We start from the raw sequence: 72,089 nt of genomic DNA, 5'->3' as shown, positions 1-72,089 counted from the left end.
TATATTGATGAGGGATTAGAGAAATTGACTATATAGGTGAGGCAATAGATGGCATCTTGATTTTATATAGTTCTTGAAAAGTATGAATCTAATTGTGAGAGCAAGAAAAGGGAAAATAGCTCTTACTAAAGGAAACAAGTATAGTAGATCTTCCAAAATAACAGAGATGTAATGGAATGAATAGCAACAATAAGATAGAAATATTAGATGAATAATGTTAAATAGTTGTCAGATGGAAGGATATATTTGAAAATATTTTGTTAAATAGATGACAAATAATTAATATTTGTAATATACATATAGATGATACGTTAACAATATAAAGTCTGAGACCCCGAAGAAAATTAGCAAAGGAAAAGAATAGGAAGGTATTACTTAGTGTAGGCTAAGCAGTGGAAAGAATAAATAATGAAAATCCAGTGTCTTACAAAACAGTTCTCTCTCTCTATCTCTCATAACATCTTAGATGAGTGCTCAGGTCAGAGTAACAACTCCACTTAGCCACTCAGGGACTTACAATTGTTCTACGGTTTTCGACACTAAAATTACCCTAGGTGTCACTACCCCACTTAGACAGGAGAAGAACAAGGAAAAGTGCTTGCATGGGGCTTTTATGCATAAGGCTCAGGGACAGTACACACCACTTCAGTTAATATTTGCTTCTAGAATTCAGCCACATGGACACTGCAGGCAAGGGAGCCTGGGAGGTGGAAAGCTGGCAGTCTTTGCCGCAGGCAGTTCATAGAAGAGCAAATCCAAATGTTGAGCTTCCATAAGGAAATGTGTACAGGTTCGTTGGTGGTAAAGAGAAATATAAGTTAAAATAACAAGGGAATGTCACAAGAAAAATCAGCAGACAGGCAAAATTTAGAGTTAACCATATGACCTACTGCTTCCAGGGCTCTCAAATATTTCTGGTGGAAAATAAAACTGCTACAGGGCCCTTTGAAAATATCTGGCAACTTATATTGCAATAAAATGTACCTATGCCATCTGACAAAGCAATCTAAATCCTAGGCTCCTTGCCCCTATGGATAAAATCATCCTCCTTGCATTCTTTAGTCTTGCTGCCATTATATTTCTTGTACCTTTGGAACCTAAATGTTCACAAAGAGAAGCCCTTTTATTGATTTGTGGACTCTCAACATTATTTACCTTGAAATTGCAATGTGTTAGGAAAAAGGAGATTTCATTTGGGACATTCATACTATAATAATATTTAGCTTTTGATTTGGAATCAAGAATTTTAGTTTAGAACAATAAAATTTGCCACATAGATTTCATGGACTTAAAAAAAAAGTAAATACATGTTTAAATATTTACATGTATGAAATAATCTTTTAGTTATAGCCGAGTTAAACAGAAAAGTAATTATTTTGAAAAAGAAGATAAAAGCAATCTAATCAGAAACTAAATAGCTTAAGCTAAAATTGGCCATTTAAATAATTTAAACTGACATAGATTTATAAAATTCACATTGTTTTTTCAAAATTAAAGGAAAAGAATCAAGTGAGTCAAATATCAGTTCTTTCCCTTGGTCCTTTTGCTTGTCAGTAGGCATATGCTGACTTCATTGATGCTTAATTTATTTTCCCATTACATAATGTTTAAAATTGTGTTATTGGAACAAGAAGTAAAAATGACATTTCTGTATATTTACGAAAATTACTAAAATTACCAAGTAACTTAGATATATAGATTAAGCTTCTCACTTATATGATTTCTAATTTAATGTAATTTGTTTTATGTCTTAGTTGTTCTATAATTAAATGCTAATGAAATAAAATCTTAAAAAATTCTGACATAGCTTTGTAATAAGTTATTGGAACACAAGTAAAAATGCAAACACAAAGAACGCAAAAGTAACATCAGAAAAATGGAATTGTTCTTAAAGTTTTGAACTTCCAAAGTTATTGACGAAATATTCAGGACCATTTCAGATTACTGTAAATTATTATTTAAATTACTATACATTCAGTCTTATAAAATAGGTGATACACATTATTCAGTAAAAGGAAATATAGTGAATGCTAATATCAAGAAAAAAGAAACTAAAAAGATCATATTATTTTAACATTCAAGAGGCAGTCTTGTCCTTTTCATTGAAATAAAGATCTTCATTCTACAATAAAATAAATTATGCTCATATAAAAAGGCTTATCAAAAATTTAAGTTAATAAATACACAAAATATGCAAACATTTTCATTTGAAAGATTTCCACATAGTGAATAAAATACTTTATTTGCAGACTGTAAACATTAAAGCAAATTTATTAAGTGGAAAATATTATATAATGTTTCACACAAGAAGTTGTAAAGTGTCCAAATAGTTTTTAGAGTCCTGTAATTAATTCATCATCAGAATGGCTTTGGCCTGTATTCAGATCCATTCTATAAACAGTTTTTGTAGTTTTTTTAAAAAAGCCTTTACAAAAACGTGGTTAAATCCGTGGTTTACACAAACGTGCCCGCATGCATGCACACACATGCACAAAACCACAAGTGGGATAATAAATTTATAACCAAAGGATCTCACAAAGTATGCATTTCAACATTTGTTAAAATAGAGTTACTATAAATACTTCTAAGAAAATAAATAAATGATTACTGAATGTCTAGTCTTCTCCTTGTTTTTCCTCATGAAAATGCCCATGAATTGGATTTGCAAGCTGGACTATCTAGGGCTTGTCTGAAATGGTAAAGAAAATAATGTTTGAATCTAAATGGCCATATATAAACCTGACCTTTAAGAGATCATTCATTGAACAAGATACTTAATCAAACGTGTTTAAAAAAAAAAATAGAGGCTTGAGGAAATAAATCAATAATGCTTCCAGTAAATAGAAATGCTATTACATCTATTTGAAGACTTTGGGACTGTTTCATGATTTCATCAAATTTATTTGATTTTTGTGTGTATTCTTTTGCAGGGCATCTTTATATGATTAGCATGATGTGGGTATGTTTGATAGAATGTTTTGAATTAGATACTCTGATATTTTTTAAATGTATCAATAATTCTTCACACCGAAATGTAGTAATTTAGTTTACAAGTCAGTAGTAGGAACATCTTTACTGATACTTGTGAAAGAATCAGAAAAGCAAACCATTTTTAATATATTAATATAGTTTCAGAAAAACTTTCTGCATGAAGAGTTTGTGTGGTGTACTTCCTGAGATTGTGAGACATTCTTTGCTTTGATAATTTATTAGTTTACTTGATAATCTATAAATGATCTCCTATCTTCCAACCCTCTTAAATATCGTTTATTTATCTGGCCATGGTGTCCAGGTCACAAGAACTAGCATATTACTTAACAGAATTGCTGAAAGTTTGCTATACTATTTCTTATTTTAAATGCAAAACTTATGTTTTACAACTGATATCTGTTTATCAAGGTATGAACTTTTTTGTCCCTATTTTACAAGATTTAGTACTAGTAAGTATTGAAGTGCAGCGCGTTTATTGGGATGAATGTTAAGGATTCATTTTTCTTTTATCTGTTTCTTTTTAATTTTCTTTTATCTGGTAATTAGATAATAACAATTAGTAATATTGAAACAATATTATAGTCTTAAAAATCCAATTTGGTTATTTTATATTATAATTTTGTATACATAGTGACATTGATTTTTTAATCATTTGATTAAGATTTTTCTAGTCACAGGTAAACCCTAGGTGTTCTGCCTAACTTTCCTTGACGTTTTTAATATCTGACCTATAGACTGGGCAAATCTGACCTTGGGATTTTTAACAGGGTTAAATGAAATAACCTAACTAAATAATCTAGCACAAAGCATGGCATATGGGAGATGATCAAAATAATAGCAAAACATTGTTATTGCTTATTGATTGACAGAGCAAACTGTGTATAGATTTTTATTGTTCCTCAAGGTCTATAAATTGTCAACACTCTGATTACCTAGTTAATAGCAATGGCTATAATTTCTTACAATCCCAGGTGTCTCATCTTGAGTTATCTAGGTGGGTGTTCTCTTTGGTATTTTACATGTTCTGATACAAAACATTCTTTGTATGTGTGGGGGGAATATTACATTCCCTACTATGCTTCCACTATTGTACAGTGTCATGACATTACATATTTAACAGAATCTCAAAAGATTTTGTAATTTTATGTTTAAATATATTGTGAGTTATAAGACCACTTATTCCATAGCATTAAAATACTTCTTTCATCAATGGATTGACATAAAAGCAGAGATCTTTTCACAGTTATGAGCATTTTCAGTAGAATAATGCTTGGCACAAAATCTAAGTTTAACATTAACTTTAAAATAAATAGTCATGTTTCAATAAATTTTAATTTTTAAAAATAGCATTTTCATTTTGATCCTGTTATAGAGAGTGCTCTCAAATATATAAAAACTAATCCATACTTTGGAGCTGTTCCACATCGCTGATTCATGACAACCATTATCACAGCAATTTATATAGCAATATAAAAACCGTGTGCTAAATATTAATTTACAATGAGGAATCCTCAATTTTTAACTGATGCACTACTATTCACATCCCAAAACAAAAATGTAAACAAAAATGCTTATTTGTTAGCTTAATAAGCCGAGGAAAGTAAACCAGTTTTTTGTGTTTTGTATCTCATTCCCGCCCTTGAGAATGTGTCTATCCCCCGTGCTTCAGCCTATGTTTGTCTACATTCTATGTGCTTCCAGTTCATCTAGGCAACTGCTGCTTTTATTTACTATTCCTCTAGCCCCTGTCTGAATTCGTGTGTCTCCATATCCTGTGCCTGCAGCCCATGTGCTCCTCAAGTGCCTCCATCTACTGTGCCTCACTTGATTGTCATTCACATACTGAAAGACATCTTGGTTTCTTCTAGGTCTTGCCCATTGTTAACAAATCTGCCTTATACATATGTTCTTAGTTTTGTGTGTGTGTGTGTGTTTTCACACCACTGGGGTAAATACACTGGGGCACAATTGCTGCACCTATGGTGACACTATGCTCAGCTTCACAAGAATCTGGCAAGATGTCTTCTCAGAAGGTTGTACCATTTGTACATCCATCAGCAATGAATGAGATTCTCTACTGTCCCACATCCTCACCAGCAATTAACCGGTATTGTCAGTTTTTGGTATTTAGCTATTCTAATAGATTGGCAGGGTATCTCATTAGTATTTAAATTTGCTTTTCCCTAATGTACATTGCATATTGTTTTCCAATAATTCTCCAATGTTGAGCAATTTATACATGCTATTTCATATATATATGTGTATATAAATGTATACATATATATAATAAGGTGTCTACTCATATTGCCCTATTTATTTTAATTTCTTAATTTGGGGAGTTTGTTTTCTTACTGTGGAGTTTTACTAGTTCTTTGAGTATTTTGCATACAAATCTTTCTTCAGATGTGGGTTTTGAAAACATATTTTCCTAGTCAAGGGCTTGTATTTCCATTCTTTGAACACTGTCCTTCAGAGATTAAATAGTTTAAATTTCATAAAGTCCACATTATCATTTTTTTCATGGACTGTAATTTTGTGCTGTAGATGAAAACGACTCATCAACTTCTAACTCATGTAGATTTTCTCCTGTTTCCCACTATAATTTTTATAGTTTTGCATTTTATACTTAAGGCAATGAATGGTTTTGAGTGAATTTATGTCTAAGGTGCAAAGCGTGTGTCTTTATTTCCTGATGGGCATTCAACTGTACCCTCATTATTTGTTGGTGGTGACTAAAGACTAAAAGTCTATCTTTTCTGCGTTGATGTGCCTTTATTCCTTTGACAAAGGTCAAGTTGTCTGTATTTGCGTAGATCTCCTAGTGGATTCTCTATTCTATTCCATATATCTTTGTTTCTATCCATTTAAAAATATCATGCTCTCTTGATTATAGTTTTAAAATAAATGTTGAAATTGGGATGTGTGAGTTCATAGACATGTTCTTTATCAGTACTGTCTAAACTACTCAAGGTTTAAAATGAGTTTGTTGGTATCTACAAAATCACTTGCTGAGATTTTACTGGGATTGTACGGGATCTTTAAATCAATTTAAGAATTGATAGCATAATAATATTGTGACTTTTGATCATGAACAAGGAATATATCTCAATTGCTTTATTTTTTTTCACTGCTTTCCAGAGTGTTTCATATTTTTTTCTTTTTAAAAAACTATATTCTATTTATTTAAACTAAAAAAAAAAAAAAAAAATACAGATCAACCATTTCTCCTGGCAAATCAGTTTTCTTGAGAGACAACCCATTTCCTATGACCCTAAATTCCTGGTATACTGAGTATTTCTGGTATGTATGAAAACATTTGTATAACCTGGATTTATTCCCTTAAGAGTCACTGTTTGGTTAACAATATTATTACAATGCTTTAAAGTTCAGGTAGTGAGTTAAGGAAAAGACTCAAAGCTACCATGAAAGTTTTGAGGAAATTTTAAATATTAGTTGGTAATAACTAAAGGAACAGTATGTGCTATGTAAGGGCAAAGTGACTTATAAATCAAAATCAAAATACTTCATTTAGAAAATTTCTTATACATTTTCTCAAAAATGTTAGCCTTTAAATTCTCTAGTCTCCTTTTGCCCCTTTAACACAGCAGCATATCAAAGCAAGTTACCCTATTATACCAGCACAGTAACAGTTGAGAAGTTGTCAAACTTAATGGACTCCACATTTAGATCACAGTGGTGTTATTTTCATGGAATTCTCTTTTATGTTTAAATTCCAGTATGTTTCAGTATGGATAGCAATTTCCTCATTAAATTCTTTTGTGAAATGAGTTGCAATATGTTTTTATCATCCATCTGAAAAGCTCTGATAAATGTCATTTAGTAAATTTTCTTATCTACAGATTATACAGGGATAATTTGAAAGAAAAACATATATCAGTAATTTCTGTAAAAAGTGAAAGGTACAGAAAAGTAGACACAAAAGACTTAAGTTCAACTGGATTCCGTTTGATTATGTTGGTATTTGTGAAGTCAGTGTTATAGATATTTAGATCAAAATGCACTACCAGATAGGAGTATTCAAGTTTCCCAAATGTAATAAAGCAACAGCCATTAGTAATACTGACAAAAGTAGTGATAATATATTTATCTACTCATTGAACAGAAATAAAATAGGTTTCTCAAAATTCACATTGTTATTTCTGTATTATTTAAGGTTATTTTTAATTCATAAAGGTATAGGAATGTATTTCATACTGTTTTATAAAATTTATGGTGTTCTAGGAAAAAATACTTATAATCCTATGTTTAAAAATATACAGATAAGCATATTGAAATGTCAATATTTATCATAAATTTTAATAATACACATACACCAGCATATCATTATCTAAAATAAAAAGTAAAAGGTTAAAACTAAATGATTATTATAGATTTGATAACTATATATAGATATATAAAACAATAAAAAACACACAATTTTATACCCAGCAATAACACTCATTGCATTATGTCTGTTTAACAAAATTAAGTTTATACTAAACATGCAATTTTATTTTTAACAAAGTGATACAACTTGTATTTTATTCATCATAATATTAAACCTGACATTAATTTTTTGTGTGTCTAATTCTAACATTTATATCATCTCCGGGTCTATTTCTATTGACTGATTTGTCCTATGAGTTGTATTTTCTGTTACTTTGCTTGCCTGATAATTTTTGATGGTAAACATAGTGAATTTTATTTTGTTAGGTGATGGATATTTTTGTACTCATAAATATTCTTGAGCCTTGTTTTGGGACATAGCTCAGTTACTTGGAAACAGACTGATCTGTTTTTAAGCTCTGTTAGGTTGGGTGAAAGCAGCCTTTAGACTAGGACCAATTTTGTCCCACTATTACATGAGTTCTGTGTACACTGTCTGATATTCAATTATCTACTCACTCACATAATTAGGGAAACACCAATTAAAATAACACTCAGATACCATTTTTACCTATCAGACTGTTTGAAATGATGAGGAATGACAACACTTCTGTTAGTGAGTCTGTAAGGAAACAGCACTTTCACTCACTGCTGTTAAGGATGTAAACTCTATTCATACAACTCTTCTGGAGGAGAAGTTGGCAAAGTCTAATGAAACTACACAGGCACTTACCTTTTGACAAAGCAATTCCACTTAAAAAAATCTAACCTGAAAATACACCCCCAACTATAAGAAAACATATATGCACTACATTATTCTTTGCAGCATTATTGTAGCTGAAACATGTTAGAAACAACCTAAATGTCTAGCTATAGGAGAATGCTTGAATAACTTACAAATGCTCACACAAAGGAGTATTATTCATTTCTAGGAAAGAGTGAGGGGGTGAACTGATGATTTCCAAGATATACTGTAAGGTGAAAAAAGCAAAGTGCAAAAGAATATTTATAATTCACTACACTGCATGTAAGAAATAAGGAGATATAAGAAAATATACATGAATCTGCTCACTTGTATGAAAGACACAGGAAAGATAATCCATAAATAATGAGACTGGTTTCCTTTAGAAGGTGAATGGTAAAAGGCAGAATGAAAGAGAGACTAGGGTGCTATTTTAGCACCGGTGGATGCTAAAATAAATGAGAGAAACTCTGAGGATAAAGAAGATATTTGCATAGTCTCAAAGTATCTCCCTCAAGATATTCATTAAATACAAAGGGAATATAATATCTTCACAGTAAGGAAACCTGGCAGACACTACTTTAATAATCAAGATTACCATCACACACAATAAAACATATCTATATCTTACGTCCTCAGTGCAGTAGGATGCACCGAGGATATAACACTTTCCAAAGAAATATAACTTCAATTTCATCATGAGAAATTATTAGGCAAACTCTAATAATGTGCATTCTACAAAACATCTGAATGCTAGTGTTCAAAGTTATAGAGTCATTAAAGTCAAGGAAAGATTATCTGTCACCTACGGGAGGATTCTAAGGTGACATGACAATCAAATGCAATTGGATCCTTGACAGTGTCCTGGAATGGATAAGAGATAGTGGAAAACAGGCAAATTTGAATAAAGTCTGTAGATAAGTTAAATGTTGTACCAAATTTAATATTTTGTGTTTGATACTTGAACTAGGGTCTTATAAGATGTTAATATTAAGGCAAGCTGGGTGAAAGTATACTGGAGCTCTCTGTAACATTTTGCATTTTTTCTATAAATCTAAAATTATTTTAAAATAATAAGCTATGAGAAATAAACATTAGCTAAAATATGAGGTTAGAGGTCTCCTCTGTTTTGCGGGGTTTTTTTTTTTATTACTTTGTATGTTATGATGTTCATTTTCATGGTTTACCTTGTTCTATACTTGTTGGCTTTAGAATCTATTTCTATTTTCCCCGTGTTTAAACAAGGTTACTCTTCTGGAGTACTAGAAGCAGTTTATGTGGAGGAGTTGGGTAAGACAGCTTTCTCAGCTTCATGGCTTGAGGGCTGCCTCCTCAAATTACAGGCTTTCTGCTCCTTTTTTTTTTTTTAATTGAAGTAGAGTTGATGTACAATGCTGTGCCAAGCTCTGCTGTACAGCAAAGTGACTCAGTTATCCACATACAGACACTTTTTTAATATATTATTTTCCATCATGGTTTATCAGAGGATATTGAATATAGTGCCCTGTGCTATACAGTAAGAACTTGTTGTTTATCCACCTTATATATAATAGTTTACATCTGTTAATCCCACACTCCCAATCTTTCCCCCCCTCAACTCCCTTCCCTTTGGCAACCACAAGTCTGTTCTCTCTGTCTGTAAGTCTGTATGGTATCACTTAGATGTGAAATCTAAAATATGGCACAAATTAACCTATCTACAAAACAGTCTTTCTGATTCTAAGGGCTGAAATGGTTTAGAGCGAATTGCTGCCTCTTGCCTTTTGTTCCCTCTTGGAGATTCCTTTCTTTTCGAAACACTGCTTTGAGTGTTAGATGTTGGTTTTTACAGAGGTTTCTGTGATCTGCTTCTTCTGGGATCTTTTTGTGCCACTCCTTTAATTTCTTTCTTTTCTCCCCAGCATTCCTGCAATTTAGTTTAATATCCTAGTTGTTCTCCATCAAATTTTCAGCCTTCCTGGATATTTCATAGTGTTTAAGGGCTTGACTGTCTTTGGTCCTCTTTGATTGTTCCATCTCCTCCATACGCAGTTTTTCAAACTACTTGAAATTCACAGCCTGTGAAAATTTTTCTTCCAACTTATGATTTCAGATTTTCAGATCTATCCATACAGGTTTCTTCTTAGGGTCCTCTCCTTTCAGAGATGACTTTACTTTTTTAGCATTTAAAACATTCCTAAAGCTTGTAGGTAATTTAAGAGCCCTGTTTCACTGTCTGCTCTATTAGATATATATCATTCTATTTCCTATAAGACCATTATTTTGGGGTTTGGGACAATTCAACTGAATTACGAGGTTTGTGGAGATTACCTGGTATCCAGTTTTGTTTAAAATGTCACCTAGTAGATTTTTTCTTTTTGTTTTTTCTTTAGCTTTTTCTGACAGATCAGTTCTGTTATTCAAAATATTGGGGGAGATTAAAATCTACCACATAAGATGACTACATATGAAATCGTAAATTTCTCCTCTGTCTCTTGAATTATGAAACTTGAATGTCTATTGATTCCATGCTAAGTAAGAAAAGATTAATGTATTTACACTTCCTTCTACATGTCCCTTATTTTTTAAATACTTCTCACATATTTTAAAAGTTTATAATATTCATGTGGTGTAACTCTAACCTCTCATAGTTAGTTTTTTTTCTGTTCTTATGTAATGTATGTCAAACTCAATGTCAATCATTTGATTGCTGCATCTCATTTTTATCTCTAGGATAGCTGCATTTCATCTTTTTTTTCTAAAGAAGGGAGCATAGTTCCTATTTTCCCTTATTTATTTTATGTTCAAAAATATTTGCCATTTAAAATTTTTAATAATTTAATAAATTCTTTGGATATAATTTTAGGTCATAAGTTTCCTCCCTCATTATTCTATAAACATTGCACCTTTTTTCTATAAATAATTGTTAATGGTTACATCTAACATTGCATGCTGATTTTTTTCTTTTAAGAATATTACATGTTTTCATACAAGGATGTTTATTTCTTAATCATTGAAGCTTAATAATATAACCAGTATGCACCTTATTTTATATTCTTGATTTAATTTTCCAAGCACATGATGTATCATTGTGTTTGAAATATTTATAGTCCTTTATTACAGAGAGATTTTTTTCTACTGTACTGTTAAATATGTTTTCATATTTTCAGTTGATAAAACTCTATTTCTGAAACACCAATTATCCTTACATTTAATTGTTACAATGGGAGAAGTTTATTGATTTAGTTGTAATGCATATTAAACCTTTGGGTTTCAAAAAAAATCTTAACATTTTCACAATCACATAGAATGTCTCAAGTGTTCATGGAACATTCTCCAGGATAGATATCTTGGGTCACAAATCAAGCCTTGGTAAATTTAAGAAAATTGAAATTGTATCAAGTATCTTTTCTGACCACAACGCTATGAGACTAGATATCAATTACAGGAAAAAATCTGTAAAAAATACAAACACATGGAGGCTAAACAATACACTACTTAATAACCAAGATATCACTGAAGAAATCAAAGAGGAAATCAAAAAACACCTAGAAACAAATGACAATGAAAACACCACGACCCAAAATCTATGGGATGCAGCGATTTAGACATTTTAAAGGATTTTATTATGCTCAAAAAATAATACACTCACATTTTGGTCCTACACTGATAAAGGCTTCTGGATATTAGAAATATATATTTGAATGAGAAACCCTTGAACTTTATTCTCGCTGTTTAAGAGAATGGTCATATTGTCTAAATAGCACATAAAGCCACTTACAAATAGTTGCTTTTTTCCTGTTAATAATTTACTGACTATTCGTTATGATACTCCATAACGTTCAAATATCTTAAGATTTTGCAGTAATTAATCTGTAAAGTCACGATGTAAACTGAACTGCAGAGCTCAGATGCACCTGTCCCATCTACTGGGTTTGCACAGAGATGCCTTAACATTGGCAGCAGGATGAAGAACAGACTAAGCAGTTGGAACTCATGGTTCCCTCAACACCTCAATTTAGTCCCTGACTTATTAAGAGTATCTCCATTATTGCTGGTTTTATGAATTGGAGTTCCGTATAAAATTTCCTTTGCTTTATGTTTCTATGGCAAAACAACTAAAAAAGCACAATAGTACATATGATTGCTGCCCAATCCCTCTGTATACTTAACAGTTGTTTAGAAATTTCTTTTTTACAAAATGTGTTCAAATATATCAATTCAGTTAACTAATACCCCAAATCCTTGAGGTAATTGCGGTTAGGGTATATTAACACACAAAGTTGGTGTAATGAATTTCGCCAGGGTTGGGTGGGTGAGCAAGAGTCAAGGAAATGCTGGGGCATCGCTTGCTGGTGGGAGGGGCTCCACCAGACAGATACCTCTCCAGAGCCTGTGCATGATTAATTCAATAACAATACTGGAATTAAAGGCTTTTTCTAACTATAAAATTGTAATTTCCCCCTCAACAGATTTGAATATATTATTTTTAAGGAAAGAAAAGTGTAATCATGTAAATGTTTGTGTCCTGAAACATATTCTTACTTACTTCTAGTGTCTTCCATATCTTATGTGAATGAAACAAATTTTTTTTAGAGTTTTAAAGGAGTAAACACATATGCAATATCATCTTTAAAAACGAGTCTTATGCTGACACAAGACATTGAAGTGGTATAATATTCCCAAATGTAATTAGATGACAAATTTTCTCTGTATACATATTCTAGCACTTATATTTTTCACACATTTATAAGACAATATAAAATAGGTCATACTGAGTCACCAAATTAAACATTCAAATTATCCCACATCTCCAGAAATACTCCATAAATAAAAGGAATTTTACATTGGAACAGCTGGAACTCATTAGCTTATTCATTAAATTGTGTCCGAGTGTAGCCTCTGAATTATATCAATTAGAGAATGAGAAAGCAGGCTTAAAAGGAGCTGAATTAGCAGCGCAAGTAAAGCACACCTTGTAGATATTTTAAAAAATTGTAATGCTATTTTTTGTCAGTCAACTCAATTGAAATAATGTCAGCATTAAGTGATAAAAAATAATACAATTATTTCTTTTTAAAACATCTTTGAAGATTATAAAATTAATGAAGTTTCATTATTAAAAATCTAAACAACAGACTATATCAATAGGATCAGAAGATACCTTACTACCTAACTACAACAGCTATTGTGGTCTTTATGTATTTTCATATTTTATTTATATCTTAGGCAAAAATAAAAATGTAGCCTGGATTTCATGTTTATAATTAATAATTTACTTAAAACATTACAATTAAATATCCATTTCAAAATAAACTTGTGAAAAATAAAACTATTGACCTTCCCTACATTCTAACCTCAAATTTACTACTAAATTCATACCTTGTGTTAGTAATTCCAACTCTGTATCAAAAGATACAGAATAAAAGCAGTTCTGTTCCTATTTTATTAATGTAGTAAAACAAATGATATTTTTTGTTCATATATGCTGCCTATCACATAGATACATAATTTAAACATATTGAGCTTCTATATACTCTCATTTCAGGTTCACAAGTGAATAGCGCAGTGCTTCAACATGCATGCACAAAATTTGAAATTTTGAAGGTTAAAAATTGTTTGTAAAGCAACATAGAAAAAATTGGGAAGAATTACAAGCACTATCCCAGAAATTTGAGAAGAGTTCTTCAGAATTCTCTGAGGTATATTATGGGGAAAGGTATTTTGCTGCTATTTTAACAAGTATTTCATAATACTACTTCCTCTTTATTGAAGTTTTATCAACATGCAGAACATTAACTATAAAACTGTACATGTTACATAATACAAACAAAAACACCTATAAATATTAGACAAGAGTATCTATGTATATATGTATACCATTTCCATGAAAACACATATATGTACATATATAGTTCTTTTCATGACAATGATATTCTTCCTTGCAAAAGTATACAAATTAGAGATGGAGAAATAAATTCTGGCTTGTCCATAAGAGGCATGCATATCCATTATAAATGAGGGGAATTCCCTGGTGGTCCAGTGGTTAGGACTCCACACTTTCACTGCCAAGGGCCCGGGTTCAATCTCTGGTAGAGGAACTAAGATCCCATAAGCCGCACAGCAAAAACAAAAACAAACTCCCATAAAATATAAACGAGGATCATTTTTCATTCATTCTACAAAGACTTATTGAGCATTTACTATGTGTTAGGTACATATATGGGGACGAGGCAAAAGCAATGAATAAAACTTTGAAATTGTACTGGCTTCATAGAGTTTATGTTCTAGTATTATGAGAAAGACAATAAATAGTATCACAAAGTATAATGTGTTTTATGCCAGGTGGTGCTAAATTCTACCACCAAAAAATAGAGCAGGGAAGGGGATTAGGAAGTTCTAGTATGAGGAGGTGTTAAACTCTGAACAAGATGGTTGCTGGAGACCTCACAGAGGGTACCATTTGAATACAATGAACAGTTATAAGAGAGTTAGCAGAAGCATATTTGAGGGGAGAGCTTTTCAGAGAGCAGAAGCATCATATGCGGCCTGGGGTAGGAATGTACCTGTGATGTTCCCAGAAGGATGCCCATGTGATAGAGCAGAGATGAGGTCAGAGATGTAGTAGGGGTAAGGGCACATAGGCTTCTTAAGAAATGGTAAAGATTTGACTTTCTTATTTGATGGGCACCCAATTAAGGGTTATGACAAGTAAAAGTAATAACCTCTTTAAAGATTTAGCAGTATCACTTACGACTGCTATGTGAAAAGAGACTACAGGTTAGTAAAAGGGCAAACAAGAAGATTAGTGAGGAAACTTATGTAAACTGTTCCTGGTGTGGGATGACTATGGCTTGGACCAGGTGGTAGAGGTGAGGAGAAGGGGAAGTGGAGGATTCAGCTACTTCTTGAAAGGCTTTCCAGTGGATTGCACATGAGTTATGAATAAGGTGATGATATAATCTATTATCCAAGTTGGCACACTGAATCATTGCACCGTTCACTTGTGAGCCTGAAATCAGAAAATATAGAATCTCAATATGTTTAAATTATGTATCTAAGTGATAGGCAATACATAGGAACAAAAATGTATCATTTGTTTCACTATCCATTAATAAAGTAGGAATAGAATTGCTTTTACTCTGTATCTTTTGCAGTAATGAACCTTAACAATGAGAATAACCTGATACTGAGTTTTTGAGTACTTTTAATGAATCACCAAAATTAGGAGGGCCCCTGGCACCATCAAAACAGTTTACATCAGACGTGAATGTTAGCTTTTATGCATTTTATTGTAAAATTAGTATAATGATATGCAAGAATTGGTTAACCTTTTATTTCACTAAATAATTTCAATATTCATTATAAATAACTAACTCAGGTATTTATAAGTTATTATTTATAAATCAATGATTTGTTTTACCTGAAAAGGTCAGTCCTATTATCATAATTCCCTTTGGCAAGAAGATATGTTTCAATCTGCAATGTACATTTTGAGAATTTGATGAACTTTTGGGGTTTATGATTTTCCCTTCCCCATAATTTATACCCTCCACTATACAGAACCCCTGCCACTTATAAAAGTATGTATTATCATTATAATATTTGGGTGACAAACTAAAATTTGAAATATTGAGAAACATTTGTTCTGAGCTCATTAAACTTATCAGAATCATGTCATAAGGGACAAATAATTTTAAAAGGCTTAAATTTTCTTATACATACTCATAAATAAATTAATAATACCATTTGTTTTATACTTTTTTTTTAAAATTTATTTATTTTATTTTATTTTTGCCTGCACTGGGTCTTCGTTGCTGTGCGCGGGCTTCTCACTGCGGTGGCTTCTCTTGTTGCAGAGCATGGGCTTTAGGCACACGGGCTTCAGTAGTTGTGGCACATGGGCTCAGTAGCTCCGCGGCATGTGGGATCTTCCCGGACCAGGGCTCGAACCCGTGTGCCCTGCATTGGCAGAACGATTCTTAACCACTGTGCCACCAGGGAAGCCCCGTTTTATACTTCTAATTTTTTAAATAAAAACTAAGTTATACTTTTAACTAAAGACTTTCTATGTGTTTTTTGAACTTGACCTTAGTAAGATTGCTAAACCCTTTTCCACATGCTTAAATGAGAGAATAGCATTAGACAATCTCTAAGGATACCTTTTGTTCTAAGATTATATGATTCTAATTAACTGCACTGCATATCTTGAGCAGAGAAATTAAACTGAAACTATAGCTGAAGTTTCTTTTCCATTGAATTAATATTTAGGGACTTGGGAGAGTAGAATCAAGTAAGGGAAAACAGTATTCTTACAATAGATCATAATAAATTTACTAATATTATAGAAAGACCATTGGCAATAGTTTGTTATGTTATTTTATCCTGGGCCCTTTCCACTCTCACTAACAGTTACATATATTTATACATCCATTATTCAAACATGATTTGTTAAACCTGTGTCTCTATTTTCTCTAGATAGAATTTCAAAACTTAAGAGCATTTAAATTTGTAGGGAATATAGTATGTATTATCTAGCCTTGATTGAAAAAGAATTAAATAAAAATAATTTACCAAAATATGTAAATATTTATTTCTTTTGGTTAGGTTCCAATTAATTTACCTTTAAAAATATTTCAGTGACTTATAAATTTTACAAATCCATGTAAGTCACATAAATCAAATTTGATTTTTCTCTAGTTCAAGATAAAGCAATAATCAAATTTTAAACATAATGCTCTTCATGTCTCTGTTATGAGACATTTCATTATTATTGTTATTCATATTTTTCTTATTATTGAATGCCTGCACAGATATTTCCAAGTTGAAAGTGTAGTCGCAGATAAACCTTTTCAATATTCATAGTTGGAAAGGACTTGGCAACTTCTTTAGAGTAGAGACTACTAATCGTCCCTAATATGCTTGCTTGCTTTCTTCTTTCTTTCTTTCTTCCTTCCTTTCTTTCTCTCTTTCTTTCTTCCTTCCTTTCTTTTCTTTCTTTCTCTTTCTTTCTTTCTTTCCCTTTCTTTCTTCCTTCCTTCCTTCCTTCCTTCCTTCCTTCCTTTCTTTCTCTTTCTTTCTTTCTTTCTTTCTTCCCCCTTTCCTTCCTTCCTTCCTTCCTTCCTCCCTCCCTCCCTCTTTCTTTCTTTCCCTTTCTTTCTTTCTTTCTTTCTTTCTTTCTTTCTTTCTTTCTTTCTTTCTTTCTTTCTTTCTTTCTTTCTTTCTTTCTTTCTTTCTTTCTTTCTTTCTTTCTTTTTCTTTCTTTCACCTTAAATACATATGACCATGAGCAGATTACATAGCTTCCTATGAAATCCAATGATTAATTTTTATCATGCATAATATAATGATACCATGGGCATAAATTCCAGGTAATTTCCTAAATACAAAGCTGATTGTGTTAGACTTTTCTTATAGTTCTCCCTGGGCAGGAATGCAGAAGTGCTGCTAAACTGCTTCAACGATAAGGATGACACTGCAAGATAGGGTTATGGAGAGCAACAAGACAGAAGTCATATAAGGCCCAGAATGAACTCATGGAAAAGATCATCTCTCCCAGCTCTTTTGATTGCTGGAGAGACACAAAACATTGCATTAAGTGCCATTTCTTGTAATAGTCATTCTTGAGTAAGAGATAATGACCATTATATCTAACTATATTTTTTTCTCCCACAAGTTGTTGAGAGGCAGACTTTGTTTATTCTCCAAAAGGAAAAGGAACAGCAAAAACAAACAAACAAACAAAAAAACCCAAACAAACAAAACCTAGATTATCTAATTTCCAGACTGAGAGGGCTACCACAGTGTTTTCAAAGACTTACACTCTTCCATTTCCTTACCTTGTTGCAATATCTGTAATTTATTTCATGCACTAACATCAGAAATAGTGAAGAATATTGGGCTTCCCTGGTGGCACAGTGGTTAAGAATCCACCTGCCAACGCTGGGGATGCGGGATCGAGCCCTGGTCTGGGAAGATCCCACATGCTGTGGAGCAACTAAGCCCATGCATCGCAACTACTGAGCCTGTGTGCCACAACTACCGAAGCCCACATGCTTAGAGCCCATGCTCCACAACAAGAGAAGCCACCGCAATGAGAAGCCCGCACACTGCAACAGAGTAGTCCCCGCTCACCGCAACTAGAGAAAGCCCACGCCCAGCAATGAAGACCCCATGCAGCCAAAAATAAATAAATAAAATAAATAAATTGATAAGAAATAGTGAAGAATATTTATCAACAGTTTATTAACCATGTATATTCTCAAAGAGAGAAATAAATATCACATAACCTAATTCCAAACAGGATTATCCAAGATTCTTTTAAAATATGCCACCTCTTAATTCCTAATTTGTAATAGATGGGCAAAGTGTATTTGAACCACATTAATACTTTAAACTTGGTCTTTTTCAAGGTAATGCTGATGATACAAAAGCAATAAATTGTTTTGAAAAATAGAAGTGAATTAATGACTATTTTTGGCTTATCTCATATGACTTTATATGAGGTTCTTTTCAATATAGAACATGGCTAAATAGTCAGAGAATTTTGCACATACCTTATTTACCTAAAAGATGTAGTAATCTAGGAGGAAGCTTAAAGTGATGTTTCCTTTCATATAGTTGTCATTTAACTGGAATATCACACATCCTTAAAAGTATGCATAATTTTTCCAAGGGGTATACATCCATAGATAGTTGTAAAGGAATATTGTCAGGAACTGTGACGGATCTGAGGTTACACCCTACTAGCAAGCTTACAAGGTAGCCTGCCTCATGGATTCTGGCAGATGACATGTGACTCCTTGGTCAAAAATGAAGGACTAAAAAAACTAAAAAAACAAAAAAAAATGAAAGACTTTATTATTTGCAGCAAGGCACGCAGATGCATGAGCTTCATGTTCATGTTGGTTCCTCTTTCCTCAAGCCTGATGGAGATGATGTCAAGGGGCTCTAGTGAATGCTGTATACAGTTACAGCTGAGGAACCTCAAGAATAGGCAACCCAAATCTTTAATACATAGCAGTAAGCAAACCTGTCTGATGTTTCCTATAAAGGGAAACACTATATATTTTATACTGGAAAAAAAGGAAAATTTGTTCTCTGGTCTATAAACACTATCTTGGTCTTCCAAGGCTGAATACTACTTAGAAATCTTTGAAAAGACGGTATAGAAAAACTACAGCTAGTGATTCTGCTCATAAAATACACAGAAACACTAGAGGCCAACTGAGAATTATCTCTCAAGAAATATATTTCCATGTTTCCAGTTTGTTCTTTCCTAAAACTGAAAGGCTGAAGAAAGTACCTGTACTTAAGATTCATACCACTTCTCCTTTCCAAGTTGTTTTTCTTTTGGAAACAAAGACTAACAACAAAGTACAATAACCCAAATATGCTTTAAAGGCCATGTGCAGTTTATGTTGTTTGTCCCTGTAATTGTTTGTCTTCTGTGGCCCAAATCTCTTATACTGAAGTACTTGACACTTCACTGTATTCAAACTTGTGTAAACAAACAGACAAAGAAGGTATATAAAACTCCCTTTATCAAGTTATTAAGTTATAATAACAAATAAATATGCAATGCAAATAATTAAAATAATGCTTGAGACCCTACATTTCAGGGTCTTTTGATCTAGAGTTCTTCATCTGTATTTACTAATACATTCCAAGTTTGGAATTTCTTGCTAATGAAACCAAATATCAGTTTTCAGGCTAAATTTTAAAGAAATAATGTCTAAAATTCCATCAAACCAATGCAAACTATGTTTTCATTCATTTCATTCAGAAGTATAGGATCAATTATACGACAGATTTATATGGATGTTGATAGTGAAAACTATTTTTATTTGCTTGAAGGACAACATAACTTAGTAAATGAATGTATTGATTGGTCTTCTCGAACACCCTATCAGCCGTATTTCCATGAATTCTTCCTTAATCACCGTGAATTCTCTCTTATCCAATTATTATATCTAAAATAAATTATCAGCCACATAAATAATATGCTACATGATAGCTACATCACATGAGCTAGATGATGTGAGATATAATTAATAATAGACTCTATCCTTAAATTCTATAAAGCCAGGAGCATTGAAATTATAACTATGTTACAGAGCAGAACCTACCTGCCTATTAATTATACCCTATAAAAGCAATATACCTGCACCAATTAATTATACTTGAACTAACAACTATGGCTTAATTAAGTGTACCATTCTTAATAATGAAATCTTAAAATAATTGGTATCTGCTGTCTAGAGGCTGTAATAATTATTGTCATTAGAAAGGGAATGAAACGTGGCCACACTGAGCAAAACTGTTTCACAAATGACATTGAACCTGAGAATAACTAGGGCAGTCATTCACAAACCATTCTGTAAAGGGTCAGCTACTAAATATTTTAGACTATGCGTGCCATATGGTCTCTGTCACAATTATTCTAATCTGTCATTGCGGCATGTAAGTAGCTATAGACAGTATGTAAAAATAATGATGTTGCTCTACTCCAATAAAACTTCATTTACCAAAACAGGACATGGGTCTGGTTAACCCTGTTGTCTGTAGTTCGATGACCTTCAGTGTTGGATCAAATTACTTAACTCATCTTTGCTATATTTCTAGATTTTCCAGTACGGCAATCTAGGTTCCTGTTCTCATCTCTCGACCTTGATGCTTAAGTTTTAAGCACCCTTATCATACACAATATTCTAATAAGTTACATTGAAATGTATTTAACACACATTTTCCTTTCTCTTTCTAATTTAGCATTTTTGAGATATTAAGCTTTAGGTTACATAGAGACTTAGACACTATGAAAAGGTGCTTGTTTTCGTAAATGTTAATAAAAGATAGTAGTGGCCACATTTAAACTGTACAGTATGACCCACCCAAAAATAAGTGAGGAAGAGATTAAGTACATAAGTAATAGAATATATGAATTATTTTCTTAATGTGAGCCCCTTTGTCATTTTATTAACATGTAATTTCTTTACGACAGAAATTTGGGAAATAGATAAAATACAAAAATTTTACAACTTCTTGTCCCATACATATACAGATGTCTTTTTATGCACAAGGGCCTGCTCCCATTCAGTGTCTACTGATTATTGTTTTCCACTTATATTATTAAGAATTCCCTGTGCTCTGTCTTCTTTTCCATTTTTCCTATCTGTCATTAATTTTCACTCAAATTAATAGCTATTGACAGTAAAGCAATTAAGATCAACCCAGGAAATATTGTGAAAAAAAAACGTGCAATGTATCCATCAAACGGCAATCCTGCAATTATTATTCAGTATCTTATTCAAATTTTTCTCCCGCAGGATTTACATGGTTGCTATAGTCAATCCTTCTCCCCTCTGCATCATTATTTCCATTTTTCTTCTATTTGTCATTACTATCCTCATATGAATATGTTTTTATACACCACCTTCCAAAAATAAAACTTCCCCTTATCCCATATTCCCACAAATACTGAACCACTTCTTACTTCTACTTCAGAGCAAGCCTTCTTTTAAAAAGTTATGCAGAAAGTACAATGAGTAATAGGAGCAGCAAGTGAGGGCATTTGTGTTAGGCTTAATGATAGCCTCCAAAGATATCCAGGTTGTAATCCCTGGAGTCGGTAAATGTTACATTATATGGTGAAAGAGACTTGCAGATGTGATTAAATTAAACATCTTGAGATGGGAGATTATCATGGATTATCTTGGTGAGCCTTAAGTGCAAATATAAATGTCCTAAGAGCGAGCGAGAGGAATATTTGACACAGAAGACAGAAGGTTATGTGATGATGGAAGTGGAGAGAGATCTGCAGATGCTACACTGCTGCCCTGAAGACAGAGGAAGGGACCATGAGCCAAGAAATGTAGCACTAGAAGTTGGAAAGGCAAGGAAACAGATTCTCCCTGGAGTCCCTGGAGGAAGCACGGCCCCGCTGACACCTTGGTTTTGACTTGGTGAAACTGATTTTGGATTTCTGGCTTCCAGATTGTAGAAGAATGAGTTTGCATTACCCAGTTTGTGTTAAATTGTTACAACAGCCATGGGAAACTAACCTAACCCTTTTCCTATTCATAGATTTAAAGGGAGGTCTTTTAACATTTCACATTATATCATAAGCCACTTAGAGGATTTTGAAAGATACCTTTTATCCGGTTAATAATGTGCATGTATATATATATATGTATATATATATATAATGACTTCATAATGAATTTTATCAAATACTTTTTTCTGTATCTATAACTGTTAAGACACATATCTTATGCATCTATATTGAGATGATGTGATTTTCTTCATTTAAACTGAGAATATGGTGAATAACACACATTTAAATTAGATCTCAGTTATAAAAGTTAGATTAATCATTACCCTCAATGCATGACATGCTTTTTCCCCATGCCTATTCAAGGTCAGCTTTTATATACAGTTGATTAAATAATTATTTTACTAGTGTGAGAGGCACCGAGAATGCACCACCTTACATGAAAGCTAAAACCTGGAGAATAACCACACCCAAGTGTGTAGTTTCCCACCCCCATGCCAGCCTCTATCGGTGTTTGAACCACACTACACTACTTACTGCTCTGCACCACCAGCTGAATTCTAAGCTCAGCACTCAGCCTTCCACCTACTGTTTCCTGTGGAGCTTCTTGAAGTCTCACCTTGTACACGTATGTGTCAGAAGTGGGCCACACATAAGGAGACTTTTACATAGATACTTGGTCAACTTCTCTGTGGTTACCTCTGTGGGACCTCCTTGGAAATTGGTCCCATGAGTCCCATACACATTGGGTGCCTCAGACTCTGATCTCGGTCTCCTCAACAGGGAAAACTTCCCTTTCTGCTTATGTTCTCTTTTTCACATCAGTATTTGGGAAGTCCTGTCAGGGAGAAAAAAAAAAAAAAGCTGGGCATGTAATTTATCTTGTGGGCTTATTTCTTCTTAATAATAAACCCCCTCAAGTCCCATATGGGTTGGTTATCCTCCAATGCCTTCAAACAATTTTGCCCAGATTTTATAGCTATCTTCAGTGTGTGGGCTTGTTCACTGTGAACTACTCTATCAGGGCTGGAACCTGAAATCCTCTAATATGTATTTAAATGGATAGTTGTTATAGTTTATGTTGCACTTCTTGTTTTTCTAATGAGAGTTTTTAGGTTTTCTATTATGCCACAATTCTGAAATTAAGGACCCATTTATCTTATTCTAATCTAGTTTCTTATCCATAATTTTAATGAAAGTGTTCTTTTAATGGCTGCTGATAACTTCTATATGGGCACTACTCACATTTCCCAGTCTCAGCAGCATTTCAAATAATTGACAACTTGCTCCTCTTCAAAACATTCTCCTTTATACATTTTCTTAAAAATACACCACCCTGGATTTCTCCTTACCACTCTGAACTGTTTAGTCTCAGCTTAATTTGGACAGGTTTATTTACTTGGCTTATTTTCTATTAACTTCTATTGGCTGTCTAAACCTTTGCTTCGGTGATTTAACCCCCCAAAAATCATTATTTTAAATGCCTATATGTTAATAACTCCCACAGTTTTACTTCTACCTCTGACTGTTCTCTAAGTTTCAGACTTTGAAGTATTGTTTATTCACGATCTTTCATTTCTCTCATGTAAATAACTGATAGACCTGTTATTTCTTTCTCCGAAGTATATCCCACACACGTGCACTCCTTTCTATCACCATTGCCACTGTTACTATCAAAGGTATCATCATCTCCATTCCAGAATGGGACAACAGACTCTTGCATCCATTCTTTTTCCCTAAAATTGATTCTCCAAAGAGTAATGTCAAGAGAAGTATAGCCAGACAGTAGTTAAATTGGGTAAAGATAGATTTTATTCAAAAATGACTGCAATAGGGTAAAAAAGGCTTCAGTATAGAAATGAGCTAAACTCCAAATACAGCAAAGCAGGAATTGATACACAAAGAACATTTGGGTGGGGGGTAAGGGGGCCAGTGGATGGAAAAACGTTAAGAAGAGGCATCAAGGGATGGAGGATTTTTGATAAACCAACTAACAGAATTCTTGCTGAAGGTTGGCCAGGGGAATCAGATATCAAAGGAGATCAGATATCAGAGGTGGGGCATTCTCTCTAAACTGGTTTAGTAGGATTCTGGCAAAAACTGGGCTATGTGCACTTGGCAAGGAAGTGGCAAAATCAAAGCCTAATGGAGAAGAGGGTGGACAAGTTTCGTCAAAGAGAAAGTCTTTACCAGTAACTACAGTACTTTTAAAACTTCAAAGTGAGGCTTATTTATATTCTCCAATGCTTGCCACGGGATAAACTATGTTAAAATCCAGTTTTAATATATATCTATATATATATAGATATATATACATCTCCTGTCATTTCTGCTTTCTGAAAGTGGTAATTTTGCACATTTTATTAATATCGACTATATTTTGAATGTACAGTGAAACCTTTAGCATAATAAATTTTCCTTCCCTACCTTGTTACATATATTTTGTACTAAATTCTACCATGTCTCAAACAAAATTGTGACACCTGCTTCACAAACTTACTATCAGACAAGAGCAATATTTGATCTTCCTTTTATTTTAAACCTTTCTGAATTGCTTTGTGTAGGTATGTCTCTTGTACACAGAATGAATTAGATTCTGCTTCATTAGCCAATCTGAAAATACTTTACTGAATGATGAGTTAAGCCCATTTATATCTTTGATATACTTAGTATGTTGGTTTTCAGTTCCATCATGATATTTTTACTATATAAACTATTTATATAAAATCTTACACTATATTTATTTTTGTTCAGGTTTTGGGGGGATTTGTTTGGTATTTATAAATGTTCCTATATCTATTCATGTCATTATCTTATATAACCTTATACAATAAAATATACCAGTCCTCTAACGCATTTTAATATTCTCTATTGATTTCTTCAATGAGTAATGATAATGTTCTCTAGTAACCTCTTTTTTCTCCCTCCTCTCTTTTTGACTAACATTTACTTTTATTCACTACTATCCTTTTATTGACAGTTAGATACTATCGAAACATCCATTAATATTCTTCTTTCACTTATCTTTCCCTCTTCTGCAATTTTTTGTGAATTGTAACATCTCTACCTTTTTAGTACATTTATTAGCAGCATAACTTAGTCCTAATTCAAAATTTAACGTATGTAATAATTATCCACAGGCTTCATGCTATGTTTGAACTATTTGTTGTCAGTAACTAGGAGATTACTCAGGAAGTGATCATAGGAACTGTATTTCCAGAGTTCCCAAATGTCCATGATGCTTTGTGTTCCATAGACATGATGCATGGTTTAAGTGAATAACACATAATTCAGCTTCTGTGTTCTTTCTTTCATAATCATTAAAACAATTCTTCATTATCTTCCTGTATAAAATGCTGTTGTCAAGAAGTCTGTTGTCAATATTAATTTCCTACCTTTTTACCCACATACTCAAGTAATTTATATTATCTCTTTAACTCAATTTTCTTCTTCATAAAGAAGATATTATTACATATGTGTTGCTCTCTTTTGCCTAAGTTCTATATTTAGAATGTTTTTCTCAATTTTTTTAATCTCTCCATTTCTGGTTTACCTATTTGCTCATATTTTTCTCCTCTCTATCTCTTATTATGTTTTGCATCATTTCCATTTGATTTAATTTGATGTTCCTTTTAAATAAATCTTTATTTCTGAAAATTATCTTCCTCTCTTATCTCTCCTCTTCTCATCCTCCACCAGACTATTCCTCTCTCTCTCTTCTCTCTCTCTGGTTCTCTGATTAATTTTGATTGTGTTCCCAGTGTTTTTTTTTCAGAGTAGTTTTTCTTTGTGGCGGGGAGGGTGACTAATTGTGGTGATTTCTGGTTGTGGTCTATGGATTGCAGGACCTTTCAATACTTCCCTTTATCTTCATTTTATCTTTGCCATTAACCCAGACCAGTGCTGCCCCATTCTACTAAGTATTTGGCTAATTACTCTTGTATTCTGAATTTTATGTTGATTACTTGTCATCTACTTTTGCTGATGATGTTACCCTGGGTTTTTCCATTATGTCTCTTAACAACTCTTCCTGGTGTTTTGAGTTGATCGAGGCATACATTAAAGAAAAAGATATATATAAATATTGATACCATAGTGTGCTGTTGAAAGTCTCTCCAGTTTTATCTTATTTAATTTTCTCATTAACAAGAAACTATGCTCTGCAACAATAAATTAACCTCGCTTTCAGGCACTAATCAACAAAATATAGTGCAGCTAATATCTCAGTATACTTGATGTTATATTTTACTTGAAAATAAATAATTGTGAAACACTTTTGGTTGGTATCTGCCTTAGTACACTATTATTTTTTTAGATAATGTAACAAAAATTAAATAAAATGTGGCCTTTCTCAGAGAGGATATTTATCTCTAATGTAGTAGCAAAATAAATATCTATAGACTGAATAAATTTATCTCCCTCTAGGTTTAAATAAGAAATGGATCTTATTTCTCACTGGCTTGTTTATATCCTAGGTCCTCATTCATATAATTATCTGCTTTTATTGGCTCCCATATTATATCTTACTTTGGTAGCCTAAAAACAAAAATATTCTTACAGTCCCTAGTCAGCATTTACTGTGTTTTCTTATTATGCTATTTGCTTAGCACACACTTGATGCTGATTTTACTTCTCTTTTTTTCATGATAAAAAGAAGCAGAAATAAGATCTCTGGGAACTGGCTGTATGACAGGTTAAATGACACTAATATGAGTCTTGAGCTCTTTATCTATAAAATGGGAATAATAAAAACAGCAAGCCGCAACTGCACACATACAAAAAAATTATGTGTTATGAGTGCTTCTTGGAAACATATCTGTGCATTTTGTCTTTCACATCCTTTAAAACAGTTTTTACAATAAAATAGTTTACATGTAATAGTTATAATAGGTATTATATGATTCCTTAGTTTCCTTCACTTGATAACTTTTTTCTTCATATTTTAAAATATATTTTCATAATCTAATATAATGCTGATTTGCAGAAAAGGAAAACAAGTTTAATTTTCTTCCTTCAGGTGATTTTAAGTATACATTTCTATACCCAGGAATGCTGGAAAACAAGATCATAATGAGCTATTTCATGGAAACTCATTTTTTCAAAACTTATTCTCTAAAGTTTAGGAAATAAAAATGCTTTCACACTCTTCCCATATGCTTAATGTAAAGTTTTTTTCAGTAACACTGTATAGATAACCAGTTCAAATGATCATAGGTAACAAAACACACATTTGTTAACCAATACAATATGAAGAAAAAGGAAGGCATCATTTGAAAATGGAAATTTTACAATATTTAGAGTTGTTAATATCTCAGCTACTCACTAGCACATCATTTGGAGAAAGATGTTTACTTTTTCACAAGCCAGTTTTTTTACCTCTGAAAATGGTATCTGTCTCACTTTTGTGACAAAATGTAAACAGGATATTATACCTTCTATATAAATGCTATAAGATACCATACAAAATATTTTTGTTTCTGTTACTATATGCTAATACAAAAATTTGATTGATGGCTTTAATAATTTTTGTGCTTATTTATAAATGAAATACTTCTAAAGTTAAAACTTACCTATTATCTTGATTATGGCGAAATTTTTGAACACACAAAAATAGCATTTTCATTGCTTTTTTTATAGATCCTAAAAAGAGGATTAGAAAAAGACAACATGTCAAAAAATTAAAGGACAGAAACAGCTTTTTGTTGCTGGTAAATTTAATGAAATCTTATGTTATTCGACTGGCAAGTCCCATTTCTTTGAGTGTCTCAGCGAAGACTGTCAAAAATCATCAAAATTCAACACAACAGAGTAAAAGCTAATAGCCTTTTTGTTATACCAAAACTAAAAGGATTGGTAAGATTCAAAATGAAAAGCTATTACTGAAAATCTTCTTTTATCTAATGCTTTGTGCAGTGAGTGAAAATTGAACAAATACATACTCTTTCATGGTGTTAAAATGAATTCTGACTCTATTAAACAAATATTCTTTGGTCCTAAAACCTCTTCAATACTTTTTACACAAGTAGTATTATTAGAATATCCTACAAGAGTTTATCACAAAATATTCTGACTACCCAAACAAAATTATTCTCTATAAAATAAAAATTAAGCACTCTATTTAAAAAATACTATAGCATGATGAATTTTGGGGTAGTTATCATCTTAAAGGAAGTTATATTGTAATCATCCTTTCATAATCTCTAATGTAATTAAAATCTCTCTTCTACTCCCTTCCCAGTTCTTACCTAAATAACAAAAACTGCAATAAGATAAAATACATGGCAGGCAAAGATCTCCAAGACATTCATTTTTCTCAAGAAATGAATGCAGTTAAAGAACTATGATATGATCTATATTTTTTGTTTATTGACAACAAAAGCAAAATTCCAAAAAAATAATGACTTAATATGGATTTTAGGGAAACAGTAAATCAGAATTGTAAGCCAAGTGAGCATTACCACAAAAGATTTCTCCTTTGGAATGACATTATATGTGAAGTATATTTCATAGTTTTCATTCATTTATTTATTGATACACTTGTTTATTTACTTAACATATACTCTTTGAGTACTAAATATACATCAGTCATTATTACAGATGCTTAACCAATCTGCCAAAAAGTGAAATGTGCCATTGGAATACAAAGCAAACGCATAGATATATTGAGTATACTGAGTATAACAAGTATCTCACTCTTAGAGAAAAAGCTATGTGTGTTGGTATTAGAGAGAAAAATTACAGTAAGAATGAGGGTAGACTAGAATAAACCTTGTGGTGTTGGATAGAATCAGAGATACCAATTTTCACATGTGTGTTGTTTTTTCCTAAGATAAAAAGAGAAATGGATATATAAAGAAATAGACACAAGCAGACATGTTTATGTGTATGTGTATATACATACATATTTCTTAGCTTTAACCATGGAGAAGACCTAGAAGCAGTGAAACTCTAATAGCAATGAGCATACCTAGCACTCTGGATTCACATTATTCTCCTATTAAAGGAACTAAGACTCCTTGAAGCAACAGCTGATTCCATTGCTGCAGCATAAAAAAACAAGGTGAGTGTGGAACATTTTTTGATGTAAGAAAATGAGAAGGTCTCAAGAAATAATGAAAATATGTCATAATGAACATTGGCGCTAACTTGAAGTGGCTTTCAATAGCCAAAATTAAAATAATTTGAGCAGGAAAAAAAAAAAAGGTAATGTATTACTAAGATTAAGCAAACCAAATACACATAAATCCATACTGATGTAATTTAATAATTGAATAAATAAATGAAAGGGGAAAAGGGAAAGCTCTCCCATACAGTAGAGTTCTAAAGAATAAATATAGAAGAAATAATGGAAATAGAAACTCAGTATTTGGAAAATACCACATAATTGTTTCAGGCAAGAGTGCTAAAATTAGTGGGTGATATTATGATGAGAAACAGGATGTTTACATAGTCTCCTAAGTATCTCCCAACAAAATACTTATTTAAAAATAATAAGTTTTAAACTGAGAAACCTGATGGACAACATCTTAACCGAATGATTAGAGTTAACATCACCAGAAATGGGACATGGTGACGTCACGTGCCCCCTGATATGATGCACCAAGAAAGGCAAGCTCAACATTGTGGTACTTTTGTCAAAATACCTTATTTGAATTTAACTATAAGGAAATATCAGAAAAACTCAAATTTCAGGATAATCTACAAAATAACTTGCTAGTACTATCAAGGTCATGAAAGACAGAGAAAAACTGAGAGATTGTCCTAGAATAAAAAAGACTAAAGAAATGTAGCAACTAAATGTGACAGATGACCTGGTTTTGATTCTCATCAAAGATATTAGTGGAAGCATTAACAAAATATGTGAATAAAGACTGTAGATTAATACCTAATACCATATCAATTTCCTAATTTCAATAGTTGCTTTGTATGATGTTAATATTGGGGGAAACTAGGTGAAGAATACATAGGAATTCTTTGCAGTAGTTTTGCGAATTTTTGCAAGTCTGAAATTATTTCAAGATGAAAATTGTAAAATAATTGAGAAGAACCAGTATTTCTTAATCTTTTTAAGCAGAGTACTAAATTATAAAATTTATGTTCCATCCCTGAGGGCTCTTATATTACAATGTCTAAAATACAAATAAATATAAACAAATAAGCAGGAAAGTGACAGAATATGACAAAAACTATACGATAAATCATGTCTGTTATAACAAATAACTGGTGCTATCGTGGAGTCAGGTGAGGCCTCTCTGAGGCCTCTATCATCTAAGGTGGAAAGGAATTACTTTATTGAGGAGCCAAACAATGAGTCTTCTAAGACAAGGTTTTCCCTGCGCAAAATCGCTAACATGGGAAAAGTGTGCTCTAAGACTCAAAAGACGCTTGATTCACAAAGAGTCAGGGTGGTGAGTGGTGCTTGTGGGTACAGAGTAGGGAAGGGCTCAAATCATGGAGGGATTTTTTCCATCCTTGAAAAGGATTTTCAACTGTATTCCAAATGTAATGTAATTTAAGGATTTGAGGCAGAGGAGGAAAAGTATCTTAATTACAGTAAAAAAAAAAAAAAAGTCTCTTAGCTGAGAATTATTTCCATGGGAATGAGAATAAACCCAGTAAAACTGGTGAGGAAACTATTTAAGTAAAAGTATGAGAAGATGTAGTCTTTGTGAAGGATAACGAAAAATATATTTAAGAGATGCTGACATTTGAAGAACAAGAAGTACTGATGGGTAGGATTAGGGAGCATTAGAAATGACAGAATCAATCATAATACCAGCTGAGGTCGAAAAAAAAAAAAACTTGGAAGCAGAGAACCAAACTTCTGTTTGAACAAGTATGAATTTGAGTCGCCCATGAAACATTCCAGGTGAGATATTGAGTAAGTAGATGACTACATCACAGAATTTGTCAGAGTTTGGAATATTCTCAGGAGTCATCATTATATAAATAGTCTTTAAACCTATGGGAATGCAAGAGAACATTAAAGGAGAAAAGCTGTATAGAGAAGAAACACTTTCAACAGAGAAAAAAGAAAGAAGTTGACTACGTGGATTAAAGACAGCACAGGAGATACTAAAGGAGATTTTCTATATAATTTTTTTGTTGTTATTTTCTTTGAAAGGAAGATTAAAAAATGAGGTGGTAACTGGAGGGAAATAAAAGGTCAATATAAAGTTTCAGCAAGAAAGGAGATACCCATTAATGAGAATAATCTAGTAAAGTAAGAGGCAGAGTTGAGGGGTTGGAATTTGATAGAAGGAACAGTTCTGTTATGAAAACAAGAAGAAAGAAAAAAGAGGAACACATGTAGACAAGTTGCAAAACTTGTGATGGAAAAATGAGGTTGTTCCTGCCTGATGAGATCTATTTACTTAAAAGTGAGAAAGGTCATCAGCTTGCCATTATATGTGTGGTAACCGTATGTATTGGATAACTATGACATACCTTATCTCATTTATTCACACACGATTCTTATAAGTATTACTAACAAGATGGATTAGTTATAAAAAGGATAGTGTAACTGAAATGAATCAGATAGTCTAATTAAGATTTTACTAGAACCTAGTTTCTCTCATAGTATCAAACTACCTTCTAAACAACAAAAGAACGGGTTTGGTTGCTTATTTATTTGTACTTTATCTTAATTCCCAAATTATACTAACATGGAGAGGGATACATAAATACTTTACTGTTTTTAATAACCCAGAAAAAAGAATTTAAAACTTAAATAATTTCATTAAGTTAGAATACTTCAGGCTGTCTAATGAATGCCTGAATCTGTTATTAATTTTGGAAAGTGCTGTATTCCCCCAACTCCCTCTCCATTCTACTTTACCATCATGCTTCTTTTTTTAATCTATAAAGATTGAACCCAGTACCCGATTCATAGGTATAGTTTTTCAGATACCAACTTTACTTAAGCAATACCAAGATACATGTGATTACCTTAGTGGTAACGAATCAAAATTTTTTAAAAATGTCTTTCAAAGGAATCACCAAACAAGTACTTTCATGCCATTTATTTCTAATAGAGAACATTTCCATGTATCTTAAAAACTATAGGTAGATATGCTATAATGAGTAAGACTTTATAATCCTCAGAATAGTAGAAAGAAAAATATGTATCTTCAATATTTTTTCTTTCCATTCTATGTAAAAATTATCCTAATCCTTAAAAAGAGATTATTAGCTGGCCCCTGAAATGTCAGGAGAAAATCTGTTAGACTGATAGCTACATTTTTCAATACCACACATACAAACAACTCAGAGTTTTAATACATTGGAATTATAACCTCTCTGTTACTTAGAAGAGGTGTTGTACAGGTGAAGGACTCTGTGTTGATATTTCTTGTTGTGTCAGCTAATTTTTTCTTGAATCATTCCAGAAAAAGGAAAAATAGCGAGAAATCTTCAGAGAATAAAAACAAAGAAGAATAATGAGTTAAAAACATTTAAATTACCACTTTATTTTTCAGCAAAATTTAAACTTTCAAAAGTATAAAGATGTGTGCAAACTCTTGAGCAATAGTCACGAAAATGTAAAGTACATATTTGGTCAAAATTCCTCTGCCTGTCTTATCAAATATGTTTAGATTGGAAATAGATGGACAGCTTATTCCACAGCTCTCCTGGGTTGAAGGTAAAAAGCTTCTATTCCTCAGGAAAAGAAGTAAAATATATTGGTTACAAGTAAGCGTTGCGATTCATTCATCTATAGCATTCCAACATAGAAATTAGCTTTGAAAGGTCACCAGATTGATATTTAGAAAAATGTCAAAATTATTTGAGTTTGGTGCAGATACAAAAGCAAGACTAGAAAGTTACATACTAGAAGTAGTACTTGAATGGATAAACTTCAAAAAGAGAATAACAATTACATTTCTATCCATTGAAACTGTTTGCTACTTATTTTTTAGCTCATTGTTTTAATGAGCTCTTTTTCAGCTCACTGCCCCCTTGAATTTACTGACTGTACGCCAATTAATCTTACTCTTCAAACTGATTTTCCTCTAGTTTTTCTTCTCAATTTATCCCACAATGACATTCTACCATTTATTGAATAGTTTACTCAAAGGAATGTGTGGTATGCATGGCACTAAACTAAACCTTAGTTAGAATATACAGTATATTAAAGAATATACTCCCTGCCTTCTTAAAGTTCGAGGTCTAATTATCTTTATATTTATAACTTGCCTTCTCCTATATTTTCACTAATCCTTTTTTCTTAGTCTCTGAAAAGTTTTAAGATACATGATTCAATCATCTTTGCATTATCTAAGCTTTCACTGGCCATCTAACTCAATTTATCACATGGATAATGCCTTTCAAATATGCTCCCAACTCTGAAAAAGAACTAAGAGTATGATAGTTCTTACCTTCAAGTAAATTAAATTTTAGTCTAAATGATAGAGTCTATAGAGCTAAATTCATCATAAGTTACAAAAGATAATTGGAATGAAAAGGTTGGAAAATGCTATGGTACATGAACATGAAACAAAACAGAATTAAAAATGCAGCTGGATATTGCAGAAAAATATATGGTCTCCTTTCTACCCAAATAATTTTTGAAACTTTTCCAAATCCCCACCCTACTATGGCATTGTACTCCAGTCTTTAGTTTATTCCATCTTCTATTTTACACTATTTTCTGTCTTTTTTCCCCCTCCTTGTTCAAGTAATTATCTCCTAGAGATAGATTCCCTCCTAAGATTTTATGACTATATCAACACCAAAAGTTATTATATAATATGAGCTGAGACTATGATATCTAGCAATTTATCAGTTGCAAAAAGTTTCCTTAACTTCAATTTAGAAAATATGTCAAATCACATGAAGAGTTGCAAGAACAATAAAATGAATACTGATATGCTTGTAACTCAATCTGTATATGTATGTAAATTTTGTTAAACTGATTCAAAAATTGCTTGTAAACAACATGACGATTCACGGGGGTCAGCAAATTATTTATTACTTCTAGGAATGGCAATGTAGTATCTATTTTAGGCTTTGTGAGCCTTACTGTAGCCTCTTGTCGCAACTTCTAAACTCTTCTGATGTAGAGCTAAAGCAACCACAGACAATATGTAAATGAATGCGCTTGGCTATGATAAAACTAAACTATGGGGTTGGCCAAAAAGTTTGTTCGGGTACTTCCGTAAGCGCTTATGGAAAAACCCAAACGAACCTTTTGGCTAACCGATAGTTTCATAGCTTTTAGACGTCATGAAATATTATTCTTCTGTTGCCTTTTTTCCAACCATTTTAAAATGTAAAAATCATTCTTAGCTTGCATACTGTATAAAAACAAGCAGCAGTACAGATTCAATGGATGGGCTGCAGATTGCTGACCCCTGTGCTTCACTTGTAAATATTACCACGTGTGTCTCCTAAAACCAAGGGCAGTGTCCTACTTACACACAATATAATTATCACATGTTGAAATTATATTAAATACAATGAAATTACACAAATAATACAGGAATGTATAGTATTATCCTTGAAAAAATATCAACGAATTATAAAGAAAGCTATTGTGTGGTAGTTCATCCCCAGTCACTGCTGTTGGCATGGTTTGTACACTTCCATTTTCCAAAGCAATCACATAAGTTTATGGAAAACGTACCATCACATGTTTTACCTATAAACTATCTATGAAGAAAATCGATAAACAATAGGTCGGCAATTCATCCATTCTTTTTAAGAGGGAGCATGCTGGAGACAAGGAAAGAGGGCAGATTTCTTTGTAAATATGGTACTGACAGACCTCCTGGCAAACAAACTGATGATTTTTCAGGCGTGAATTCCTTACCTATGGAATTCTTTTAGCAAAATGTACATTTATTTCTAGGATTATTTATGGTAAACAAACAAAATCCTTTGACTTATGAAGCATACTTTTGTGGACCATCCAAAAACAAATAGGTACTTTATGATCTAAATGTCTCCTTCAGCTAAGTGAGGTGGTTGAACACTGCAATGCTTGACCAGAGCACATCTAACATGGGAAGAAGTGGATTAGGGAGCCTCATAATATGACCCGAACTCATCTCGCTTTACCTGTGCCTTTGCAATAGTTAAGTTTGCATAAGATCTCTGATGCATGTCAGATTTGATAATCTAATACTTTGTGTATTTTTAAGCATAAATGTAGTTTTATTTTTTAATTTAATATGCTTTCTGAATCTTATTGATTCAGCACATGTTAATCTATATCATTCTGTTAACCCTTCCATATGTCGTTATTTAGTTAGACAGTTCTCTATGGATGGGCATTTAACATATTTACAAGGATTTGAGTATTACCAAAAAAATTGCAATAGACATCCTTGTACAACATTTTATGGGCACATGAGTTAGCATTTCTCTAAGACAGATGGTGCCTTAAAGGAAGCTGCATTTATAAGATATGAATGTTGTAAAATTTAATAGATGTCTAAAATTGCCATTTAAAATGGTTTTCCATTATAGATGGCAATTTGATATTATTAAACTTTACATTTTTTGCTAAGCTGATGGATGAAAAATATGATTTTGTGAAATCTCATATACCGCAGGAAGAAGTGTAAATTGATATAACTGATTTGAAAAAAGAATTTATCAGTCTCTAATTAAATAAACATCCACATATCTTTGCCTCTAAACTTCCTTGGATAGTTATATGCTGTAGGTAAATATATGCATAACTTCTTCAGATAATATGGCCACGTATTTTCATATCAACTTTGTTCCTAAGCATTCAAAGTTGCAGACAACCCAAATGTGTATAAAAATAAAATAGAAAAACTGTAATTAATATAAATTATGGAATACTACAGAGCAGTGAACAAATAAACTACAGCTATTGCAATAACAAGAATTTCTCTCATAAATATATGTCAAATAAAAGAAATCTGTGTTCTAATTTGTTTTACATGATCAGTTTTATAATTAGTATTTTTTTTTGATTGACAAGAATTCTTTTAATTTTTTTTAATAGATCTTTATTGGAGTATAATTGCTTCACAATACTGTGTTAGTTTCTGTTGCACAACAAAGAGAATCAGCCATATGCATACTGATTTGTTCTTTTGCATACCAAATTAAAATGTTCTACCTCAGAAGTTTAATTTGCTTTACCGGATGATTGATACACTTAGAGGTCTTTGGATCTACTGCTTTGATTCTTCCATTCATATGCTTTTACCATTTTTCTATTCAAATATTTTAATTTTCCTAAATGATTTGTAGATGTCCTACTATAATCCTTTGTCACATGTTTTAATTATTTTCTCCTAGTCTATCAACTCTCTTTGAAATCTGTTTATGATCTTTTTTACTAATAGAGAAGACTTTAAATGAATGCAGTCAAATGAATCAGATTTTTCTTATGCCTATTGATTTTTGAGTTTTGTTGAAGAAAGCGTCAGTCATATATTACATAGGTGTACTGAGTGTGGGAACTTGGGTCAGAAATAAAGAGCAGTTATCAGCAGGCAACATATAGACACACATTGCCTAAAGGGCATGGCCTCCTTCCTTGACAGAAAAAGCTCCTACTGCAAATAAGGCAAAGTGTGGGCTACAAAAGCATGAAATGAAAATCTGTCCTCCACCAAGCACACTGCTCAGTAAAAACAAGGAGTCTCGCAGAAATTCACCTTTTAAAAGTAAATGCAAAGTCTAAAAGAAAAATCAACAGTCATCTTGAGACACGTCAACATTATAAGTACAGAGGGCAAAATTTAAAACTAAAATAATAAAATAAAATAAATGAAGGATCTGTACAAAAGCAGAGGAATGACAGTGAAGAGCAGTAAGATGACTTCCAAATGAGTATAATTAGTATCCTGAAGGGATGCAAGAAGTTGTTGACTCCATAGAAAAATAAAACAGAAAGGCTAAAACTGAGATCACTGAAATAAATAATACACATGTGATCATCTCTCACTGAACAATGACGAAATGAATATATAGAAAAAAAAAGCTGAAATATTCTTAAACATAAAATAAGCACACTAAAATAAATGAGGTCAAATGAACAACACAAATATCCTTCTTTCTGGACACCTGCTTGCCACTCCAGTTCTATTCTTCGCTTCTCCCTGTACTTTCTGTCCTGGAAGCTGCTTGGTATGGACTCTATCAACAGGAGCTCCCTTTTCCTCTGGCTGCCTGGTAAATTCAATGGGGTAGAGCATATGATTAAATTTGAGGGAAGGCAGAGATCAAGATCAGGATATTTTAAACTCTGGCTCCCAACCAGTGACTAGCTTTGTCCCTAAAGTATAGATTTTTGTTCCTCTCAAAATGGTTTACTCTCTCCTTCTACAGTTCAGTTAACTTGCCCTGCCAGTGGCCCTATAAGCCAAGGGGGGATTAAAAATCTCCACTGTCACTAACCAAGCATTCTGTACTCTCTCTTGTGTTTTCTCACCCCTTCAACAACTTTGTAAACAGTATCTAAACCCTTATTTAATTGTACCATTAGTTTATTTCAATGAATCTGACTAATACATGGGTTTCCTCCTTATGAAAACTGATAAACTTATTTTTTTCTCATGCTCAAAGATAGAAGGTAAATATTTTCTGCTAAGAATGTGAAGCAACTGAAGTGACAGTTTGGTTTAGAGCTGCATTGTAGAAGTACAGCTATTATAAAATAGTTTCATTTTTCTAACAGTTTGTTCTCTGCTGTCTGGGAAATCTACATTTGCTTTTCCTATGGAGAAGGCCAGAATATGATGGAGTAAACATTATGAACAACTTTAGAAGACTGTTTAAAGCAAAGCATGCCCTAAATGATAATATTTCTGAAGGTCTCTATTTTGAAATTTCTCATTTAAGGTCAGTGATATAGAAATCAGGTCAAAATCTTGTTACCAAATGAATGCACTTATTGATATTAATAAAATATTAAGCATACAACAAGGGAAACCATAAACAAGATGAAAAGACAAACCTCAGAATGGGAGAAAATATTTGCAAATGAAGCAACTGACAAAGGAGTAATCTCCAAAATTTACAAGGAGCTTATGCAGCTCAATATCAAAAAAACAAACAACCCAATCCAAAAATGGGCAGAAGACCTAAATAGACATTTCTCCAAAGAAGATATACAGATTGCCAACAAACACATGAAAGAATGCTCAACATCATTAATCATTAGAGAAATGCAAATCAAAACTACAATGAGATATCATCTCACACCAGTCAGAATGGCCATCATCAAAACATCTACAAACCATAAATGCTGGAGAGGGTGTGGAGAAAAGGGAACCCTCTTGAACTGTTGGTGGGAATGTCAATTGATACAGCCACTATGCAGAACAGTATGGAGGTCCCTTAAAAAACTAAACATAGAACTACCATATGACCCAGCAATCCCACTACCGGGCATATACCCAAAGAAAACCATAATTCATAAAGAGTCATGTACCAAAATGTTCATTGCAGCTCTATTTACAATAGCCAGGACATGGAAGCAACCTAAATGTCCATCAACAGATGAATGGATAAAGAAGATGTGGCACATATATACAATGGAATATTACTCAGCCATATAAAGAAATGAAATTGACTTATTTGTAGTGAGGTGGATGGACCTAGAGACTGTCATACAGAGTGAAGTAAGTCAGAAAGAGAAAAACAAACACCGTATGCTAACACATATATATGGAATATAAAAAAAAAAAAAAAGGTCATGAAGAACCTAGGGGCAAGACGGGAATAAAGACACAGACCTACTAGAGAATGGACTTGAGGATACAGGGAGGGGGAAGGGTAAGCTGGGATGAAGTGAGAGAGTGGCATGGACATATATAAACTACCAAACGTAAAATAGATAGCTAGTGGGAAGCAGCCGCATAGCACAGGGAGATCAAGCTCGGTGCTTTGTGACCACCTAGAGGGGTGGGATAGGGAGGGTGGGAGCTAGGGAGACGCCAGAGGGAAGAGATATGGGGACATATGTATATGTATAACTGATTCACTTTGTTATAAAGCAGAAACTAACACACCATTGTAAAGCAAATATACTCCAATAAAGATGTTAAAAAATATATATATATTAAGCATTGTACATGATGATTCAAGCCAGGTTTTGACAGAATGCCTAGGGTTTTTGAGTAACCAGCTTCTAGCAACTTCTGGCTTTTTTTTTTTTTTTTTTCCATTTTTGAATTTGAAAAGAAAAAAGAAGAACAAATGCATAGGTATCTTGCTTATGAAAGCAGGCACAAACAATGGTGGAAAACTGTCACAAAAGGCTGGTAATAGAGAAAAGGTAGTAAAAATTGATTAAGAAATAAAGTTCTTAGATTTTCGGTATACCCAGAATAATATCTATAATTGTGAAGGGAAAAAGACCTGAATAAAATCCTGGTTAATCTTTACACAAAGAAGAATTTAGGATCAGGAAGAACAAAAACTTACCAAATGCCATATCTCTTTCACTACATATCATATGTGGAAAAGGCTAACTGTTTTATCTCTAGACATCATTGTAAGGTAGACCAAAGTATTTATACATGCATGGTTCTGGGTCAAATAGAAAACAAATTTAGTACTAGATTACTTTATCACCATGCAAAAGTCTGCCTATGTGTCACCAAGCATATTAGACACATTGCAGAACAGGCATAAAACAGTCAACCTAAAGCAGGGCTTTAAATGTATTAAGCTAATTTGCAAGTTTGGAGGTCAAAGTTGGGGCTGCTTCTTGATGTTACTGCTTTGAGAAATACTAAGTACATGTCCCACCAAGTATGCATAGATATGTGGACTTTTTAAAAAAACTAACCTTACTGTAAGTTAGCTTATGCCTAAACCAAAATTAAGACAATTAAAATATTAAAATGACTGTGGCTCTAATATATCAGCAGGAGTACAAATTCTTAATTATTTCATATGCATGCTAAAAATAAATGTCTGGAAAATATCATGTAAAATTTTAAATAATGCATAAAATTTTAAAATAGTAACATTATTGAAAATGTTATACTGTGAAAATTTTAGCCTTTCAAACAATCTTTTCATAGAAAATAATTAAACATGAAAATATAAAAGGCAAAAAATATGGAAAGCAAAATAAGGATAGTACACTATGACAGGTATTCTTTTCTAAGTAGAAATAAAAGGGATGTGATAAATGTTTCCTTAGTGACTAATTTAAACATCAAATATATTTACTTGGATCGTTCACAACCATGAGATAAATAATCTGTTATTAATATTCATTTAAAAAATTACTTAAAAGTTATCAAGAGCAACTCAGTTCAGGGCAATTTAACTTTATTATTTAGATGTTTCTATTATTATTAAAATTTTCTTTCTTAATTATCAAATATGTGTTATCTTTAAAATACCATTCACATTTAACTCTTACGTAGAGTTTACTCATTTTATTCCACTGGGGGGGAAATCACTATAAATATGAAAACATATTGTTATATAGATATTCAAATGTATATCACTAAGTAGGCCAATGTTTTCTCTAGTGTATATATTCGAATGTATGTTGCATTCAGACCAAACTAAATAAAATAAATGTTTTCTCTTACATGGAAGGAATTTATTATTCTGCCCTATTGTTATAATCCTGAATTGATCTTTTGTCAACTTCTGCTTTCAAAATTCTGAAATAATATTCACAATGCAGCAGAGATTTTCAAGAAGTTTTCTATGTAACTGAATTTGAGTTACAGATTTAAGATGTCAGTGTAATCTCAGAGACCCATTATCAATATGCAACATGCTGGAGTTAGAATGGTTCAGAGAGTCTATAACAAAACGACGTAAGTTAAAAATTAAGTTGCCAATAACCCAATAAAAAAGTGAAAGAGAAAGTGAAATTTTTATAGAGAAGACTGTTCATTAGAATAAAAAAGTACAAAATATATACGAAACATAGAGACAGTAGAATAATGTAAATAATAATGATAGTAATATTCAAGAAACAATAGAAGAAAAATTCCATAAAATAATAAAGAAAAACTTATTGAATCTACAACCATTTAAGAGAGAAAAACAAAAATACAAAGGCATTGTTAGACAAAAGTACTAAATTTTAAGCATATGAATAAAAAATAACATAAGAAAATTTGACAAAATGGTCTTGGGCCCAGCTTTTCCATAGTGGAACACTGTCTAGCTACTCTATGGAAAGGCATAACTCAAGAGTTTTACACAAAGTCAAAATGCACTAATCACATGAAGCTAAGAGACAGCCATCCTCAAATATTAAATAAGTTAGAGGAATAAAGCATCCAGGAGTCCTTTTGAATAGAATATTAAAAGGTAAAATTATGCCAATGAAAATATAAAACATCACACTCAACAATGAAAAGCTGAAAATCTTTCCTCTAAGATCAGGAATAAGAGAAGGGTGTGCATTTTTACCACTCCTATTCAACACACTATTCAAAGTACAAGCCAGAGCAATTAGTCAAGAAAAGGAAACAAAGGACATCCAAATTGGAAAGAAGGAAAACTGTCAGTATTTGCAGATGACATATTACATATAGAAAACCTCAAAGATTCTATTGTGAAAGTATTAGAACTAATAAATGAATTTGTAAAACTGCAGGATACAAAATCAATACAAAAATCTGTTATGTTTCTATACACTAATAACTACCCATCAGAAAGGTAAAGAACCACTCTCATTTACAATTGCATCAAAAAGCATAAAATACCAAGGTATAAATTTAATCAGGAGGTGAAAGATCTATATATTGAAAACTATAAAACGTTAATGAAAGAAATTGAAGAAAACACAAATAAATGTAAAGATATTTCATGTTCATGCATTGGAAAAATTGCTATTGTTAAAATGTCCATACTACCCAAGACAATCTACAGATTCAATGCAATCGTTATCAAAATTTCAATGGCATTTTTCAAAGAAATAGAACAGATAATCCTATAATTTATATACAATTCCAAAAAAACCTGAATAGCTAAAGCAGTCTTGAGAACATAGAACAAAGCTAGAGATATCACACTAGCTATACGACAAAGCTATAGTAATTAAAACAGTATGGTATTGGCATAAAAACAGATACAAAAATCAGTGGCACCTAGCGGAGCCCAGAAATAAACCCACATATATATGGTCAAATATGTTATGACAAAGGAGGCAAGATTATACAAAGAGAAAAGGACAGTCTCTTCAATAAACGGTACTGGGAAAACTAGACAGCTTCATTCAAAACAATGAAATTTGATCCCCTTCTTATAGCATACACAAAAATTAACTCAAAATGGATTAAAGACTTGAATGTAAAACCTGAAACTATAAAGCTAAAAGAAAACACAGGCAGTACGTTTCTTGACATAGGTCTTAGCGATCATGTTTTGAATCTGACATCAAAAGCAAAAGCAACAAAAGCAAAAATAAATGTGGGACTAAATCGTTCTGCACAGCAAAGAAAACCATTAACAAAATTAAAAAGTAATGCACTGAATGAGAGAAAATACTTGTAGATCATATATCTTATAAGGGACAAATATCTAAAATACATAAAGAACTCATACAACTCAATTACAAACAATAGGATTAAAAAATGAACAGAAGAAATAAATAGATATTTTTCCAAGGGCATACTGATGGCCAAAAGGTACATGAAAAGATGTTCAGCATCGCTAAACAGAGAAATGCAAATCAAAACGACAATGAGGTATCACCTCACACCTGTCAGAATGGCTATTATCAAAAAGACAACAAATAACAAGTTTGGCAAGGATATGGAGAAAAGGGGACTTTTGTGCACTGGTGGTAGAATGAAAACTGATGCAGCCACTATGGAAAATTGTATAGAGGTTCCTAAAAAAATTAAAAGTAGAACTACCATATAACCCAACTCTTCCACTTTGGAGTATTTAGCCAGAGAAAACAAAACCACTAATTCGAAAAGATATGTGCACCCCTATGTTCATTGCAGCATTACTTACAACAGGTAAGATATGGAAACAACCTAAATATTCATCAGTGGATGAATGGATAAAGAAATTGTGATATATATATATATATATATATATATATATATATATGTAATGGACTATTAATCAGCCATAGAAAAGAATGAAATACTGACATTTGAGACAACATGCATGAACCTCGAGGGCATTATGCTAAGTGAAATAAGTCAGGCAGAGAAAAACAAACACCATAAATCTCTCTTATATGTGGAATCTAAAAAAAAGAAGCAGCTCATAGATACAGAGAACATATATTGGTGGTGTCAGAGGTGGGAGAAATGGGTGAAGAGGGTATTAATTTATTTAAAAAGAAAATATAAATACTAAAATCATTTTCTCCAAAGCTGATACACATGATTGAGATAATTAAATCTACATAGCTATTGTAGAGGTTAGTATACAATATTTTCAATAAACATTTAAGATATGAACATGCTGTACATAACAATTTGTTGATAGAGGAAAGAAGGTAACAGAAATTATTTTTATGAATCCTTCCTAAGGTTAAAGTAACTGTTATAAACATAAGCCTCCTGCTCTTCCTTCTAATTAAGAACCTTCAACAAGAAGTACAGAGTCTTCTACGATAAAAGTCTCCTGACTACTTCTGGAACTCAGTATTAGAAAGCCCAACTGCTGTCAATACAAACAAAATTCATCCACATCTTTTAATCAGAATAAATATGTGAGTTGCTTATCAATCTGCTATATACTCTGTATTAATTTTTAGTTGCATCAAAATCTGGATGTGGAAGAGAGGGCTATATATTACGATGATCCCCTGCCCCCTGCACACACACGTATAATACACCAAATATCTGGGCCAGGAATATTGAGAATTAGAAAAGCAATGCATTATTTTAACTGAGGTAAAATTTTTAAATCTGTAAAATGCACAGATCCAAACTTTACAACTCAGTAAGTTTGGACAAATTAAAACATCTATATAATCAACACCCATTCAAACTACATAACATTTCCATCACCTCCAAAAGTTCCCTGGTGCATTTCCCATTGGCATCCGATTCCCACATCATATAGATGCTTCATTCTTATTTCCATTAACTATGGATTAGCTTTGTCTGTTCTGGAATGTCATATAAATGGAACTCTATAGTATGTAATTTTTTATTCCTGACCTCTTCTGTTCAACATAATATTTTACAGAGACCCAGACATTTTGTTACAAATATCACTACTTGATTTGTTGTTGCTGCTGTTGTTAATTGAGTAGCATTCCACTGTATGAATATATACAACTTGTTTATGGATTCTGCTGCTGAGAGATATTTGAGTTGTTTGCAGTTTTAGGATATTAAGAATGAATCTGTTCTAATCACTTTGAACAAGACTTTTTTGGGCACAGGTTATTATTTCTCTTGGATACATAACTAAAAAATTATTTTCTGGGTCAAAGGCAAAAGTATTTTAAACTTTGTAAGAAATTAATGAACTGTTTTCCACAGTGTTTGTCCCATATTACGCTCAGAATATACAAAAGATTTCCAGTTACTGTGTATCTACAACATTTGGTGCTGTCAACGTTTTTAACAATTTTGGAAAAGGAATTCTAGTGTATGTGCAATGGTATGTTTCAGTTTATATTTACAATTTCATAATGAATAGGGATGGTTAATAACCCTTCATGTATGCAGTGTATATCTTCCTTTGTAAAACATCCAATACTCTTGACCATTTTGACAGACATCATTCGATGTTTTATTACTCAGTGGTATGAGAGTAATATATTCTGAGAATAAATCACTTTTTTCTTTTTATTTATTTATGTATTTATTTTTTTAACATCTTTATTGGAGTATAATTGCTTTACAATGGTGTGTTAGTTTCTGCTGTATAACAAAGCGAATCAGCTATACGTATACATATAACCCCATACCTCCTCCCTCTCGTGTCTCCCTCCCACTCTCCTATCCAACCCCTCTAAGTGGTCACAAAGCACTGAGCTGATGTCCCTGTGCTATGCAGCTGCTTCCCACTAGCTATCTATTTTACATTTGGTAGTGTATATATGTACATGCCACCCTTTCACTTCGTCCCAGCTTGCCCTTCCCCCTCCCCATGTCCTCAAGTCTATTCGCGACGTCTGTGTCTTTATTCCTGCCCTGCCCTTAGGTTCTTCAGAACCTTTCTTTTTTTTTCTTTTTAGATTCCATATATGTATAAGCATACGGTATTTATTTTTCTCTTTCTGACTTACTTCACTCTGTATGACAGTCTCTATGTCCATCCACCTCACTACAAATAACTCAATTTCGTTTTTTTAATGGCTGAGTAATATTCCATTGTATATATGTGTCACATCTTCTTTATCCATTCATGTGTTGATGGACACTTAGGTAGCTTCCATGTCCTGGCTATTGTAAATAGAGCTGCAATGAACATTGTGGTACATGACTCTTTTTGAATTATGGTTTCTCAGGGTATATGCCCAGTAGTGGGATTGCTCGGTCATATGGTAGTTCTATGTTTAGTTTTTTAAGGAACATCCATACTGTTCTCCATAATGGCTGTATCAATTGACATTCCCACCAGCAGTGCAAGTGGGTTCCATATTCTCCACACTCTCTCCAGCATTTACTGTTTGTAGTTTTTTTTGATGATGGCCATTCTGACCAGTGTGAGGTGATACTTCATTGTAGTTTTGATTTGCATTTCTCTAGTGATTAGTGATGTTGAGCATCCTTTCAAGTGTTTGTTGGCAATCTGTATATCTTCTTTGGAGAAATGTCAATTTAGGTCTTCTGCCCATTTTTGGATTTGGTTGTTTGTTTTTTTGATACTGAGCTGCATGAGCTGCCTGTAAATTTTGGAGATTAATCCTTTGTCAGCTGCTTCATTTGCAAATATTTTCTCCCATTCTGAGGGTTGTCTTTTCATCTTTTCAATGGTGTCCTTTGCTGTGCCAAAGCTTTTAAGTTTCATTAGGTCCCGTTTGTTTATTTTTGGTTTTATTTCCATTTCTCTGGGAGGTGGGTCAGAAAGGATCTTGCTGTGATTTATGTAATAGAGACTTCTGCCTATGTTTTCCTCTAAGAGTTTTATAGTGTCTGGCCTTACATTTAGGTCTTTAATCCATTTTGAGTTTATTTTTGTGTATGGTGTTACGGAGTGTTCTAATTTCATTCTTTTACATGTAGCTGTCCAGTTTTCCCAGCACCAATTATGAAGAGGCTGTCTTTTCTCCATTGTATATTCTTGCCTCCTTTATCAAACATAAGGTGACCATATGTGCGTGGGTTTATCTCTGGACTTTCTATCCTGTTCCATTGATCTACATTTCAGTTTTTGTGCCAGTACCATACTGTCTTGATTACTGTAGCTTTGCAGAATAGTCTAAAGTCCGGGAGGTTGATTCTTCCAGCTCCGTTTTTCATTCTCAAGATTGCTTTGGCTATTTTGGGGTCTTTTGTGTTTCCATACAAATTTTAAGATTTTTTGTTCTAGTTCTGTGAAAAATGCCATTGGTAGTTTGATAGGGATTGCACTGAATCTGTAGATTGCTTTGGGTAGTGTAGTCATTTTCACAATTTTGATTCTTCCAATCCAAGAACGTGGTACATCTCTCCATCTGTTTGTATCATCTTTAATTTTTTTCATCAGTGTCTTATAGTTTTCCACATACAGCTCTTTTGTCTCCTTAGGTAGGTTTATTCCTACGTATTTTATTCTTTTTGGTGCAATGGTAAATGGCAGGGTTTCCTTAACTTCTCTTTCACATTTTTCATCATTAGTGTATAGGAATGCAAGAGATTTCTGTGCAATAATTTTATATTCTGCTACTTTACCAAATTCATTGATTAGCTCTAGTCGTTTTCTGGTAGCATCTTTAGGATTCTCTATGTATAGTATCATGTCATCTGCAAACAGTGACAGCTTTAATTCTTCTTTTCCGATTTGGATTCCTTTAATTTCTTTTTCTTCTCTGGTTGCTGTGGCTAAAACTTCCAAAACTATGCTGAATAATAGTGCTGAGAGTGGGCAACCTTGTCTTGTTCCTGATCTTAGTGGAAATGGTTTCAGTTTTTCACCATTAAGAATGATGTTGGCTGTGGGTTTGTCATATATGACCTTTATTATGTTGAGGTAAGTTCCCTCTATGCCCACTTTCTGGAGGGTTTTTATCATCAATGGGTGTTGAATTTTGTCAAAAGCTTTTTCTGTATCTATTGAGATGATCATACGGTTTTTCTCCTTCAATTTGTTAATATGGTTTATCATACGGCTTGATTTGTGTATATTGACGGATCCTTGCATTCCTGGGATAAACCTCACTTGATCATGGTGTATGATCCATTTAATGTGCTGTTGGATTCTGTTTGCTAGTATTTTATTGAGGATTTTTGCACCTATGTTCATCAGTGACATTGGCCTGTAGTTTTCTTTGTGACATATTTGTCTGGTTTTGCTATCAGGGTGATGGTGGCCTCATAGAATGAATTTGGGAGTGTTCCTCCCTCTGCTATCTTTTGGAAGAGTTTGAGAAGGATAAGTGTTAGCTTCTCTCTAAATGTTTGATAGAATTCGCCTGTGAAGCCATCTGGCTCTGGGCTTTTGTTTGTTGGAAGGTTTTTAATCACAGTTTCAATATCAGTGCTTATGATTGATCTGTTTATACTTTCTATTTCTTCCTGGTTCAGTCTCGGAAGGTTGTGCTTTCTAAGAATTTGTCCATTTCTTCCAGGATGTCCATTTTATTGGCATATAGCTGCTTGTAGTAATCTCTTATGACCCTTTGTATTTCTGCAGTGTCAGTTGTTACTTCTCCTCTTTCGTTGCTAATTGTATTGATTTGAGTCTTCTCCCTTTTTTCTTGATGAGTCTGGCTAATGGTTTATCAATTTTGTTTATCTTCTCAAAGAACCAGCTTTTAATTTTATTGATCTTTGCTATCGTTCCCTTCATTTATTTTTCATTTATTTCTGATCTGATGTTTATGATTTCTTTCCTTCTGCTAACTTTGGGGGGTTTTTGTTGTTCTTCTTCTTCTTTCTCTAACTGCTTTAGGTGTAAGGTTAAGTTTTTTATTTGAGATGTTTCTTGTTTCTTCAGGTAGTATTGTATTGCTATAAACTTCCCTCTTAGAACTGCTTTTGCTGCATCCCATAGGTTTTGGGTCATAGTGTTTTCATTGTCATTTGTTTCTAGGTATTTTTTGATTTCCTCTTTGGTTTCTTCAGTGATCTCTTTTTTATTTAGTATTGTTTAGCATCCATGTGTTTGTATTTTTTACAGATTGTTTCCTGTAATTGGTATCTAGTCTCAGAGGATTGTGGTCAGAAAAGATACTTGATATGATTTCAATTGTCTTAAATTTACCAAGGCTTCATTTCTTACCCAAGATATGATCTATCCTGGAGAATGTTCCTTGAACACTTGAGAAGAAAGTGTATTCTGTTATTTTTGGATGGAATGTCCTATAAATATAAATTAAATCCATCTTCTTTAATGTATTATGTAAAGTTTGTGTTTCCTTATGTATTTTCATTTTGGATGATCTGTCCATTGGTGAAAGTTGGGTGTTAAACTCCCCTACTATGATTGTATTACTGTCGATTTCCCCTTTTATGGCTGTTAGCATTTTCCTTATGTATTGAGGGGCTCTGCCAACCCAAGACCCAAGATTATTCTCCTACATGCTTTGTAGTGTTAGTTTATACTTGTCTATCCATCTTGAATTGGATCCAACTCAAATTTTTGTATGGAGTGAGGCAAGAATTGAAGTTTATTTCCATAAATGTATCTAGTTGTTCCAATTTTGTTATAAAAATGTTTATTTTCTACTTAATTTCCCTTGACTTCATATAAAATTAAATCATCATTTATGTGTGAGCATTATGGATGCTCCAATGATTTACCTGCCAATCATTATGCCAAATACAACACTATCTTAAATAATGTAGTTTCATAATAAGTACTGAAACAATTTAATGTGAGTCCTTTGACTTATTTTCCAAGATTGTTTTCATTATTCACAGTCCTTTGTATTTTCACAAATCCACATACATTTTAGCATCATATTGCTTATTTCTATTTTCTATTGAAATCTTCTGCAATTTCTACTGAGTTTGAAATGAATTTGTAGATCAATTTAAGGAGAATGGGCATCTTAACGTTAATAATACTTCAATATGAACATGTAGCTCCTCATTTATTTATTTATTTTAAAATAGCCTCAGTAATTTTTGTAGTTTCCAAAATAAAAGTCTTGCATATATTCTGTTACATTTTCTCTAGGTGTTATATGTTTACAATACGCTAAGAGGAAAAAAAATGTTGGCTATGAGATGCTTCTTTCTGTTTCAGATGTGTATTTCCCTTTCAAGTGACCCCCTTAGCATAATGCTCTTGGTTCATTTTCCCCATTCACTTACTCTGCCCCAAGAGAGTGGAGTGAGGTGCTTGTTCAGAGAATCTGAAAGAAAAACTGAGGGTTGCAAAACTCTGAATCTTTCTTGATTTTTGCCTCTTGGAGGCTTGCAGAAAGCACCCACTCTGGCCTTCTAGAAACATGTGCAATTGCCTGTGAGAAGAGTCCTGCTCTGGTTCAATATTGCTTCTGTCTGGGTGGGTACAGCTATTTCACATTGAGATTCAAGTTTAGGAAGCTGACTCACATCAAAATATAAACCATGTTCTACAATGGGGGCTTTATCCATATAAAAGTTATTTTGCTTTCTCCCTCCTTGCTAGAAACCTATAACTCTAATATTTTTTCATAATGTGTTCTCTTAACTTTAAAATTATTTTGGAACTAATATGCAGACACTAATCAGTCTCTCTGCACAAAACTATATTTATCTTCTGTTATAATTAAATACAATTCTTTTTTAATATTCAATTTTATAATTTTATAAAATCTTTCTCTACCTATCTTTTTATTAACCTATAAACTTTGGGGAAATACCTGAAATGCCATTCAGCAAGTTTTGACAATAGGTATTCTTGTTGGTGGAATTTTGGATGGTTAACTTAGTTTCCTGTTACTTACTTTATATTTTTGTTGCTTATTGCCTTAGTCAGCTTGGACTGCCATAACAAAATACTGTAAAGTGGGTGACTTAAGTAACAAAAATTTGTTTCTCACTGTCTGAAGGCTGGGAAGTCCAGGATCAGGGTGCTAGCATGGTCAGTGGAGACTCTCTTCCTGGATTATAGATGGCTGCCTTCTGTCTGTGCCCTCATATGGCCAAGAAAGAGAGAGAGAGAATAAGCCAGTTCTCTGGTGTCTTTTAAGTGTGGTTACCCCATCATGAGGGCCAGTCATACGATCTTATCTAAACCTCATTACCTCTCACAGGCCCCATCTTCAAGTACTATCACTTTGAGGATTATGACTTCAACATATGAATTGTGGGAGGATACAAATATTCAGTTCATAATACTTGCATTTTAAATTAAAAAGGCTCTATTCAAACTAAAAAATAATCGGGTCATTAATTTTTTTTTTCCTGCTGATTTCTTTTTTTTAAATTAATTTTTATTGGAGTACACATGCTTTACAATGTTGTGTTAGTTTCTTGCTGTAGAGCAAAGTGAATCAGCCATAGGTATACATGTATCCACTCTTTTAGGGTCATTATTATTGATAAGAAAATAATTTGGAAAAAAAGAAGCCTCCTGTCTTTGATTTACCATCTGAAGAAATGTTCACATGTAGTTGAAAGTAATTGTTTACAATTTCCCCTTGAGGATAAAGAGTTTGCCAATATTAAACCCAAGATTATTTCAATAAACTATAGCCCCATACTTTCAAGCACATATATAAAAATTGTCATCATATGGGATATATATTGATAATATATCTCACACTGCATTGTGAATACCTAGAATTATCAGAATTACTAAAAAAGTTTAACAGAGTTGATGGATACAAGATAAAATGTCAAAATCAACTGCAGGGACTTCCCTGGTGGTGCAATGGTTAAGAATCCTCCTGCCAATTCAGGGGACATGGGTTCGAGCCCTGGTCGGGGAAGATCCCACATGCTGCAGAGCAACTAAGCCTGTGCGCCACAACTACTGAGCCTGCACTCTAGAGCCCAAGAGCCACAACTACTGAAGCCCGCACACCTAGAGCCCGTGCTCTGCCACAAGAGAAGCCACCGCAATGAGAAGCCTGCACACAGCAACGAGGACCCAATGCAGCCAAAAATAAATAAATAAATAAATAAATAAATTTATTTTAAAAAACCTTCTATATCATTAATATATGTCTAGGATATTTTACATTATTTCACATATCTATTCTATCTCTATAGCTATAAATATAATTTTATACCTATACCTAGATAGTGTCCACATGAGCAAATAAGTGGGAGCATGGTTCTGATCCAAGGAGTTTCAGTTACTGAAACACAGGTAGTTTCCTCAAAGAGTAGTGTCATACCCAGCTTTCTCCCTGATGGCAACTTGTGATCGGTTTTTCAAAAAAGTTCTATAATTTGTCTTCAGAAAGTGTAACAGAAAGATTATATAATAAATATTCCATAAACTGAAATTCTTATTTTGCTTCTCTTTAATTGGTGGAGCCTCTTATATATGTAACTACTATATATTAAGATGATTACTATATAAATATATTCCAAATAAGTACTGCAATAGCTTGTATGTGAAAACTTAAAAGAAGTGGTATAACCTGAGTAACATGGTTTACATTAAGGTGTGTAAAAACAAAGAACACATTTCCATCATCTATATTTAAATACACACCTTTATGTATTATGATTAAATATTGTTGTATCTTCGTTTCCCTCAAAATCAAATGATAGAAAATTGATGTGTATTTTTTCAGCAGTTATCACGTAAACACAATATTGAGTCAAGTTCAAAACTGAGTGCATAAAAGTAAAAATCAAGTAATTTATCATTTAACTTGAGCAAATACTGACACAAATTTATTGTTATAAATGCAAAATAAGAAGAGTCGAGTCTACTGGTTGCATCATGAATTATTTATGAAAACAGAGGTGCATAATCAGAACAAGATATATGTACTTGTCCTAGAACTTCAAGAATTAAAAAAAATATATCTAAGGGAGATATAAGAGATAAAGAAAAGGGATGATGTATTAAAATATTTTTCTGAATAGGTATCAGCTAAAAATCATGCCAAATTTAAATGCAGATTGGAATTCTATTCAAAGGGTTTGTACAAAAAAAAAAAATTCTTAACATTTCCTACAGTTTTTATATGTGAATTATATCTCAATAAAGCTCAATTAATAATGCCCCAAGGTGTTCAAAATTATAATAGTAATAATGCAATCTGTCTTAATTTTAAATTAAAAAAATTAATATGTGCTGTCAACATTTTCAAAGTTTTATGGTTAAGATTAAATAGGAACTAGACTTAAACTGCTTTTTATTATTTGGAGGTAAAAATTTTATTTGTAATTTATTCCACATTAATTTTATACACTCAACATTGATGTATTTATTTGAGGAAGTGTATAGTACAAAGTGTTGAAAATATTTAATAACTTCATATTGATCATGAATCTGCTTAAGTTTTCTTTCTTACATTCTTTTGATTTTTTTGCAAAGTTCCATCTTGCATTTGTTGTAAAATAAATTTATTGATTAACTGGCAAATTGTATAATAGTTGCCTACAATATTATGACTAAAGCTGGGATAGGAAATGGACTATCTATAGTTTTGATTGGCAGAGAAAAAAAATACAAATGAGAAAAAAACAATAAATTGTTAATTCAATTGTGAGGTAACTTGTGTAATTGATTTAAAAATCAAATCAAATTTAGAAGTAAAATAAATTCTGTTATAGAAAAATTTGGTAAGAAACATACAACTTTCAGTAGTATAGACTTTTCTTAAAGCTGCAAATGGATACCGTCATTTAAAAAAATCTAATTATACCTTTGGGTCTGCTCCTCCCTGTCTTATTTGTAATAAATTTCTCATCATCTTCCTTTTGAGATGTAAATATTTACCAATTTAATCGTTTCAATATCTGTAGAGTTTCCTCATTTCAAAGGGATTTTGATCTGTTCTAAATAATAAGCAGAGGGAAGTAGTCCATAGCTGTTACTGCTCTGTTTTGCTACAGTAGGTCAATATCCAAACCCACACATATTTTCCAATGCTTTACTGTTGCAAGTATATCCCTGCAGTGCCTACATATGGACAATAAAATTACAATTATGAGCAAAAATTCATATAATTTATCATTATTCTCTAAATTCCAAATGGCTTTATGCCAGTACTTGAGTCAACAGCCTAAACATCATATGGCATAAAGTTAATATAAAGTCCAGGACTTCTGCCAGCTATTCAGCCTTGTCAGGAACCTCACTGTGGAAAGTTTAATTAAGATAAAAAGGTTGACATAACTAGATAGAACCTTTACCTCAAAGTTCTTGAACTAATTTTGCATTTTTCCCACTTTCTGTCTTCTATCAACTCAACATAAAGAGCTTTGACAAAATAACACGAAGTTTATTTTTACACCATAATTCTAGGATGGGAGGTGCCTACCTTTCCTACATTTGCTTAAAGAAAAAGACATCTGGGGGAAACACAAAAACAAACAAAAAAGAAAACACAAAAATAAAATAGGAAAAATCATACCAGTTAACATTTTCTAAGGTAAAAATAAAAATTGTTTGGAAATATTTTAAAACTGATCTGGGATATTAATTTATTGAGGGAGATGTTATATTTTATTTTATATAGTAAGGTTTATAGAAGTTAAGATTTTTATCTTGGCAACTCAGTATATTTTTATAATAGTAAATCAAATGAATTTCAGCAGAAAATCATATTAGCCTATTACGTCTCCTAATACATATTGTCATAAAATCAAATCCATGCTATATTGTGGATCGAAAAATCAAAACAATAGCTTGTAGAATATAACATAACAGGTTATATTCATGGCCTCAGAATTTTAAAAAATCAATTTAAAAAAAAGTCCAATAGAAACATGTGTAAGAGACTTAAAAAGACACATAAAATAAACAATTCTGGACTTGAGGAATAACATACTCTCTTAAACTTTGAGATTTGCTGTTTTTCTTTTTTCCCTCAAATATTGTCATTTTATCATGTACCTGTGAAAATGGTCTTGAAAACTTCCAAGAGAAAACAACAGTCACTGTCATGTTCAGAATGTAAGAATTAAATGTCACCTTACAGAATTCTTTACAACTGAGCTTAGATGAGATTTTAATTACCATTTTCAAGCCACTTATAAAAGTTAACAAGCAAGGCAGACTTTCAATGCTAAAATAAGGAAATTTTCTTTGAGTTAGTGATTAGTGGAAGGTTGAATATAAATAATAATTCTTTACAATTTCAGATTTAACATTAAGAAGAAAACTTAATAAACATTTATCTATCTGATTTTATAGAAATAAGAATTCATCCTTCCTAAAGATTTGGACTATCCTCTTCAATCATGTTGTAAAATATATTTAAAATACATAAATAATTTTCTACCCCAAAAATGAAGCATTCAACTCAAAAGTTACACATTTTTAGCAGTGTTTAGATAGTTTCAAGAGGGTGACATAGCCTGTGTACTCCCACAGATGTAACAAATATGTTGAAGATGAATATTACAGAATAGTGAAAGCTATAATCTAGAAATATGAAAAAAATTCAGTACAATATAGGCAGAAAATATTAGGATTGGATTGAACTGGAAAAATTAAGCAATTGCACTTGTTTCACTGCATATGAAAGAAAGGTACATCTAGGAATTAAATTAAGTAACCTGGGATAGATTCACAGAATCCAAAGTAAGAGCTACTTACAAAGTTGCATTGGAGAAATAAACATGAAAATGACTAAAATAAACCACTGGAGTTAGCAACATATTATCGTTAGATATGTACTTCCTAAAAAAATTTATTTTTCTAAGACCCTATCATTCGGGTAATTATAATGATGGAATATGCAACTTTTCCTGGACACGTAGGGAAGAGAAATAATGAGAAGTCTATGGGAGAGAGAAAAGATAGTGGAGTCCATAGACTGAAAATCGTCAAGAGGTCAAAAATCTGAGCTAGTGCAAATCTTGAACAAGCAGTGATGGATGAAATGGGCAGTAGAGATGATCAAAGAGTAAAAATATTTTAAATTATTTTTTAAATATCAAGAAACACTTGCTTTCCAAAACAAGGAAGAAGGAAAGCTATTACAAATGTGCTGTTCAAGAAACTGAGGGGTAAGATTTTGAAGAGTTATCAAGTTGAGAATTAAACTAAAAGTAGTAGAAAATAATGGAGTTTCAGTTGAGGGAATGTCTTTGAAAGGTAAAAGCAAAAGTGTCATTGTGGAAAGAGACCAAATAGTTTGAAAGAGCACACAGAAATGGAAAGCTTGGTACAGATAAATGTCATAAGCAATATGAACACAAAGTTCATTGGCAATATTTGTGTGTTTGTTTGCAGAACAATAACAGCATGGAAGCTACAAATTAAAATAAAAAACATACGATACCCAACCTCTTCCCCATTAGGTATGTGAAGCTGGGATGGGCAAAAGACAGCATCTTGCTGAAAGGGTCACTGAGGTTATATTTTCCAGGCACACTGGATTCCAGTTTTCACTGAAAATATGGAATTGTTTGTTAATCAGAGTACAAGCATTCCAGAAGACCTATCAAGATGTGAGATGGAGGACAGGAGAGTGATTCTGGTGGAGATACAAAGCCATATGGCAATAAAAGTATAACAGATGATGCGAAGGTGAGAGATAAACAGGAACATGGTGCACAGAGTTTCATTCCTGATAGTCTCTTTGAAGAGAACAAAAAGTGGTGACTTTTAAAATATTATACTTCACCTAATATTTTTAGTAACTTCAAGAATCATTTTGATGACTTAAGGGACTGCAACTTCCTGGAACATCATTCAAGGTAAGAGCTTATAAGGATTTTACTTAATGAAACGTCTCATAATGCTTGGACACATAGAAAACTGTCTTGTATTGTATAAATCCAAATTGGTGTACTTGGAAGTTATGATTACAGGTATTTATCTCATCTTTTTGCTACATTTGTAATTTTTTCTTAGTCAAATATATTGCTTTCACTTTTATTTATTTATTTATTTATTTATTTATTTATTTTTTGGTAAATTCTATAATAATTTTATTTATTTATTCCATGGGTATCTTTTTTTTAAACATTTTTATTGGAGTATAATTGCTTTACAATGGTGTGTTAGTTTCTGCTGTATAACAAAGTAAATCAGCTATTCATATAAATATATACCCATATCTCCTCCCTCTTGCATCTCTTTCCCACCCTCCCTATCCCACCCCTCTAGGTGGTCACAAAGCACCAAGCTGATCTCCCTGTGCTATGTGGCTGCTTCCCACTAGGTATCTACTTTACATTCGGTAGAGTATATACGTACATGCCACTCTCTCACTTCATCCCAACTTACCCTTCCCCCTCCCCGTGTCTTCAAGTCCATTCTCTAGTCTGTGTCTTTATTCCTGTCCTGCCCCTTGGTCCTTCAGAACCTTTTTTTTTTTTTTTTTTAGGTTCCATATATGTGTGTTAGCATACGGTATTTGTTTTTCTCTTTCTGACTTACTTCACTCTGTATGACAGTCTCTAGGTCCATCCACCTCACTACAAATAACTCAATTTCATTTCTTTTTATGGCTGAGTAATATTCCATTGTATATATGTGCCATATCTTCTTTATCCATTCATCTATCGATGGACACTTAGGTTGCTTCCATGTCCTGGCTATTGTAAATAGAGCTTCAATGAACATTGTGGTACATGAGTCTTTTTGAATTTTGGTTTTCTTTGGGTATATGCCCAGTAGTGGGATTGCTGGGTCATATGATAGTTCTATGTTCAGTTTTTTAAGGAACCTCTATACTGTTCTCCATAGTGGCTGTATCAATTTACATTCCTACCAACAGTGCAAGAGGGTTCCCTTTTCTCCACACCCTCTCCAGCATTTATTGTTTGTAGATTTTTTGATGATGGCCATTCTGACTGGTGTGAGGTGATACCTCATTGCAGTTTTGATTTGCATTTCTCTAATGATTAGTGATGTTGAGCATCCTTTCATGTGTTTGTTGGCAATCTGTATATCTGCTTTGGAGAAATGTCTATTTAGGTCTTCTGCTCATTTTTGGATTGGGTTGTTTTTTTTTTTGATATTGAGCTGCATGAGCTGCTTGTAAATTTTGGAGATTAATCCTTTCTCAGTTGCTTCATTTGCAAATATTTTCTCCCATTCTGAGGGTTGTCTTTTCATCTTGTTTATGGTTTCCTTTGCTGTGCAAAAGCTTTTAAGCTTCATTAGGTCCCATTTGTTTATTTTTGTTTTTATTTCCATTTCTCTGGGAGGTGGGTCAGAAAGGATCTTGCTGTGATTTGTCATAGAGTGTTCTGCCTATGTTTTCCTCTAAGAGTTTTATAGTGTCTGGCCTACATTTAGGTCTTTAATCTATTTTGAGTTTATTTTTGTATATGGTGTTAGGAAGTGTTCTAATTTCATTCTTATTTTTATAGTGAAACTTTATCACATTCAAATAATTAATAGAGGACTATTCTGTTAAATAAACACAATGAATGTCTGTTATGCTTAACATGTCATAGTTGTTTCATATTATTTATAGATTTTTGTCTACTGCATCGAAATTTACAGCAATGCTGCATATGTTTAGCTTAATGTAATCATTTTCTAACTGTGCTCTGTGAAGCCAACCCAGATTCAACAAAATTAGCTCTAATTTTGTGTCTTTTATTTGTTTCTGCTTCTAGGTTAAATATGGTTTGAAAAAAATGTGTTAGAAAATTTGAAAATTGTGAAAATCACTGGCTTATTAGAAAGAGTGTTCCATTGAAAGATGAAGCCCTGTCTCCAGCTTACTTTAAAAAGTCCTTTAATTCCAATCTGTGTCTGGGTTTTCCCATCTCTAAAATATTTCCATGGAACATTTCACTTCTCTCATAGAATTAAGATATATTTTATGTTTGGAATTTACTAGAAAACTATGATATTCCTTTTGCGATGTTAACACTCCCTGAACCACTCTTCAAAGTGAAAAGCAACCCCAAAATAAAAAACTATTACTAATATTCACTCTTCTTCTCAAATTATTTCCTTGTCAACATCTTATCATTCCTCTGACTTCAGCTGATTAATGTATTAATGGATTGATTTATTCATCTGAACTTATCTTTGTGAATGTTATCTCCACATATGCATGAAATGGGTGGAGTATAAATAGCAACACTAGTTAATACTATCAACCACCAAGAAAGGTTTACCTAGTAATTGTACTGTTTGTGGTATTTATTTATTTTTAATTCAGTAGTACCTCATCTATAAGTTTGTTTCCTTTACTTTCTCCATTTTTAAATATCTTGGCCATTAGAGAAGAGCAGCTTTATTTTTCCAGAATCTTACAAGTTACTGATAACACTAACCTGTGATAGGTTTATTTTGTGTGGTGCTTTGGTGATTTCCTGATTCCAGTAAGTTGTTCTGACCAATATTAAAATGCAGAAGAGTTTAGAACTACTTTGATATTTTTGCAAGTCAAAGAAAAATATTTATTTCTTCTGGATAGCCACGAGAGAACTAATAACTCTTAGTATACCTGAATTCATTAAAAATCTCCTTTTGAAATGTATTATTACCAACAATTCAAAGGACAGTAGCAAAGTAAATGGGCAGTGCTTCTCTATGCAAACATTCTGAAAGTGAGCTGCTGTATTTACAAAATTGACAATAATAAATGTCTTTAAGAATGGTTGTATTATTTTTTAACTTTTTAAATTTGTTTATTACCTCTCCAAAATAAAATTGCCCCTTAAAATTCTTTTGAGTTTTCAAACATTAGTATTCCGTATCTTCACTACATTAAAATGTCTGATTATAAGAAAATACTGGAATAGCTATATAATTTTTGGGGCCAAGTGCAAAATGAACATGAGCATTGTGTCTTGCTCAAAACCTATTAAGAATCTCAAGATGGTGACAGCAGAGCATTAAACCAAATATGAGGTCATTATACCCATCATGTCCTGTGTGACTGCACAGGTCACACAAACATGAAGCTGTCTCTGAGCCTATATCCAGTTAGGTTAATTTTACAGATTCTCAAAACTGAATAAAAAAGAAAATGCATTCCAGGTGTGTACTCCGTTATTTAAATGATTATGAATTAAATTGGTAATGATATTAGGATTTGTGCTCAGAATCTCAGTTTGTGTCTGAATAAAAATTTCTATATGAATTAATTTTTACAATAAAAATTTTTTTTCTAAGAAGCGGATTCCTGAAATAATGAAATTAAAATAATTTATAATTTAATTCTGTATTTTAAGTCATATAATTTAATTAAATAAATATATATATTCCATTACTAATTTAAATAAAGAGATCAAGAGAAAATGTATAGTTGAAATTACTCTACTTATTTTAAAATTATATATATATTGCATTGAACAATTAAGATCTAAGAGCATAAGGGGATTCCCTGGCTGTCCAGTGGTTAGGACTCCAAGCTTTCACTACCGGGGCCTGGGTTCAATCCCTGGTTGGGGAACAAAGATCCTGCAAGCCGTGCCAAAATAAAAACAACATCTAAGAGCATAAATGAATGAGCATTTTTGAACACGTAAAATGCTCATTCAGGATGTTTCTGGAACATGTTTTAGCAGAGCAGGAGCTCACCACTGATCCACCTCCTGCTTGAACAACCCAGTAATGTGATTTGCAGGTGGGTTGTAATTTCATCCAAAACATCCTACAATAAGGAATGTACTTATTCTCACAGGGTTTGACCTACATAAGAATTTGTAAAAGAGAAAAATCATTGTTCTTCTTGAACTTAATGACTGTCTTTCTGAATTCACACGCATATTTACCTGACCAATCGTTCTTACTCTGGTAAAATTATCTGGTAAAATTAATTTGAAATATAATTGATGGGTTGTCTGTTCTGCATAAATGTGTGTGTTACAAATGCAAATGCATTTATGTATTTTACAGCTATGCAGTTTCAAGAACTGACTTATTTCTATCTGCTTTTTATTCACTTTTTAAAATTAGGCTACTGATGCATATTAGAATTTAATTACACCAATTAGTGCTGCCACATCAGACATATGATGTGACTTCAATTAAGAAATACCTAATGGGTATTAGTACAATTTAGCTTCATAATTAAAGTTCTAAGAACATCACAAATTAAACATTATGATTACCGAACATTAAAAATCTACTGGTAAAATTAAAGCTGAATATTTTAGCGTCTCCTTTTAAGTTGATTTTTAAAAAGAAAATCAGGATTACGTAAAACACAATGTTAATATTATAGAAGAATTCTTAAATAGAGAAGATTATGCATACATGTACACCCATTTGTGTACATACAATGATGAAGTCTTTAGGAAAGTATGAAACCTAGCACTCATGTCACCTAATGGGTGTTAAAGGTTATCATTTCAGGGTTTTGTTTTGTTTGTTTTCTGTTTCTCCTTTTTCATATGTAAATATTCGGTTTCTGTGGTAGCCACTTAGAACTCCTGCTTCAGGGAACAAAGACCATGTGCAGCCCCAGCTGCTGCCCATCTGATTCTATGACTGTGTTTGCATTGAGGCCATGTTTCCTCAGGCTGCTCCTGGCCACTGGTGAGGGTACTAGTGCAAGAAACATTCTTAGGAACCCTAGGACTCTTCTCGCAGAAGACTTTAAGTTGAGGACTCCTCGTTGGTCTGTCCAAAGCTAACTAAAACTGAGCTGTGCTGTAGGCTGAAAGAAAATCTGTCCCAATCCTTCCTTCTTCCTCTCCTTTCACAAGGATCAGAACTGCATTGCTGACCGAAGCCTCCCTACACTTAGATCTGCTCTCTCTCCTTAATGCTCAACAGGAATTTCCCCCCTTATACCTTTCATGCAACCAATAACTTCCTGGTGTCAGAAAATCTGACCTAATAAACTATCTGATATGAAACATATACATATATACTTAATAATTATTGTCATTATTAGAGTATTTATTTTTAAATATTACCTCTTTAGAGATATTATCTCTAGTACTGTATTGAAAATTAGGATTATGGTAATTTTTATATTCCTTCTTTTGAGGAATAATATTTAAGGTAAAAATACCTTTTCCCCACAATTTACATATCAAAAATAAATGTAGAGTACATTAAGACATTCAAAACCCACTGATCTCAATCACTTCCATTGTTTTATGTGAAAAAATAATACCAAAATTATAGACTAATTCATATATTTTAACATTATCTTAATTACTCATCATAAAAGTCCTACAAAATTATTATGCTTTATTACAGATAAGAAACTAGATTAAAGAGAGGTTTAGGTGAGTGCCAGCTGAAGCAGTATTTTCTTAAATCCATGAATAATACACATGTACACTTAATCAGAGGTACTCTACTTGGTGGGTGGTTATGCATATATATCATATATGTATGCATAGGTCATGAAAATTGCCTCTAGAATTTTGATGCCTTGGGGCAATGCTACCTTTTATCTACTGTTTTAAATAAAGCTTTTTTGGAACACAGACAGGCACATTTATTTACATATTGTCTATGCCTGCTTTGGGGCTAAAAGTAAAATTACATAGTTGCAAGAGATTGTATGGACCCCAAAGCCTAAAACATTTTCTCTTTGGCACTTTACAGAAAAAGTCTGCCAATCTCTTACCAAATTCGAAACACTAAGACAACACAGACAGTGGTGAGTGGGTACTAAAATCCAACGTTCTGTGTTACAGCTCTTAAAACTAAGAAACAGAAAAACTGAGCCAAAATGAATTGGTTGTTTGTTCCAGAAAATTTTTGCTCAAAAAAAAAACCCTGTAAATCAATAAATAACTTTACTGTTTGCTTCAGGAAATTCCTGCAGATCAATTTATCTGCAGCAATATTCTATTCACCTAGGTAAACAGCTCCCTTAACAAACAATGGCTTATCAAAATTGACTTCTAGACTTTCACTTCATTCTATTTATCAGTCCTTAGCTACTAGCTCACAGTTCCCTGCCCTGAAAGGTCACAATTAATTCCGCTTGAGAGCCAACCATAAAGTCTTCTAAATATCCTCCCCAGATCCCTTTTTCTGAGGTACTGAAACTTTGTCAATGTCCTCTTCTTGCTCACAGGTATGAATTTTAAAAACTATGAAATTAGGGGCCTGAATGTAAGTTAAATTTTTAAAGTATTTTTTGACAGATGATAGATGTACAATACCACAAAGAATAATAGTCATCATCCAATAACATGGGAAGTAGGTCAGATACAATAATTTTATCTCTGATGAAGGACAGTCAAGACATATTACGGGAAATAAGTAAAAAAAACTCTATAATTCTAAAGATGATCAATATCTAAGAATACAATGGGATGAGACTCAAAATTTGCATGGCAATGGAAGTGTTCTTTCATTTCCAAGGGGAAAACTTGAGTAGACTTAAGATTACAGGACTTTGCTTTCCTGAAATTTAACTGGATGCCTAAGCATCATTCCTTCTCTATCAAACTGAATTAAGTGAATCCTTACGCATTAGACTTTCCTTTCTCAGACAGAGATTATCTAAATGATCCCCATTAAATATGTTCATTTAGAATTTGTGTCCCATTTAAACATGCAGAGATTTGTACTAGAGTATGTAGTGGCCTGGTTAAAGTCTTACTCTACACAATACACCTGGGAGGAAAACAATGTCTAAATTACTTGAAAATCCCAGAACCTCTGATAGAAATTTTTAAAACACATAGACCCTTCTTACTGAATATTAAAATATAGAACATATATCTAGGTAAGCTAGAGTTTCTCAAACCAATGTTTCCTGGTTGAAAAAAAGAGGAAAAGTGACCCCAAAGAAAATATACCTAAAAGACAGGAGTAGCCTTGGCTAAAGACAGAGGGTTCAGGTTCATGCAGGATCATTTATTCCAGTGGAACAAACCCACTATGATAACTAATCTTCCAGCATCTTGATAAGTACAGGAAGAGGCATGGCTTTCAGATATTGGAATTTATGGCAATAAGGGAGAATGAGTTCTTAAATAACTATTTGGAGAAATAAAAGAGGTATGTTTTTCACCAGATGAAGGTGGTCAAACCAGTTACTACCAAAGTCAGCAAAAAGAATTAGGATGATTAATAGATAAGACAGAAGTAAATCAATAAAGGAGCCTAATTTTACACCACAGTCTTTCTTTTTCAGATGATTAAATAAAAATGTCACCTGCACTTTTAATTCTGCAAAATTGTTTAGAAATAGATGCTCTCAAGAAAACAAAGTGTCTTATTGTAGCATGGTGAGACTGGGGGAAATGTTTGGATTTGATCTAATTAGACTTCCCCAAAATGAACACCCAAATGCTGGGGTGTCAGGGTAAGGCTCCTGTGGGTGTGGCCGTTTCAGGGCCTGGGGGCCACCTTCACCCTCGTTAACAAGAAGTGGTTTCCGCAGGAATCCCTGGGCCTCTGCCCACCCGGACCGCCCTGGGCCGGGGCCTGCCCCTCCTCTGGCCTCTGCCCTCTGCCCCCAGCCCAGCCCCTCACTGCGGCCCATCCTCTTCCGCAGGACCCTCACGGTCCCAGCTGAAGACGCACTGGAACTCAAGTCCCAGCTCACAGGGACACACACAAGGCTTCCCGGAGCCCGCTGCCTGCCCAAGAATCACGGGCTCCCAGGTGAGGGCAGTTGGGCGAGGCTGTCCTCCCCCCTCTTGAAGGGAGCAGGCCCTGTCCCCAGGGCTTCCCTCGTTCCACCCTGCCCCCCACGTGAGGGGAGAACCAGGACTGCCTCCACAGGACAGTGGGGGGCTTTCGGGATGGCGGCACTGACCCTCCAGTCGAGCCCGAGCTTGTGCACCCTCCTGGGAGAATGCGGCATCCTTCCTCTCCTAAAGATCCAAGCTCTCCAGGAAGGAGAGAGCTGGACACACGAAGCAACACTGAGGGGTCCTCGGCTCACCTGCAGCCTGGGAATCTTGACCCGCTTCCCTCCAGGAGACGTGGCCTGGCTGAAGACCCAGCCGTCTTCGTGCGCCGGACGGAAGCCCGGTGCGGGCAGCAGGGCTTGGGGGGGGGGCGCCGGCAAGGTGGGCTCCGGGGAGGGTCTGGCTTGGTGCGTCAGCCGGAGTATGCGCCGCTGGGCGTGTCCTCCTCCAACTGTGGTCGTGGTGCCGGAGAACTCTCCAGAAGGGCCGGCCCTCCGTGGCCAGGATCCGCCCCCGGCAGTGGACGCGCCTCACCCCGCTCTGCCCGCCTTTCCTCCCGGGCGGCTGGAGGGGGCCGGGCGACGTGGGAGGACGGTTAGTAAAGGGTGACGCTCCTCTGGTTGCCTCACACTTTGGGGCCTCATTTTTTTTAAGCGGGTCCATCGAATCTGCTGCTTTCCCGTTGACTGAGAAGCTAGCTAATTCGTCGGTGCGCGGAGCTCTAGTTTCCCCCTCGCGGTGGGCCTGCGCGCTGGGACCTCCCTCGTCTCCACTCCAGACCCGCCTCCCGTCCCGCGCGCTTTCCGCGCGCCCTGAGACCGCGGGGCCATGGAGGAGGGCCGCGCGCCCTGGGCTCCCCGCTCTTTCCTCACCAGGAGCCGGAACGGCAGCTCAGGATAGAGAAAATAAGCTTGCAGGAGACTCTCCAGAAGCTCTACCAGAAGCTCCTACGGAAGGAGACGCGGAACGAAGGTAGCCTCGCTGGGCGCGGGCCCGAGCACCATCGGGCAAAGCTGCCCTGCCCCCCAGGTGCCCGTCCCCCAGGCTCCGAAGCAAAGACCATGATGTCCCAACTGAAAGGGCAGCTGGAAGAAATAAGGTCCAAGTGCAGTTCCTCGGGCTGGTCAGGAAGTACCTACTGGCGAGTCTCCTTGAATTTCTGCTCCTCTCCCTCTGAAGGCCTGACACTCGCCAGGCTTTCTCCGGTTAAAGCCTTGGAAATCAGTCCGTGTGAAAGCCTACCTGGCTTCTGAGAGGCCAGCCCCGGGGTCAGGGGCAGCGTGACTGGGCAGCAGGTCCCCCAGACAGCAGTGACTTGGTGCCCCAGGTCAGGTATGCGGCGAGCTGGGGTGACCGTGAACATCGCAGCCACCCCTGGCAATTCGCAGGACTTCGGCCCCTGGACAACCTCGTCCCTCATCGTCTACAAGGTGGGCGAGAACTCGCTGGGGTGAGCAGAGGATGGCCTGAGCCCACCTCGACCCCAGGTGCAGCCCAGGCCGAGGAAGGAAGGAAGCCGGCCTGGGGGTCCCTGTGCCGCGCAGGCCTTTGCAGACAGAAGGGGAAAGGAAATAAAGAAGTCGGTCCCCCGGGGATGAAAGGATTAGGAAAGACTCTGACTTCCCTCATCCGAGAAGGGTTTGCACTTTTTTTTTTTTTTAATTTGGAAAGTTTCCGTCAGAGCTTTAAGTCGCCTCGTGTTGGCGGACCCTGGCCTCCTTTGCCGGGCGCCTGGCCGAGTGGCCTCCTGGCCTCCGAGCCGTGGCCCCTACCGGACCCGCCCCTGCGGACCTGGGCACCTGATAACACCTTGTGGCGCTTCTGCAGGCCGGACTTCCTCGTCGACCGCATCAGCAGCGCTCTGCCCAGGTAAGGCTGTGACCCTGAGAAGGGTGAGGCCAGAGCCTGGCTGGAAAAGGCCGAGGCGAGGACGGGGAGGCGAGGGGATGCAGACAGGTCGGAGAAAAGGGGGCCAGCGGTGGCTGGAGGGGACACGGCGGCCGGGGAGAGGCCCCTGATGCCCATGGGGGGAACGGAGGACTAGCGGGTGGGGCAGGGCCCATCGGCTGGGGGAGGGCAGGTGCGGCGAGAGGTGTGCTCCAGGACGATCGCCAGGTGGGTGGAGAGGAGGCAGCAGACCCCAGCTGGCCGTTGCCGGGCGGGCGGGGTCAGACTGAAGTGACCCCGGAAGACGGAGCCTGTTCAGACCCTACTCCTGTCCCTTGGCTTGGCAGTGTGTCCCAGAGCAGGTGCCTGCCGGTGCTGGGCCTGCAGGTGCACCATGATCTTGAAAGGTGTAATGCTAAAGAGAAAGAATTATAGGGCCAAGCGGAAAGGTTAGGTTTAACAAGTGCTTGCCTCTTTGAGCCACTCCACTCCACACGTCTACTCTTCATACCTACAACTCCCATTCAGAGCGAACATCTGAAAAAGAGACTGTAAAAATGCATACCTTTGTCCATGTATTCATTCAGTGAAACAAAATGTATTCATCACAAGCTTGAGGCTAAGTTCTGTTCAATGTGCTGATGAATGGGACGGAAAGAGCTTCTCAGGCTTACAGATTGTGTAGATACTAATCTGACTGAAGTAGCATTCATTTGAAAGGCAGCAGATGGTAATAAGTCACACTAGAAAAACAACTCAGGAGAGTATATGAGGAACAACCTGGTAGACTAGCCTGGAGGACTTTTCCAAAACCAAATAAAGTAGAATGATCTCCAATATAAATTTATTTATGGCTTTCCCCCAGTGTTCTTGATTTCTGTATGTTCTTAATGATGGAGGGTATAATGTATCTGTTAACTCTTTAAGATCACCTGGATCCTTAATGACACAATTTGTGAAATGACATCTACTTTCTTGTCGAAGTCAAATCTAAGACAGTCTTTGGATCTAATTCTGACATACTCTTTCAGTCTGCGGCACAGTGGTCAGCATAGCGTTTATTTTCTTTTTGCTTCCGGATTAATTCTGTTTCTTGGATGATGTATATTAACTTTTTATCTCAAATTTTCATTTTGCTAAAGAACATCTCAAGTAATTTTTTTTTCAGAAGAGGAGTCTGGGAATTAACTTTGGTTATTTTTAATATTTATGAAAATTTATTTGTTAGTTAAATGCATTATCCATTGTTTTGCTTCCTTATAGAATTCTAATAAAGGAGAATTCCCCTATACCTGTAAAGAAACTGTTCTATTGTCAACTGGTATCTAATGTTGCTGATGAGAGATCTGATATCAATATAGGTTTTTTTCCTATGTTGGTAACTTTTTTTTCTTCCCGTTGACAATCTTTCTATTTATTTAAAATATCACCAGGATGTATTAAGATGAGGGTACTAGTACTCAATAAAAACTTTTACTTTATTCCTTATAAATGTATTTAGTGTAGGAGATTTTTCTTCTTTTATTTATTTAGCATTTGCAACCCTACATATTCTTTATTCTTTCTGTGTTCAGAGCTCACATTCAATGAATGTTGAACCACCTGGGTTTATCCTCCAATTAATCTAAAATGGTATGATTAAGTTAGCATGAAAAAACCACTCTGGCTGCTTTTGAGAGAAAAGAACTACCTGGCAGCAAGTATTGAAGTGGATAGAACCTTTGAGCGACTATTGCATGGATGGGATGGGAGGGAAAGGTGACCTGTTTTAGGATGAATAGCAACAATTAGATAAATGATAAGATCAGTAAGTCTCATGGGAATTGGTTTGTTGACTGGATACCTTTGAAAAAGATGACAACGGTAGCAAATTCTGTCCCTGTCAAATTTTACCCACAAGGCTGATCTGCCTTCTCTGGCTTCTTTCAAGATAATTACTAACAGTGTTTGCTAAAAATATTTTCCATGGGGCTTTTCACACTTAGAAGTTTCTTCCTAGTTTTGCAGGTATGGTCTCTGAAATGACTTAAGGATAAGAAAAACACAGGGCCTTCTTCACTTGTGCTTTTATTTTTCTGATGGATTTTGGTTAGTTATATTTTCATTAATGAAAACACCAGTAAGATCTTACTCACCAGTCTTTCAGTTTCATGTTTGAGACTCCATTTGTGGGTAATCAGTGCCCATTACCAGGTCAAGTGCTGCTGTTTAAATATAGCCTATTGAATAAGCAGCCATGTACAAGTTCTTTTCTTCCCATGGCCCATGGTGTTTTACACATACCCACTGATCTAAGATTAATCATCTTTTCCTGAGATTATTGATAGAATGAGGTAGATCACCTACAGTCTTTCTTTGCATAACATGATATACAATGTGGGTCCCACTTAGATTTTATCAGTTAAATATCCTTTATAGGAAAAGACTTCTTGTTTTGCTGAAGTGATTTGTGGGAGAAATTTGTAAACTGAAAACACTATATTTCATCATTTCACTTTTTCCTACTCTTTCCAAAATTACTTAAATTTCCAGAAAGGAACGAGGGATAAAGATTAGGAATAGACTCAAAAGAGACTGGGAAAATAAGGAAACAAGATCCAAATACAGGCTGTCTGGATCCAAAAATAGACTTCTAATAACATGTTATCTATTAAGAAACCAAGGGAATTCTAAGCATAAAATGCAAAAGTGTAACTGCCTCTCTATGGCAGATAATGAATGAAAAATAGCTGCAAAATTATTGATACTATTCTGGTTTTTAAATTAGACTGTGTGCTCACATGCATTCATTCTATTAATATGTCTCATAAGTTATGCATTTTAATCAAATATTAAATAATAGAAATAAAATATAATTAAATGAGATAACTTGCAACACATTGCAACATAAAACAAAAATATAATTTAGTACAGGCAAAGTTTTATATGGCCTGACCTTTCACTATGTAAATAGGTAACTTTTAGTCCAGGAAATCACAAAACCCATACTTTTTTAGGCCCAAAAGGATGTAATGGAATAAATTAATTGTAAACAAAGGTCTCCTGAAGCCAATTTATCATATCACATAGGAAAATAAATAAATAAATAATAAAATTAGAAGTCCTAAATCTATAAAAAATGAAATTAGGTAAGCACAGATAATTTTATTTAAGTTGAATATCTTTTGTTCACTAGGTATATTTAATTTTTGTAAAGTTTAGAACTACCTGGATTATTATTATTATTCATTACTAAGCACATTAAAATTTCACTTTAATAATACACTTTTTAACTTTTATTCGTATAATAACAATTGGTTATGATGGAGGGAGATGTAAAACCGTAATAAAACTCCAGGTGAGTAATCAATGTGTAAGTCAGCAATATGCATTTATCCTTTATTTTTATTTTTAAAATTAATTAATTAATTATTTATGGCTGCGTTGGGTCTTCACGTGGGCTTTCTCTAGTTGCAGCAAGCAGGGGCTACTCTTCATTGTGGTGCGTGGGCTTCTCATTGCGGCGGCTTCTCTTGTTGTGGAGCACGGGCTCTAGGTGCGCAGGCTTCAGTAGTTGTGGCTCGTGGGCTCTAGAGTGCAGGCTCAATAGTTGTGGCACACAGGCTTAGTTGCTCTGTGGCATGCAGGATCTTCCTGGACCAGGGCTTTAACCTGAGACCCCTGCATTGGCAGGCGGATTCTTAACCACTGTGCCACCAGGGAAGTCCGGATCCTTTATTTTTTTAAATCATGTGGTTCATATATATATACATACACACAATTGAATTTATAGATCCTGCAATATGGTGCAAGTGTACTTGCATTAGCTTAATATCTACATTAAGGGTAACAAAGAAAAGATATTGTATAATTAAAGACACAAATAAACACATCACTCAGTGTAATTGCTCATTAAATATAACATCTATGTAACATGGGTCTTTGTTGCCTTGAAGTAACTCCCCATGGGATTCTAGACTTAATCTTATTTCATCAAATGTCACACAGTCTTTGGTTCCGATCAAGTATAGTACTATAGGCAATGTATATCGACACTGTACTAACTCCTAAAAAAGTAAAATTTGTATATATTTCCCTTTTTGTTTCAGTTTTATTATTGTATTTTCATACACATACTAAATAATTTATTAAAGTACATATGACCATCACTCAAATTCGGCAGTTACCATGGTTTTGCCATACTTGCTTCATGTATTCCTTTTCTGTTTTTTGCTAAATTATTTTCAAATCATATCCCAGCATGCCATTTCATACCTACATAATTAAGGGTGCATTTTCAGAAAATACAGATAGTTAGTAATGCATTTTTAAAAGAGAATGTTAATTTCATTTAATGCAGCACAGTTCAAGTAATGTTTGTTTTTACTGAGCCATACTTACTATATTTTTTTTATTATATATTTGAGAACATGATTTGGAAAAAATATATTTGAACCAAAGTTCATGCTCAGTGAATAATTTTACCTTCTCAACTAATCTACTAAATAAAAAAATGACAGCAATACCCATTTCTCTTTCTCTAAGTTACCTCATGATATTTACAGATTTTGATAGCCTTCACAGTGTTCTCATTCTTGGTTTCAAGTACATGGTTCCTAACTCTTTTCAATCTCCTCTATAATCAAGTGCAATAGAAAGGATAAAATAGACCCTATGATTGATTGTGGAAATAAGAGTATAATATCTAGCATAATATTAATAGTATAATAACACTGTATTAGAGGTGGAAATATATTATGTAATAATCATATAATAAAAATGGGAAATATAGTTTAGATTTGACAGAAAAAGAGAAACATAAACACCTTGAATTGATAGATACATAATTAATTGAAAGCAAAGTTATTTACTTAAGCTATTTTTACATACTCTTCTTTTCCTGAGCTTTATTTATATAGCATTGAACAAAGTATGCCTTCAAAGAGCACAGTGTTTGAAGTGAATATAGATGAAAAGTAATGTAAGCAAATAAAATAAAGTGTGACAATTAAAGTTAAATTTAAAATATGAGAAACTTTGAGAGAACGTAAACACACGTATACTTTACCAGTAGGGAAGTAAATACAAGCTGAGCTAAGTAAATGTATGTTGCATGAGGCAGGGGCTACAGTAATAAATGAAAGATGAGAATGAGGACATAGACTAGATAGGAGGCTAGTTCATATAAAATGTTAACAGTTAAAGGAATCTGAGCTTCTGGTTGGGGTAATAGAAGCTATTGGTACTTTTAAGCAGGGGATTGATATGATGAGATTGCAGTTTTCAAGAAATAATTTAACCAGCATTTAAAGAATGGATCAGAGAAGTTTGACCCTGCAGGTAAGGAAGTAAAATAAAAGTCTTTAGCAGTGATCTAAGTGAGAATTAGATGGAAGTCAAAGCTGTTTACTCAGGTAGGCTGAATCAAAATTGGTGACTAAGAAGAAGCTGTGTTAAGGAGAGTGAAAGGTCCAAGACTGTGGCTTAGGTATCTGGCTTGGGTAATATTAACATGGAATGACAGTGACATATGCAGTTATGTTCAGGGTCAGTGAACAAGTTCTGGGCCATAAGATGTGGATGGAAGTCACGCAAACCATTTTCAGGTGTTCCTCTTAAAACTTCTCACGGCAAACATAAAAATTAGAAGTTATTTGTTATAATAGCCCATCTTGAGTAAAACCAAGTTGTTACCTTTGATGGAGAAACATGAACAGATATGGCAGGGCCAGGGAAATGAAGAGCAGCAATTTATTTTGAAGAATGTTGATTCTGACATGTCTGTTAGATAGCTGAAGTAGTGAAAGCCCAACCAAGAAAATAGAAGTCATTGAGAATTTAAAACAAAGGGAATTAGTGCAGGCAGTTGGTTCAAAATAGCTTTAAAAAAGCCAATCAGGAGATGGCGAGGCAACTCAGAATTAGCAACAGGAAGCTGCTACCACTTGGATGGAGGGAGAAAAGAGACTGCATTACTGGAGCTGAGGAGAGGGGCTGCTGATGGAAACTGGAACCACAGTGGGCCTGTGTAAAAGGAGCTGGAGCCATGGAGAAAATGCAGCTGTTATGAGAGGTGACACCAAGACAGAGAGGGATTGAGGGAATAATTATATTCTTCCTTTCTTCTCCTTTTCATCTTTCTACATGTGTCTCCCATGGTTTGATCCCACCTGGAAGCCAGCTTACAGGAAATGCTGAGATACACAGCCTACAGAGGTCAGGTCCTCTGTGTTATGAACCGCATAGGGGAGAGTGAGGAATGGATTTCAGGAAAAATAGACCCATTATAGTCACAACATTTAAGTAGAAGTGTAAAAAAATGTAATTGAATTTGTTCTGTGTCGAATTCTGGATAGAGATATGGCATGGAAATATAAATTTGGGATTC

Source organism: Balaenoptera physalus (assembly GCF_965194825.1).
Source record: "Balaenoptera physalus genome assembly, chromosome: 5".
In the NCBI taxonomy this organism is placed as follows: domain Eukaryota; kingdom Metazoa; phylum Chordata; class Mammalia; order Artiodactyla; family Balaenopteridae; genus Balaenoptera; species Balaenoptera physalus.
This window is presented reverse-complemented; position numbering follows the sequence as displayed.